This window comes from Pollicipes pollicipes, unplaced genomic scaffold (assembly GCF_011947565.3).
Source record: "Pollicipes pollicipes isolate AB1234 unplaced genomic scaffold, Ppol_2.1 Scaffold_5724;HRSCAF=6776_pilon_pilon_pilon, whole genome shotgun sequence".
In the NCBI taxonomy this organism is placed as follows: Eukaryota; Metazoa; Arthropoda; class Thecostraca; order Pollicipedomorpha; family Pollicipedidae; genus Pollicipes; species Pollicipes pollicipes.
In genome coordinates this window covers 38,838,172-38,908,137 of record NW_023596746.1, presented here as the reverse complement: position 1 = coordinate 38,908,137, position 69,966 = coordinate 38,838,172, and the positions used below count along the sequence as shown (strand labels likewise).

Sequence of the window (69,966 nt, the reverse complement as noted above, 5' to 3'; positions counted from 1 at the left end):
ACGTTCATTTCTTTCAGAATGTATTATTGAAACAAATTACATCAAAAGGCTTGCACACGCCCTTCCGCAACCTCGAGAGCAAGGACAAGGATGGTCTGGGTTGCAACTTCCGTAAAACCGAAAAGTTTCGGCCACTGCAAGTGCCACCAGACGGTGGGCGCCGTGTTAATCTGTCTTCCGGACAGATAAATAGCTGCCGAAACACGAAAAATAGAAATTTTACCTTCACTCTTCCAGTTCGACAACCAGATTGCAGCCCCACTTTGCGGTGCTTTAGGGGCGAATGCGTTCTTTTCATCAATCTAAAAATTGCAGATATGCCCTCAGACTGTCTTCCAAATACAAGGTCTGATGTCATGAAGCGTCCAGGATACTTTCTTAGAACTGTCGTCATTATCGTCCACCCGTTGGCCACGACTTAATATTAGCTGCTAGGCTGACGGTGCGCGGCCAACGGAGACTGCAACGCCTCGGGTCGAGGCTTGTGTTTCTAAAATTTTCGAGTGCGCATACTCAAAATTACGTCACACAACTTGTATGACTAGCTGATGACAGTGTTTAAAGGGAGTCATTTCAGAAGCGTCATTATTTTCGTCCACCGGTGGGCCACGGCTAAATGTTAGCTACTGGGCTAACGCTCGGCGGACTACGGAGACTGCAAGCGCCTGGTGTCGAGGTTTTGTTGCTAAGATTTGCGAGCGAGCATGTTAAAAAACACGTTACATGAATTGTATCACTAATCGATTCTGACTGGATGGTGAACATTTTCAGACGAACATGGCTTGGCCTGTTAATACACACTGTGGACCACTCGATCGGACCACTCGATTTGCGGTCAAATTTTCGTCTTCAAATTTGGATCAAACATATCGATCTACAATCTACCTTTGCGATGTCCTCAACGTCTGTGGAACCCAGATACAACATTGACAAAGCTTCCGAATGCTATCGGTTTAGAAGGAGCCAGTAAACTACTGTAAATTAAGAGTGCCGGTGATTTCTTCCATGCAGTCGTTCAACGCCTGATTTCTGCAGCTTATTGGCCTCAAAATGCAAACAGAATTGAGCTTACGGTGGCTCCTGGTTTCTGTTCTGGCTACAGGGTAAAAATAACAATGAAACGAAGAAAATCGTGTCACTTGTTAACAAGTAAGACATATCCGGGGATTTTTTTCTTTTTTGGGGGGGACACCATAAGATGGGCTTTTGTCAACCCTGTGCTTCCCCTTGGCAAGGCTCTAGCTACACCCCTGCCTACACACAAAAGCAGATCAAGTCGCGTACGTTGCATGATGGGCAATGAAGTGTCCGTTGGGTCAATCCATACCTAAGGCAGACAGCTTCCCGGAGGCTGTTTTTCTGCGATGGTGTGGTATAAGGGGAGATAATTCGGGAAAAACACTGTTGCGGGTGTCCAACACATGCTTCATACACCATGTAGAAGTAACGCTGATCCAAAAGTATGCAACAAAGTAGCCACTCGATCAGCTCGCAGTCAGTCATGCGGGAGACATCCATGCCATGGCAGTGACCACCGACGGCGGACAGGAGCAGGGCCCAGTTAAGGTACAAATGACAGATGGGCCTTATTATGTGGCTTGATTCTTAAAAGAGAATCTCCATTTTTATTAGTTTTGTCGCATTGTTTATAGCAATTTCAAGCTCTGAATTTGTTTCCGCCTAAAATGCTGCGACAAGTCTTATTTCTTGAAAAGCAGCCAGCGAAATGAAGGCGCATGAAAAACCTGGCGCACTGTGAGCCATCGATCCACTTTTAAAATTCTCACCAGCCTATATCCAGGCCGTATTTTGGCATCTACACTGTGAAGGCAGATGATTCCATAATAACCCAAAATACCTACCCGCTGGCGGAATTTGTTCTCCCCAGGAAATACAATGTTAAAATCGACGAATAATGTAGGGAAGCTGGATAGCCTTATTTGCCAAATGACAGATGAGTCGAAAAGGCAAGATTTGCACCGGTGATAAACAGCTTTAGATGCAAGGCATGGCAGCCACAACATTCGAATAAAGAGCGATAACAATCTTCATCCCTACCCCTCCCCCCCCCGGTCATCGGGCTCGCTTTCCAGAAAAAAGGTTACTGAAGTACACCCTGAGATTGCCCCCCCCCCCCCACTTTTTGAAGCGTTCCTACGCCTACGCTGCCATGTGACGGAAGTAGTCGCAGCGCCCGTAATCCGACAATAAACAAGCCTCGCTAAGGACGGCTCGTTACACGGACGGTGATCTACCACCCCTGTTACCCAGACCATTGGATAGGGTATCCAGCGTGCGATTTGATAGTGGTTCAGGATTTGGAAAAATATTTCTCAGATGCGAATTGTACAAGACAGAAGTCTGCATTTTGGTGACGGTGCAAAACTATGACATATAATTTCAGGCTATACAGTTTTAGGTACGAGCCATAGCTCTAACACGAAACAGCAAAGCATTGTTAATTTACAACATGCATTATGTCACAACAGAAAACATCACGTTCACGTTCACGTAAACGTGAAGGTGATAGCAAAGGCCTGGCCAGGGAGTTTTTGTTGACTGGTGCAACATCTGTTTGTTCGTCACTGGTGGTGTCCCAGAATGTCGTGAGCTAGCGCATGAAGTTTACGCGTCAATTGTGTTCGTGGTGCGGCCATTAACCACACATGTCTCGCCTTTTCGCACATGCGACGGCGATGTTTCAGTCAAACTGACGTGCTCATCAGCCTTGAACCTGCTGCACCGGCTACTCGTGCACTGAAACCAACTTCCTAACGCCAGTTAATGCAAATTTGACGCAAATGAAACACTCGGAAAGAGCACAGATCCAGTTTTAACATTTATGATGTTTATGAGGCATTGCATTTCATTTATTCTTGTTTTGTGTGGTTCATTGCCTTTGAATTTATCTTGCAACGGTTCAGGCAGACTTGGCTCCAGGCAGGGATGAGAGAGTGCCTTTTCTGGCATCGACAAAATTTGAAACTGCGTTAACTGCCACCTCGAACCAAATCTTTCAGAAACTGTCGCAATATTACTCTGAATGGGATACACCACAGAAATGAGGGAAAGTAAACTACAATGCGGCATAGCCATCACACAATTTTCGTTTCAGGAGGTAATTTGCACCAAAGTATCCTATTCCAGTCAAAACACTGAATGATGTCTGACACTTAGCTAAAAGCATTATCAGATAAGAATATACTCAACAGGATCAGCCTAGAATCGTGTAGTTTTCTTTTTCTTCTGGGGAGGGGATCGTTCTTTCTATGTAGGGATGCAGTTTCCTATTTCTATTCATCAATTCGTATGTATTGTTTGTAGTTAATCACCATTTTTTAGAGCTCAGTCCCCAAAAATTATGTTGACAAACTACAAAACTTCTCCTAACTCTGAAAAAGTGCGTTTAATCTGGGGAAATAGCTGTTTTGGGTGCATTTCGGAGGCAGTCTCAGACATTTTCTTCCTGCGCCCCTTCCCCTCCCTTCCCTCGCCCCTACGTATTTTGCAAACCTGCATCCCTGGTACTCTACATTAACCGAAAATCTGGTTCTACAAGCCCCTAAAAGCAATATCACTTTTGGTTTCGGGACGTCATCGTAGAATTAGCTGCAAGCGTTAGACCTTCATTATCTTCGCATAGTCATCACTGGTGCAGAACTCACATTCATAACACGATCCCAATTAATTAGGACAAAACCCATGCACTTTTGGTACCACTGGATGCAAACAAAATTTTTGAACACTTTTAAAAATTTCGACTAGCTTTGTATGTGATATGATGACAATTAAAAGCGCTTTATATCACACCTGTCCACCGGTCAGTACGCGAAGTCAGAGGTGAGACGAGCAGTATGACAGGCCTACACCAGCGATGACCAGCATCTTACCTCCAAGCCGCTGTCCCTCTCAGTGGCAGAGAGCCCCGGGCGAATCCTCGACGGTTGTCGCTCCAATGTCCTCCATTGCCCTCTGAAGCTACAGGTCGGGTATCCACAGACAAGCCTCCTGGATTGGCAGTGTTTTCTTAACACGCGCCCGGATGGGGGTCAAAATGCCCCCCCCCCCTGGAGGTTTTTCCCCAATGGTTTCCGAACAGCGCGGTGTAGCCGCGCTAAATTTTGCATGGCTGTAGACAATTGAATGGCAGATAGTTTGAAATAATAAAAAATTGGATGTATCTAGTAGGGTCACTAACCTATGGCAGATAAAAGTCAGGCAATGGTCTCAGCGACGCCCATTTCTAGGGAATTGTTCGGTCTGATGCAACAACTGAGTTAACACGAACCCATGCATCTCTGAGATGCTTTCTTAGGCAACACAAATATTGAATGAACAAGTTGCGTTGACCTTAGGTCAGGTATGAAGGTCAGACAAGGTCATAGCTAGCCCGTTTTATTACTCAAGGGGTTGCTGTAGGGGATAGTTTCTGGTGCTCAATTCGAATTTATTGATGGCAGGAACCGCATTATACATCTTCCATGGACCTCTTAGAGGTCAGAATAGGTAATTGACCTAAAATGACTCAGGTCGGCATTTTGTTTTCAGAAACATAATGCCTAGCGTAATCTTTGTTGCTTATTCAAATGTAAAACTCAGAGCAGTCTTCTATGGTTTTGGTCGCCATGACCTTCAAAAGATAAAACAAGTTCAATGACTTCATAAGAGATTGTGACCTCTTGCTTAGAAACAGTTATCTACGTTCTGGGGCACTTTGGAGACCAGCCTAATATTTGACCTTGTTTGACCTTATTTTACCCGCAGGTAATGACCTAGGAACCTCAAAGTTTGACTGAAGTGAGTTCACGTACAAGTCAACACACCCTATAACTTTTGTGCGCCTAGCCTTCTTAGCTCTCGAGATCTCAGGGGGTAAAACTGACCACCCACTCCAGCGAAGGTTATCTAGCCGACCGCCCGGGCGCGTGTTAATGCTATTACCAGGGACGCCCTCCATGGTCTGTTGTTATGCGATCCGGCCTGGTTAAAAGCTGTTCCCATTTTCGCAATTTTGTCACCGGCCACTGATTGGCTCGAAAGGGTGTCCGCTTTGGTCACTAATCATATCCTGTAAATCATAAGCTTTTTTACCCCTGCTTCCAGGTGGCAATTCGGTCTATTCCATCGCTTGTTGGTGTCAGAAAACAACTTTTTACCCTGCTCTCGCATGCCGATGTTATTGGTGTCGGTAAAATCAAGCAGGACATCCAATCCATAGATATGAATGCTAATTGAGGGATTCTGTTTGTCACAGATTCATATGACCAGCTTGTCTGATATATGGACGGGATTAGATTGGGTTTGGACATTTGAAGCCAGCAGGGTGATGGATGGATCGGATCTATACCAGCCGGACCGGGCTGGATCGGACTCAAATATGTGAGAGCTCTACAGGTCATGTCCACATCTCACTGAAAGTCAATGTTTTGGGCATGTCGTTCACTGATCCCGGTTTATCGCCACTCTTGCAATGCGGTGTTCGTCGATGTATTCTTTCTCGGGATGATTTGGGGTCAACCTGGCCAAAATAGGTAAGGTTATGTCAGATCATTTGGAGGTCGGGCAACAAGTTCCGTGCAAAAAATATACGAGCATACTTGCAGTAAAAATAACAGCAACAGCAGCATGCATTCCTTTTTGTTAGATTTGACCTTATTCGTACTAACCCTAATGGGCCTCATTACGGTTAGTGTTCACTTTGTGCGTGATCAAACGACAGGTCGTTTAGCTAGTGACTTAGTGCATGCACGCTTGCTTGATCTGGTTCTTGTGGAGTGCACATACTTGTTCATGAAGAAGAAAAGCTCAATCGATCAGAAGATCAGAAGTCTGTCACACTGATGATCATTAACTATGATCACGCAATCTCAGGTAAGTTCACGCTAGGCAGTTGTAACGGCAAAAAGAACGTTCTATGCATAAAAACTAGCTTAGATGCCACATTCTGAACGAGTCGAATGTGGCCTGGTGTAAGTCCCGACCAGTGGAGAATGGCATACGCAGTTTAGACGCCGAAAGATGCAGCGCAAGTTTTGGTGCTTATTGCGTGATATCACAATTTTGAGAAACAGATTTGCTTCTGCACCGAACTTAATGGTCATGGGGTGACTTGCGATGTTGCATCTATGGCAGTAAATTTGCAAGACGAATGGACGAAAAGTTTGTTCTTAACTTGTAGACAACGCGAGTTGGCTTCGAGTATTATAAGACATTTGCAAGCCTGTGCGTAATGACGAAAATGAGCACATTTATTGTTCTATGGCGGCATGAGGTGCCTTGCACACGACACCGATGTGAACGACCAGTAGCCTTTCTCACAAAGGCAGTTTTTTGTACATTTGTATTGTAGTTTGTAAATTTGTATGTGTAGTTGTAAAAATGTGTTTCATGAAGCAGAAACCTACAAACAACAACTACAAATTACAAACCTACAAAACCACACACAAAAATTGACAAATCTCTCGAGAATTTCTACAACCGGACCTTGGTATGTTTCATAAAGGCCAGCTGATTTTCCAGCCGTGGTGCATTTGTAAGATTAAAAGTACAAATTACAACTACAAATCAACGATGGCCTACCCCGTTGTAGAATAGGTGATCGTTAGCTTAAGGCAATGCCACTAGCGAAAATGGATTGTGAACGCACAGCTCGCAGAAGAAGGAGGCTGGGAAGAATCCCCAGGGGCAAAATAAACGAGTACTCGGAGGAAGTGGAAGGACAAACAAGCTCGCAGAACGCAATGCTCAGATGAAGTAACCCAGTGATGGTGTTGATGGATTTGATAATCTCTAACTCCGCGTATGGCCCGCGCAACCAAGCGTGCAGCAAATTTATTTCTTTGCGCTATTACCCATCACTATACATGACCTTGGCAGGCGCACCGACCTGATCGAAGTCCTGCGTTGCCTTGTGCTCGCGCGTTTCAGGGGTGGGGGGGGGGGGGGGGGGTACTGGTACGAAGGTGGTCATTTTCCGTGAGTAGGCCTACTGGCATGCAAGTCACTGCCGGGATGAAATGAATGTACAAATAGGTTATGAAATGTCTCAATTTTAAGTGTAGTTTCTACCCATGCAAGTGAAAACAGGCATGCCATCCTATCGAACTGCGGGCATGCGACGCCATTCACGTTGACGCCAACCAGGGACAGCTATCGCCGGGTGTGAACGATGCATGAATCCCATGTCTGTAAGTGGAATATAGGTGTCCATCATGGTAACAGAACACTAGTATTATGCTGGTTCAGTGAGTCACCGTTTCGCTGTTCGCCATGACGGTGCCAATATTGCTTGTTTACTTCTGCTTAAAACTGTAAGACGCACGGCGAATACAGTAACAAATGTACTTGATTGCTGGTATTGGGGAACCTAATGTTCTGCTCCTTGACCTTTCCGATACATTTATTTTGTTTTTGTTTGCAAACCGCGGTATTTGCGATTATCCATAGCATAATTTGTTTTCGTGCGCTCGTCGGACATTGGCAACATCAGCTGGCGGATGAAACACTAGACGGGGGGGGGGGGGGGGGCATTGTTGGATTTCCCACTGGTGGAATACCGTGCGACTCAGCACAGGGCAATGACGTCATTGGTGCCCTGTGTCATAGGCCCCGCCGCTGCTGTCTCGATCGTGGTGGCGTAGCGGAAACGTAGGGTAGATGCAGCATTCAAAGCGATTGGAGGCAAGGCAATTAATAGAGCTTTGATTGGAGGTAGCAAGCAAAGTCGTACTGGTTCGGTTAGTGTTTCTTTTATCCTGCAAGCAGGGGCGTCAGCTTTTCTAAATCATTGGGGATGACCTAGGACCTAGGTGAAATGCATATTTTGTGATAGGGTGAGCCATTTCCCGCCCTCCCCCCCCCCTCCCCCAACAAATTATTCATCGACATTACGTCCTTGTGAGGAATTATGAAAAAACCGCGGTATTTATGAATGAACCTCGCTCTAAATACATGTCTCGCCGGCTCTTAGGCCACTCGATTTTGATGTACGGCAGTTTTTTCAAGTTGTTGGCTCGGAGTAGTCCTTTATCTTAGTAGAACGGTCATCAACCGCTGGTCATGTCTGAAGAAGATCCCTGTGATATTTATATTTTCCTGAGATTTTGTAGCATTGAGGTCAAAAAAAACTTGTGAAAGGGGCAACCAAATAAGGTAGACAGGTGTCAAACGAGGGCCCTCACAAACTCACAAAGGGGACAAACCGACTCCTGCCTACAAGATCATAGTCTTCAAACCCTGCTGTCGCTGCAGTTTGATTGTTTTGGAGGAGCACAGTCAAGGGGCGCTCCATTCTGCCCACAGGTCTTCATATTTACCACAGCGCTCTTAGAAGAAAATTTAAAATTGTCTTGATGCGTTATCGCTGCGGCCTGCCCCCACCCTCTTAAGAAAATATTGATTGTGCCCCTGCTATTGGTATGAACTAATGGCAAGTACGCGCGGAGGCTAGGTAAGCACAGATGAAAAAGAGCCACTGTGTTTTATCATAGGCCACAGTGCCAGACAAGGGGTCCTGTGTTAGCAAGGGAATCCGAGTCGGCAGCGGGCCGGTTTGCCAGAAAGGGACAATGACGGGACCTGGAATGTCAGCGGGCTTCTTGCATTGTTGGGTACCCCGACAATAAAGGGGATGGGAAATAGGGTAATAACAGGGCCCGCATTGATTAACGCAATTGAATGGTTATGTGTCGGACAGTGGGCCCATTAATCAACAAACGATCTTGCTCCTTTTTGTCCAGGGGCCTGATTTTATAAAAAAAAGAAATGATCCCTGTGTCATTTAGTAGATAACCTGTACCTGCAAGAAATTATTGTGCGTCACTGAAATCCTCTACTCCGAGTCGCACTAACTGCTCCCGTCGGAGGACGGCCGGAGTCATAAAGTGGACCAGTGTTTCCTCAGAGGGCTTCTGAATCGATCATGAGGCTCGGCGCCCGTGCCACCAGAATGTCGCACCATAAGTATTCTGTGGCCCCCAGTGTTTCACTGACGACGCCGCCTAAACGAAACAAGTATGTGGGGTCAGTGCTCATTCCATGGCCCCTTCATTAACACGCCCGTCGGAATAAGTGGGTAAAAACAGAAACGAAAGAAACGGAAAATTTGAGGCGCGCTCAAAACTTAAGAAATTTAACTAGGGGCCTTCCATAAAGCCCTGTGTCACTCGTGCTCCACCAGGATTCTGAGTGCGACTCTGGGCACGTGCACATGGGTGACACAGAAACCGGCACCGGAAGGAGCGGGGACAGCGAGAACGGCGAGCCCGACTGCGTTAGCCTGACTGTATGCCTTGACGCCAACGTCTCGCTCAGTATGGGTGATGTAATTTAGGTTAGGTTTACCGAATTTACACTGAACTAATCGTTTGATAACGCAGCCTATTTTTAGTGACGGAAGAAAGAAAGGGTGGCTTTGCCAGCAAATTTTGCATACAATGCAGCTGTAACCAACGGAAACGCAGATATCCAGATCGTAATATGCGTCGTGCGGGCTTGCGCGCTGCTCTCGCCGTGGCAAGACTCCAGTGACGTCACGTCAGCGTTGGGCGTATGGGGTGCTAAAAAACGGTCAGGCGTACTCTTTTACGTCCTTGGCAAGGCCGGTGATTGGCGTTGAGAAATTACACACGGCGCATAATTTTACAACTAGAATTCTACAACCTTCGCTAGTTTTATGAAACAGTTGGAAGTTGTAGTTTGTGCATTCTAAATTACAACTTACAAATACAAACTATTTGTAACAACTCTTTGTGAGAAAGGCTACAGGGTGCGGCCCATCGTCCACCCTCTCGACCAATCCTCACCGCTGCCAGACCTGGTATTATGTGGAATTTGGGTGAACTGAAAGTACTGACTGAAGACAAGTGTTTGTAAAGAGGCTCGTTTCGTATAATAAACCTATTCAGATTTCGGCAAACGCGTAATGGTTAATCAACTTGCTACGTGATTACACGTAACAAGATTACGAGATTACGTGAAAAACGCGTAATGGTTAATCAACCTGTTACGCGATTACACGTAACAAGATTACGAGATTACGTGAAAACAATTATTCTTGTTAAAGTTGATTTTGCCTTACGTGAGAGGCACAATCGCTTGGCGGGTGGATTGGAACGAAATTGGCGAATCGCCTCAGCCTATCTTCACCCTCAGCACTGCACCAAACCGTGCTGAGACTGTGCATTTGGGCACCAAGGAAAAGGGGTACGAAAGCTGAGCACGCTCCCTACGTAAACGCATTGGCACCGAACACCTTAAAGTGGGTGACACCTAGAAAGGTTTTTTTGTGTAGTACCATGGAGGTTCTAAATCAATGCGGAAGATTCAAAAGGTGTGCGAATGCACTGTTGGTGTCCAATTTATGCATGGTTTATGCAAGTGGAAGTACAATGGATATGAAACAATTCATGAGTACCTACCTAATTTCAGAGTTTCGGCTGTATTTTAACGGTACCTAATTCACATCAAGCAGCTGACTGTTGGGTGAGATAGCTTCCTTTTGTAGCTGGTTGTAGGTGCCGAGCTGCTCGTTATCTGAGTTACACTGATTAGGGGGAGTGGGGAAGTGGGGGAGTGGACAAAAGGACGCAACAATTTTTGCTCTGGTAGACACCTGAAAATGGATCAGACGAAGCAGCATACTTAAATTGGAGCTTGAGATTAACTCATAAATTTGGCTCACTGACTTGGCAAACAGGAACTATATTGTTGACATGCAGTTCATCTTTTTTGACATTTCTCAGACAGGAGCTCGATTTTGAAAACTCTATGGTATTCTTCTGCGAACAAAACATGTTCTTACCGATTTTTTAGACTCTGGAAAGCAGCGTTACCCACTGAGGTTGAGTGGGATTGCTGAAAAAAGGAGGAGAAATGGCGGCTATGTTATGATAAGAAAGGTTCTTAGATTTTCAGGCATTTTAGCTCCCGTGGAGGGAATGAGACATCTGGTTTTCCATAGTAGCACATCTGAGTGTAACTCATCACATCAAGTTGTCAGTGCCACCTGTTCATCAGAAAATTTGTTAGAGGAATAAGTGGCCGAGTTATATACTAAGCAGTCTGTTTGTGCATTGCTTGCACTTAAAACTTCTTTATCTTATTGGTTGAATAGTCTGTCTCTTAGCTGATGCCTTCATTGAGCGTATCAGTGACCATTTAGTGACCATGTCCATGTTATTGGTTCTCAATCCGTTCAATCCGTGTGAGCTGGCACATCTCAAAACCGGATCCATTCTTAATCCACGTTTTCGTGGAAATTTCTGATCCGGTTCAATCCGGCCCACAGATTTATCCACAATCCGTGGATTGGTCCTATCTGTGAAGTGCTCTACCCCATTGGCCGCGCGGTGTCAAGCCGAAGAAGAATATTATCGTCCAGCCCCTCTGGGCTGGCGTGCCTGAGCACGGTTTCCAAAAATGGTGAGGGTCAATTGGTTACCAATCCATGTTGAACAACCTGTGCAAGGTCCAGCCACGAATCGAGTTTGTTCTACGCAAGATAAGAAGTTGGACATGATTGGGGAGTGCGTGCCCCCCCCCCCCCCCACACACTTAGGTCCCGAGGCGATGAAAGGTTCGAAGAGCTGGCCGGAGGTCGTATTTACGCCCCCGGTCCTGTGGGCTGGGCCCTCAAATGCCAGTCAGAATGCCTTTTGCCCGTATTGGGTGCACCCCAAGTTGATGAGGGCCCCTATGTCGATCTGGCGCTACCGAACTGTCGGTTCAGTTCAGTACCGAACGGTCGGCTCCGTGCGGGTCTGTACTCGAAGCAGCTGAAAGTGCGGCCAATTCATTGGGCTTCTGTGGTGCAATGGTTAGCGCGCTGAACCGCCGTTCCAGAGATACGGGTTCGAGCCCAGCACATCCAGCACATCATCAGGAAAAACAGGGGATAAAGTAATGATGCGATGCGACTAATGCGTAATGATGCGTTAAATCAGAGCTTAAGCTTTGACTTTGAATGTCAATCGACAACCATTCGGTTCTAAAAACACGGAATCACAACTGGAACCAGATCTGAACCGCTTAAGAAGGATCATGAATCAATGGAAAGCTCATCTCCAAAAATATTCAATCCGACACATGTTCGGTCCAAGGAAGGCTGCGCCACCAAGACCCATCCTTCCTTGTTGTGTTGGTGGAATTGGACAATGATTTTACGTGGCTATTGGTATTCCGGTAATGCAGGCATTGTTCTCACCAAATTTCAGGGAACAGACGTATTGAAAGTGCTAGCAGAGAACTCAGTGAAAGCTGGGTGCTCTGTCGTGCATTATAAGGGATAATTATGTGGCATGGCTATTTGTAGCCGGCAAAAGCTACCAGGGGCGGAGGGGGGGGGGGGGGGGCAGCCGATATAAGGTTTGTCTCGTTTGTTTCTATGCAGCTCTAAAGGCTCATGTAAAGTTTTCCCGCAAATTCGGGAATTGGCTGCTTCTTGACGCGACTCCGAATCTGTTTGGTCATGGGTGCCATGCGCTGGCTCCATCCTTACGTATGTACAGGGTCTCGTAACAGTAATAGTAATTGTGACAGGGCCTCCGCCAACAGATGGATGCCGCCCTGGTGCTTGGCCTTGCTAATCAAATGCCTTGCAATTTGCCATGAGCAAAATGAACCTGAAATCCGTCGTCATGAAAACTTTGCGCACGCAGTCGCTGGGTCCTGTGCGCCTGGGACCAAATTTGGTTTCGTTTCGCATAAAAGCGTCAAATCCTTCTCAAGCGTCCTGCAAGTTGCCGCTATGTCACATCAAGCGGCTTGTCTTCAGCCGCCATTTCGCTCCGCAGCGCCCAACACAAAAGCTCGGCGAGTGCATCCAGGTTGTATTACAGCTTCAACAGACATGTACATAACAAGCTAACAACAGAAAATCAACAACTGCTGCGGCCAGAGAGTCGCCGGCTGGTACCGACGAGCGGCCGCGGTGGGAGCCGGTGGCCGTACTGACAGGGGCACGTGAATAAGCGGGGCGGGATTCGGCGGACGCGGCGGTGGCCTCAGCAGCTGGGCACCGTGCTCGCGCCCGAAGACGTGCACAGATAGACGAGCGAGATGGTGGTAGCCGAGTTGAAGCTGGTCGTAGTCAGCGTGATCGTGCTGGTCGATGTCGTCCAGACGGTGAAGCCGAGCCGGCCCTCCCGGGAGCCGGCCTCGACCGGCGCCACGTCCTCCGCCATCGAACCCTGCAGCTGCGCCGCCTGCGCCTCCAGCAGCCTACCGCACGCGCGCACACACACGGGCTAGACACGGGACGGTGTTGTTCAGTGTAGCGCCTGTCAGAGTTGGTGAGCAAATGGCCAGTCGTTGTTTGCGATATGATCGAAAGCAAACATGTTGCATGCAGTAATGTGGAATAGTCCGATTGGTAAAGTATGTATCTGCGCATGTACGGTCTGGCGGGGCACGGGAAGAGGCGGGCGGGCCGACGTTAACCGCAGGCTGGGATAATGCCACCATCCGGCACGCAGAGGATGGACAGGCTGATAATAACGGCGTTGTTGATCGAGGTGCTCGTGACGGTGAGGGTGGACGTGACGCTGGTGGTCACAGACAAGAAGATGCGTGGATCGCGGAACCCAGCCGGTTGTTCGCCGACGTTCTGCACTGACGACTGAAGCTCGGGCATCGCCGGCTCCTCGAGCTCCCTGTCAGCGGGGCGAGTGTTAGGGCCGCCTCGCTACTCGCGCTCGGCTCGGCCCGGCCGGGAAGGCAGTGGGCGTCGGACCGGTCAGGATGGCAGCGGATCGTATGGGACAGCTGGATCACTTACTCGGGGGCGACCTTCTGCAGCATGTCGGCCCTCCTCTTCCTGCGCTTGCGGCCCGTGCAGGCGGCAGCCGACGATGCTATAGGCGAGGGGAGCCGTGAGCGAAGCAGGCAAAGCGGCAGCGAAAGCGTTGCTGGTATTCCCATTAGAGCGTTGATTTGCAATATTGCAGTATCTCTACTGGAGCATATGCATTCAATGTAACTATAAGTTTGTCAAATAGCTCGGAAATATCGAGCACACACCCTGATCGCTCAGGCCAAAACACAATATCCCTGTTGGATATAGACAAAGCTGTCCACAAGAACCATAGAAGCCAAACTCACACTGTGAAATACGCACCTAAAGAGACCCGGTGCGCTCATCTTTTCAAGACACAACCAAACGGCGATGAAGCATGCGCAGCCCGGTGCGTGACTCACCTCCGGGTCGCAGGCACGTTGCATCACATGAGGCGTGGGACATGGGATAAGCGGGATGGAACCAGGCTGGCCGATGAGTTCATACACGCCCCTGATCATTTCAAGCAGTAATCCAAACTTTAAGCACTGTTTTCGTGTCTGAGTTCCAAAACAACCACATACTTCACATTGGCAATGCAAGGCTGTCACGTACAGGCGCTATCGCGCCAGTGACTTTTTGTTACCGGTGAAAGCAACGCAGGCGATCCTGAAAACAAATACTTGCACTGTATTCGGCTCTGGCACTCGACACTCACTTGACGCCCAGCGCTGGGACCGGCAGACTACGACGCCTCCTCACACAAGCAGTTGCGGCATCGGTGCCTGTGCGAGACAGCTGGGTCAGTCGGCCGTCTTACCAGAGGTATCCACGAGAGGTAGCGCGGTGGTGATCTCCATCTGGCTCGGTCAACGCGCCATTACTGCTGCACTGGCAGCTACATTGCTTGTTTGTCGTGACAGCCCACATGTGCCAGAGGTTGACGTTATTGTAATAGATGCGAGCATACTGGATCCTGGTCGCTGCTTCCGTTGAACTAGGTATCCAGCCGGCCACGCTGTATATCGACCGACTTCTGCAGCAGCCGTGTATCAGACGAATGTGTGTTCAGCACGAGGGCATTCAGCTGAAATCCGTTAAGCACCCGTGTATCCAGCGAGCTGCGTTCAGCAGAAGCGTGTCCAGCGGGCGTATACCCAGCAAGCGATGCTCAGCGCAAGCGCCAATATCTGGTGCACGGCCACCAGCTGTGCGTCCAGCGAGCGTATGTTCAGCAGCCGTGTGTCCAGCGAGCGTATGTTCAGCAGCTGTGCGTCCAGCGAGCGTATGTTCATCAGCCGTGTGTCCAGCGAGCGTATGTTCAGCAGCCTTGCGTCCAGCGGGCGCATGTTCAGCCGCCGCACGTCCAGCGAGCGTATGTTCAGCAGCCGCTTTCAGCGAGCGTATGTTCAGCAGCCGCGCGTCCAGCGAGCGTATGCTCAGCACGCGCATAATGAGCGGGCACGCCTTCAGCGGGCGTGCATCCAGCGGAATTATGTTCAGGAAGATGGCATGCAGCGGGCGCATGTTCGTAAGACGCATCCCCAGTGAGCATATCTTCAGCAAGCACATGTTCCGAAGGTGACATCCAGAAAGGTCAGGTCAAGCGCTTGTTCTGACTGCGCGTTTCCTCGGCCAAGCTGTGCGAGTAGTGTTTCGCCGGCGTGCCCCGCACCGGCCCGCTGCTGGAGCGGGGTCGCGTCTATCGCACCCGAGCTGTGTGCCGAGCCGGTCTTGAGTCGCGAAGCGAACACGTCCGTCAGCAGGCTCGGGCCGACCGGCCCACTTACCGAGCGCGCAGGTGAAGAAAGTGGTGGAGGTCGTGACGGTGACCGAAAGCACCGTGGCCGTCCTCCATACTGCCCAGAAGCCTCTGGCCAGGCCTTTGCGCTCCTCCGGCACTGAAATGCGCTGCCGACTGAGCCAACGGCACCCACTGGACAGCGTTATGGGCGGAGGTGCACAGCCCAGGAGCGTGATGTGGAAAGGCTTTTTGGGCGGGTCAGGTCATGTTGTAAGTATAATGTCGGGATGCTTACTGCTTTGGCAGATGTAGAACTGGCTCACTGTGCTGGTGCTGATGGTTATGTATGTGGCTGTTCTGTATAGGGCGACGAACCTCTCCTTCGCCGAATCTGTAATATGTCCGGTGTGCTGGAGAACGATACGCCAGACGGTCCAATACATGGCACGCAGGTAATATGCGGCTAGAATTACACGGAAATCGAAGGATAGATTATCACTGCAACGATGCGTCTCGTGACTGAGAACACCTCTGGAGCTGTTGGCTTGTACCTCAATCGAACTGAGGTTTACGCAACGAAGCGTTGAAGGGCAAGGGCCTCGAAGCTCGCACATTGACTGTGACCGCGTGATATATCCGTCATGGCATTTAAACTAATGCCACAACGGCGCAATCTGCATCCAAAGCGATTCAAACGATGAAATTTTGAGCCAATCGAATTGATGCACAAAACATCCATTACTGAGATGACCATATTTTTTGCCGTTCATCGCTCTGAAAATACATGCCCTTTATGAACTTCACTGACCGAGGGGAACCGCTTCGAAGTGACGTTCCAACTCACCGCTTCAAAGTCTAAAAGCTTCGTACAGACAACGCATTTTGCAGGCAGCACGGCCGTCACTGAAGAGCGCGGGGCGCCCCCGCGAGCGGCCGCCAAGTGACTCACCTTCGGCCTCAGCCGAGCAGACATAGCCGACGAGGCAGATAGCCACTGCTACGTACAGTAAGCTCTTCATGTCTGCGAACGGAGATGACGAGTGTGAATGGCGGGCGGCGCGCCGGCGTACGGTCGGTCAGAGCAGTAAGCGGCGTCGCGGCCGACTGGAGGCAGCCCGGCCAACGGAACGCGCGCCCGCGGCCACCGGCTCGGACCGGTCCCGGTCTGCCCTCACCAGGTTCGCGGCGGGAACGGCTCAGGTAATGAGCGACCTGCGGCCGGCGAGTCCTAGTTTCCTTTTATACCAGGCACCGCCCCGCGCCACCTTGTCCTTCCCCATTGGTGACCGAAACGCCACGAGGACGAAACGGCAGGACCCGGGGCCGTGGCGTCACCCGCAACCACGAAACGGCCGAGGGAGCCCACGGTGGCGCCGTCGGTCTCAAAGCTCACCGGGCATGCGGAACGGACCGTTGTGGTATGGTGCGGTGCTGCAGACCACACTGCCAGCCTCTTTGCTAGCGTGGTAAAACCCCCGCGCTTGCAGCGAGCCACGCAGGGGCGCATCCAGCTGGGTCAGGTCGGTTAGACAGGCGTTCACGCGTGTGCACAGTGACCTCACCGTTACTGGGTAACCTGGTCATCTTACATGGCTACAGCTGGCTTACACGGCCCTCCGCTGAGCCATCCGCCGGCGTAGATCTGTGACACTTCCACATGAGCTTACTTCGTTACGGGTCCTGGATGCACTCATAGTTGGCATGGATTCACAGGTGCACGTTGCGTCGCTGAATTGTATTCGCATAAACAAGCCTCCACACATCAAAAGCATGGAGTGGCGCGCTGGACCACGTTTCAGGCAGTGGTGCATTGCTCTTACTCTGAACGTCTGTGATGGTAAAGTATGAGTCACTCGCGGCGGAAGTTGGCAAAATCAAAACGACTCCGGCTTATGAATATTTTCGGGGCTGGCTAGTGTGTGACGTTTTAAAGTGTGTGTCCCACCTTTGGGCATGTTTCATAGACATGCTCTAGTGGAACCTCAGGTCTAGTTACGTTTAATAGCAGCATTGGACAGTGCCGCTGCAACACATTCTCTTAGTCTTAAATAAACATTTTGGTCTTTTGCACAAATTCACTCTAACCTGGCATATTTGTTCTGCATCCGACCACCTTTTCGAGATGCTGAATGGAAATTTTTCAGTTAATCGGGATAATATATCAATAAAGTATCGATAAAAAATACGAACAGCCACTAGAGAAACCACCCTGACTAAACCAAACGCCTCATGGGACGTGAATGAAACTCAGTCGCTTTTTGGGGTTTGGAGTTCCTTTGGAAGTGCTTCTATGCCATTCTGGTCACCACTGTGGACCAGTCAACCAGTCCTCTGTGAACATTGGACCAACATTCTGAACCATTTCCGTCCGTGGACCGACATTCTGGACATGTGAAACAGCATTCTGGACCAGCCAACTGTCTGAGCATAAGATCTCTCTGGTTTGACGTCCCGGCCACCGAAGGGCTCCGTAGGCTTTCATGGGGCCCCATACCCGGCCAAGCAGACACGCAGCTTTTCCATTTGCACAAAACGTCACGAAATTGTACGTCTCTGGGCATCCAGGCAAACAAGAACAGTCGTAAGCGAAAGTGAAGGGCCCACGAGCAGACAAAAGTAATTCTTCGCTGATTGAGGGGGCGGTGGATAAGGCAGTTTTAATGGTCATTACACTGTTCAGACTCCCTACGGTGTTCCCGGGGGTCCTATATGTTCTCTTGTAAGGTCAATTCGATCGTCAAGGGGTCTTCCACGTTGCCCTTGATTTCTTTGCATTTGGTCAGAGCGCCCCACGCTGGTGTCGGGACCCATTTTGCCAGCATGCCAGGGCACTCTTATCGATCAGGGCATTCCACGAATGCTCCCCATTCTCCCAACAGGCTCTACACGCTTTTCCCGGAGGCCTCATGCCTAAGCCTGCCGGGGTATATCTCAGTTGCCCAGGGGCCCTTCGCGCTGGTCTCGGTCAACCTACCGACACACTCTCAGTATGCTCATGGGCTCTCTACATTGGTGTGGGGCCACTGCTAGTTCCTGTCTGTTCCGGATGACCGCCTGCTCTTCTCGGGGCCCCATCTGTAAACCCGATCAGGCGCACTCGGTCGTTCGGGAATCTTCCACATTGTGTTTAGGGAACCTCTAAATTCCTTGGAGGGCCCTTATGCTCTTGTCAGTGTCCCATCTGCTAATCTGTTCGGGAGAGTGAAGGATCCAAATAGGGGGGCGGCGGGTGGACATGGGCCCATGCCCCTCTTGTGCGCCGAGAGGGCCCAAAGATACTCTCAGAAAGCTTTGAAACGAAGGAGCCCGAGGCCCACCAATCAGAGGCCGGTGGTGTTCGGCCGCTGTCGGCCGCTATCTTCACGCGAGGCGTCACACTCGCCCAAATAGCGCAGCTGGCCGAACAGCGGCGCCAAGCGCAGCTTCCCGAGTGTTATAACGACAAGATGTAGTCGGGGAGCTCCCCTGACTTGAACTCCATCCAAACATCCTGAAAGCGCGCCTGAGCAATTTGGGCGCATACAAGAGCGTCGCGGGCCGGGGGTGGTGCTGCAGAGAGAGAGAGAGAGAGAGAGAGAGAGAGAGAGAGAGAGAGAGAGAGAGAGAGAGAGAGAGAGAGAGAGAGAGCGAGAGAGAGAGAGAGAGAGAGAGGGGGGGAGAGAGAGAGAGAGAGAGAGAGGGGGAGAGAGAGAGAGAGAGAGAGAGAGAGAGAGAGAGAGAGAGAGAGAGAGAGAGAGAGACCATTTGACCCTGAGGACCCCAGCGTATCCAGCTGGAAATAGACTTTGTCACACATGAGCTCATGGGCTTCGAGAAAAATACACGCGGATGTATGTAGTTTATACGATATCTTGTGACATTTGTTCAGGAATGTTGCCTGTCGTAGAAACGGAACGAAGCTTTTGAGACCTATTAAATGAACGCCCGATAGACGCACGTGCATGTAGGGCGTACACACCACCTGGAGAGCGCGTAGTATACAGCTATTCAGCAATAGAGAATGGTGCAACAAACACTAACCCTGTAGCAATAACTTAGGTGACAACAAAGGACGACTCGGGACTCAAGATATTGAAATAACAGAAAACCTCTCCATTCAGGGCTTAACAAAAGAGCGTCGAATTTGGGGTAGCCTCATCATAAGTCCCGATGATTGCATGCTATCTTCGTTTAATTGGTTCCTCCTGGTGGTCGGTTATTTCCAGCATAAGAACTTATGCAGGCTGCTATCACTAACTTAACATTTTTTATCTTTTTGTGCAAAGCCAAAAAGGTCTGGCAAAATCCCCGGGTAACAACAGCGCAAATACGGTTTTAACTTCGCACTGATCCGCCCTTTTTCATCATGCGGGCTAATGGTGGGAGGCATTGGGACTCCTTGCCGTTTCCAAACTAAAAACAGTAGAGCCATAACGAAAGACGCAATAGATTGGCTTCAGCGAGGTCTCGCGATCGATAATTAATTTTGTGTTGATAGGTCAGTAATGCCTTCATCATGTCAGGTCATGAAAATTGCACTTTGCATGCCTATATTTAAGGAAGCATGTCCGTAGTGGCATGAAACTTATAAGGCATATTCTAGAGCATTCCACGAAATGAAATTTCAGGATCCAGTACAGTCCAGTCCGTCTAGTCAACATTCAATCCGCCCGCCAATTCGTTTTTCACAGAGCTCTCAATCCAATCCGGTCCCGTCAGGCTTACCAGAAAAAAATTATCAAATGAATCAGTGGCAGTCTGCTTTGACTTTAAGGACTTTCAAAATCTTGTCAGCAAATCTGGCTCATCTGAGTGTCTTGCATTTACGATATTTGTTTATTGTTATTGGAAAATGTGCAAAAGTTGTCATAAGCCAGTGAGTAGCAAAATGCCTAGCACAGCTTGTTACCTGTTGGCAATGATATTTTGCATGAAGACCAGAATAGAGAAGGCTTGTTACATTATTAGTCATATCACAATTATTTTGGTCAGCAATTCACAGATATCGCCACATCACAGAAGCCAAAATTTATTCATGCTTCAATAACCTAAGGGCATGAGCACATTATTTAATATTTTCAGGGTCCAGGGTAAGTGCAACAAGCCTACAAATGCCACTCGACAGTTTTAGCGGCACCCAGGTCACGAGCGCAGGATGTCGCCCATCAAGTACACCTTCTGAATAACTAAAACTACCATATCACCTCAATATGATACTCCAAGTGTGCTTCTGTACCCGGGCCCAGCAATTTATGAAACAACCTCAACTGCGACCATTATTTCTTGCTAGATCACTGGCGTCAGTTCTGTCATCCACGCCCGCGACGACCTGCCGGCAGGTGCCGCCCACTCCTTCATTCAGGAAAATAAATCAGTTGCGCATTTCATGAACCCCATTTCTGAAATGCAATACACTACCACATCTTCCCCTTTTGCTCATACTGAAAAAATACGAAACTATTTTGGTTTGGAATTGCTCATCGCACATCTGCATATTCCAATTTGAATACTAAAACAATCACTCCAAATATGCCGTCAGTGGTACGTCATTTTGTATTATCTGTTTTCAGCACGCTAAGATATGTATCATGAAGACTTTAACATAGCGCAGCGCTTTAGTCACAGTGTGTACAAGAGCACCGCGGGCTGGGGGGGGGGGGGGTGCTGCAGAGAGAGAGAGAGAGAGAGAGAGAGAGAGAGGAGAGAGAGAGAGGGAGAGAGAAGAGAGAGAGAGAGAGAGAGAAGAGAGAGATGAGAGAGAGAGAGAGTGAGAGAGAGGAGAGATAGGAGAAGAGAGAGGAGAAGAGAGAGAGAGAGAGAGAGAAGAGAGAGAGAGGAGAGAGAAGAGAGAGAGAGAGAGAGAGGATGAGAGAGAGAGAGAGAGAGAGAGAGAAGAGAGAGAGCGAGAGATGAGAGAGGAGGGAGAGAATGAGAGATGAAGACGAGAGAGAGACGAAGAAGCGATCGAGAGACCAGGAGGGGGGAGAGAAGAGAGAGAGGAGAGCATCTTACTACCCAAGTTCTGCAAGGTAGCGGAGGGCGTACCAAATAAGGTTGTGAGGTGTCCGGAATGAAAAATAGAGGATGCCGGTATGCAAGTAAAAATATTACCTGGACGTTACGATGGAAAGTGGAAGATAGCGAAAGTTTGCGAAATAACCTTAAGAAGACACTGTAACCTTGTCACACGCGCGAGACGGTTGCAGTGATGATATCATGGTTATGGGGTTGTTACGTTCATAATAACAACACTAATTAGCAGCAGGGTGTGATGCAGTTGACGCGTAGCCTCGCTCAGCGTTATTGAGCTGCACGTACATTAAATTCATCGCTTCCAGACGGGTCAGCCGTTCATCAAAAATATAATATGCTCTGCAAGGTCACCTGGTGGTGGAGCTTTGTTTGCTTGGTACTAATTTGATGCCAGTTACCCCGGCGAGATTAACGGCTAGCGCCAGGTGCATGGTACCGGTTACTAGGAGTGGCATGTACCAGTTACCACGGCGAGATTAACGGCTAGCGCCAGGTGCCTGGTACCGGTTACTAGGAGTGGCATGTACCAGTTACCACGGCGAGATTAACGGCTAGCGCCAGGTGCCTGGTACCGGTTACTAGGAGTGGCATGTACCAGTTACCACGGCGAGATTAACGGCTAGCGCCAGGAGCCTGGTACCGGTTACTAGGAGTGGCATGTACTGGTTTAGCCTGGTAGGGGGTCGGTAGGCGCTTCGTGTTTGGTTGGTACCGCTTATTAGGGGCGGTAAGGCCTTGGTTCTGAGGTAGTGTCATTTACCGGAGTCGAGGTTCTGTTCAAATAAATCCCACCTCCATCTCTGGCATGTGCTGAGAGTCATAGTGTAGCACTTCTGACTGGTCTAGGTGGTGATGTCCATGGCAGACCTTCGGTGAGTTTAGACACCCAAAAGCAGTCACCCCTGGTCACTTTTTGTCGCAGTGCACCCTGTAGGGGATCTCCAATGCGCAAGACATGAACTGCCGAACTAAATGTCTCATATTGTTAAACTATCGTAACAAATATTTTCCGAACTGTTCGAGAACCACAAAAACATCACACGATGCATCTTTCCACGATACAACAAGTACTGAATGCATGCAGAAATGCATAATGCCTATGTGAATATGAATGCACACATGACTCAAAAGGGACAGGGGCGCAGTAACGACGCGGTTGAGAATTTGCATTCCTTTAACCTGAAACTGGGGGCGGGGATAATTTGATGCGATATCGTGCTTTATTACTTCACTCTACTGTTTTCTGTAGCACAGTCGGCACGCCGAAGACCCATTCGTGAAACCTAGCTATGTTTCACATCAATGTCGCTTCGAAGAATGAAATCGTTTTGCAGATAGTGGAAGCCTTTTTCCTTCCTAACAGTGCATTTTCTGGGCTTCGTATCCACCCTTGTCATGAAATATAAGTTATCATGAGTATCATTTCCAATGGCCCAGCGCCACCGTGATTCACTATCTTTTGTTCGTCTCCCACTTCCCAGCAATATCTTATGGCGCCAGATTCGAAATAGAGTGACGTCATGGAGTCCCTGGCCTGGAAATGGGGGGGGGGGGGGGAGTGTGAGTCTCTCCGAGCGCCTGGAAGTGGGCAGGTGGAACCTCTTCGAAACGACGTGGGGATGGGGGTGGGCGGCACATGGTTTTAGGTCGATTTTTCTGCACGATTGCTAAAGGCACCGTGCCAATGGTCGGGGACTTGCGTAAACTCGGCCCTCTCCAGGCATTTCTGAATTACCATTCGTGAAGAGGTCCTGCAGATCGGCGGTCAGAGCTACAAGAAAGCATATGTTTTCGAACCCTGCGCAATATATGTGCCCAGGACCATGTCAAGAACAATGTGAACTTAAACGCCCACTTCGGCAATTCCAGGACGGTTAAAATTTAGGATTGGCCAGGGATAAGTTCAGAAGTTCAAAAAAGTAAAACACGAGGCGACTCGAGCAGTTTTATAGCCTTCCTAGCAGACATAAGCTTGACTCCGGGTGGAGCTGAAATCGACTCTGGAATCCCTACAATTTTTGTAAGTCGGGGTGGAATCGATTTCTTTAAACTTGGCGTTAAGCATGAACGGAGCTGGTCAAGCTCACCATCATGATTTGGGCACCAGTAGTGTGGTGTCAGACCTGCGTGTTTGAGAAACCAAAAGCACTGGGTTCGATACGCCGCGGTACCCGCCCTTCCTGCAAGGTTGAGAGACATGCGGTGCAGTGTAGCCTCAGGAAATGAGTGCGTCGTGAAGCCCCAGTGACGGCAATATCATTTGTTCTGCTCAGATGCAAAGATTTATAATAATAAATTGCTTTTATGATAACGGATTCCTCAACCAGACAAAACCCAGTCGAAGGTGACAAGCTATCTTGCTATCAAATTTATCTCGTATGACGATTTTTAAGAAGCCTACGGAACGAATTTTCTCACAAACTGTTGTTTCTACTGGAATCGAAATCACCGGCGGCAATGCCTTCATTGAGCGTATATCCTGGAGTCAGAATCGGAGTTGGCTGAGACTTGGAACTCTACGAGTTAGAGTCGGAATCCACCCTACGCACTGTGAGTCGGATTCGCAATCAAGTCCACTGAACCAGAATTGAGCCTAGCCTGCCCCCTTGTGTTCTGACTTTCACGAAACAGGGTTTTTTTTGCATTTAGCGATGAAACATATATTTATATTTTATTATATTATCTGTAAAGATAATTGGAGAAGCCTCACAAAGGTTCAAGAACCGACGTAACGATCCTTAGTCAAAACTGTGGATTGGTGCGCCCTTCGGATGGGCTTGATAATAAACGAACCCATCTCTACATACAAACACTAATCGGATCACACCAGTTTTGCGTTAGGCAGAACATATGCACAGCGCTTCCAAGAAGATCGTATTTGTAAGAGGGAGAGAGGACATTTCGTTCTCCTAACTGAACTCTTGAGTGAGCCCAGCAGGGTTGCGGTTTCACAAAATAAGTTGGGGAGCTGAACGGTGAAAAACGACCCAACCTACCCCAAAATATCCAACAAGCATGTTTCCCCCCAGCTTTGGCTCGCTTTCTTTTCAAAGTTTGGTGGGGGGGCTGAAGCTCAAGCTCGAGCGGGGTGAAATCCTCCCAAAACTGAAAAGGAAACCACGCGCCCGGTGCCCGGCATCTCTGCATTTCCTGTGCCGCTGGAAGGGAACGCTTGAGACTTTGGTGATGGCTGACTTGTATGGGAGAGGACGCAGCCAGCAGGGAATACTAATGCTACGTCTACATACACTTACTACATACACATACAACAGCATACACTTTTCTTCTTTTTGGACACGGTGGCTGCACTTTCAGAACGTAAGATAGCCACGCGGCGGTGCTTGGCCTAGACACGAATGGAAACCGCACCCGTTTTGGACGATCGGTCCACAGCTGTTTGGCAGATGGCGCTAGCTGCCGGCCACCAGGCAGTGTTCTTTATGTGGTGAGCGAGACCATGTCTGGGGAGGCATCATGGACTTGCGTGAGGCACGGGTCTGAGTTCGGCAGCACTTGCACCTGAACCCAAGCTCGGACTCATGCCATTCTGAAACTTGAAATGAAGTGAAGCGAATCATTGTTAAGCGCATCGGACATGGACTCTCATTTGAAAAACATGACATATATATTATATATATATATATATATATGTATATATATGTGTGATTATATATATATATATATGTGTGTGTGTTGATTATATATATATATATAATATATATAATATATATATATATATATATATATATGGTGTGTGTGTGTGTGTGTGTGTGTGTGTGTGTGTGTGTGTGTGTGTGTGTTGTGTGTGTGTGTGCGTGTGTGTGTACAGGTCGCCATCGTGACTTTCCTTCCCCCAAAGCGCGCACATGCTCCCGGCGTCGTCGCGTGGAAGCCAAGACCGTTGCGGCGCTGTCGCGCGCCTTAACTAAAAACTATGAGAGTATGTTACAGGATCGAGAACGACTATTGACAGTACACTGCAAAATAACAATTGGAATTCACGATTAATAACAATAACAACCCTATCTGCAATCGACACGAATTAAGTGCATAATTACAAAAAAAGAAATTACACACACGAAAATTTTTACATACGTTCAAGATATGACGTCCGTCAAGTTGGCACCACATTCACATTCAGATTCCGGTCCATATTCGGGATTCAGCGGACTCCTCAAATTGGCCTGAAACTTGGCACATAGATGCAGTTTAATCTCCTGAGCATAATGAGCACAAAATCTCGGACCGGTACGCCCTATTACCGGAGATATATAAATATCAAAGATCACAATAAAAAAGGCGGACTCCTTCAATTCTTTCTAAACTTAGCGTGCTGGTAGATACTGACCTCCTGATAACGATAAACACAAAATTTGGGGCCGGTACGCTGTATCAAAAAAGTTATAGCTGTTCTAATATCAAGGTCGTGATGCAGCACGCATGACATTTTATCATGCTTAACTCAGTTTCATATCCGAAATTCAGCGGACTCCTCAAATTGGCCTAAAAAATTGAATACAGATGCACAGTGCGCAGATGCTCAGTGCCCGACGTGATTCGACGATTGACATCCTCAGTGTGACACCATGGCTGACCGCGAAACGCGCTGATGTTTATGCTCTGAAGCATATGTTAAAGAGTGCTTCATATTTCTTTGGAGTTTTGAACTGAAATGGCCATCTTAAAAATCAGTCTGTGTAGTCAACAGCCCCGCCCATCTTAGGGATTAAACCCCTCTTGTTTCTGAACTGCATGCCCGCAAATATAAGGAGCCTTTTTTGGGGAGAGTATTTTAAGATCACCTTGGCATTCGTGACGCCATGATAAAGCCCTTCGAACCCTGCCACTCCATAAGCCGTGCGATGATTCAGGACAATAGGGATGCAATGGTAGAGTCGTTCATATCAGGCGTTCGTCAGCACGATTTTCAGATATAACGGCTGTCGATTGGCTCTCAATGTTGTGCAAGGTGCGATGATGTATGATCATATACCAACAATGACGTATCTAAGAGTATATTTAAGTTGCTAAGTGCGTTTGCGAGGAAATTGTTCACGTAGACAAGACAGTGGTAGTAGGCTTATTCCGCGGAGAAAAACGAGGAGAATAGAGATATAGAAACATTGATGTATCGGCAACGTGCCTGTACCGAAACGAACAGCGAAGTGAATTCCTTTCGGGTATGTGCCTGTCAAGTACTGCACGACGCTTGAAATCTGCGTTTGCTGGCAGTCACCCCTCGGTCCGCACTTCATAGTCACGCAGCCGGTCGCATGTTTCGTAGCCGGCCGGGGCATCGTGGCCCGCGAGACGGACACTTGCCGCTGAGTGCTACGGTGGGGAGGTCGTGCGAGCCTACTTGCTCATGATTGTCAGATGATCATTTGAAATACAGCATCACCCGACCGATGCGTTTGTCGTGAGTGGATGTGAAGGGAACTGAAATGAAGGAGAACGTGCGTTGAAAAGATCAAAATAGCCCTCGTCGCCCGGTACACGAATGCTTAGTGTAAACTGTGGGTCTGTTTTGCGGGTCAGGTAGAACCGTGATGACGACGCGCTGCATGACATGCAGAGTGAGAGCTGTGTGCACCAGAAATGAGGCTTCTATCGCATTGAGAGGCAATGGGGTCCGTCGAGAGACGTGGTTTGATCAGATGCGCTTGCCACGAACGCCTCAGACGAGCCACTTTAATAAAGGAAGGTGTAGTTTGATCGTCAGAGTGGGCGACAGAAACGAGAAACTGTGGGTCTGTTTTGCGGATCAGGTAGAGCCGTGATGACGACGGGCTGCATGACATGCAGAGTGAGAGATGTGTACACCAGAAGTGAGGCTTCTATCGCATGGAGAGGCAGAAGGGCCCGTCGAGAGACGTGATTTGATCAGGTGCGCTTGGCACGGACGCCTCAGACGAGCCACTTAAATAAAGGAAAGTGTAGTTAGATCGGCAGAGTGGGCGACAGAAACAAGATGTTTCAAAACCAAACAATTGTATGCTGTTGGCGTGCCTTCATGGCAAGCGAAACATCCGTCCTTGTCTCGCACCTTCAGCTCAATTAGGAGTCAGACAGACGTTATCTCTTTGAGATGTTACGTTTAAGACAGAGTTACCAGGGGAGAAGGGAAGAGGTTGCCAAGGATCACAGTGCGTGACAGTGGGGAAGGCAGGGCTGAAAACGGACGTAAATGCGTAACGTAAGTTGTGGACGGCCCGGGAATAGCTAAAAACCATCTGACCCGATGAACACACCGTGGCTGACCTGTATGAGTGAGCAAGAGTGTCGTGCTGGACGCTGGTGCCATCGTCTGTGGGGCAGCTGTCAGACCGACTGGGGACGGGGCGCAAGACGGCGTGCCGGTGGCCATAAACCAATCAAAGCGAACCGGCTGGGCGGCGTATTGGCGACAATTAACCCTGCCACCGGCTAAGGTCGACAGTGAGGAGTGGGCTAACTCGCGGTGTAGCGCACGGGCTGGGGAGCTGTCGGGAATTCATAGGTTTGACGGATGGAGGGCGTAAGTGCGGTAGCTCGTGGTTATTTACATAGCAACGCATGGCAACGCCCACGACGCGTTTGCGGATGGGGTATGGTGTATGCGGAGGGTTTCCTCTAGCCCCCTAGATCTGCCATTTATGAGTCACGCTATTGCCGTAGGGCAGTTTACTACTATTGTTAGAAAAATGCATTAGTCAGACTTGTTTGCTTTCCCTCAATGATAGTTCGTCAGGGGTTGCAGGTCAAGGCATACCTGGCCGAGGCGCAGTAGGTACAATGATGTATCAGCCATCAGTGCCTGCCTAGTGATTCGATCGCAAATGCACACTTATATGCGTTGTAACTTGACTTCTTTGCCCTTTGTAACGAAATTATATCAGTGAAAGTATTCCTGTAATGCGGGCTTATTTGTTTTATAGGTCTGATCGATTATTTTGAATTACCGGACTGCACAAGCACGGGTCGGTAGAGATTAACCAAACAAACTCGCAGTTGTGTGGCCTGTAATCATGGTTGTTATGCTGCATGAAAATTATATTATTGATATGGTTGCACTTATTTTCTATGTCGCTTCTTCACTGACCTGTACCTTTACTGCATGCCTGACAGATTATGAACAATATGGGGGAAGGTGGAGTTTTGGAACCCCTATGTTGAACAGTGTGTCATGGCGACATTATCTAAAATTTATAAAATGCATATGATGCATGTGATAGATGTCATCATCTTGTATTCAAGTGCACGATGATCTTAGCTGGCATGAGGCGTTAAGTTACCAGTGCCTGTTGAACTTCATGTCCGTGGGATGGTCGATTGCATGTGGTTACGCTCGCGAAACGCTTGAAATAACGTAACGTCTTTCTGAGTGAAGGGCAAGTATCTGCATTTCTCTGCCTGTGATATTCTCGTTAAGGTAAGTCGTGATGGTATAGGCAGCTGCTGTGAGAGATACACCTGAAGTATTTGTACATTTGTAGATTGAAGTACATTTGACTGTCCCGATTCGTCAATATCACTTCTGCTGCGCGTCAAATGTGTTTGTTGGGAAACAGCTGATTTTACTAGCCACCATGTTGAAGAGTTACTTGGAGCGTTCTCCATGAAGTGGATGACGTAGCTGTGGAACGTCCTAGGTTGCTACCTGAAGTGGCGGAGCACCTGGCAGCATTTCCCCATCAAGAACCTGGTCCCCTAGTCAACCTTGGGTTATCGGGCTGTTTATTATCTACCCGTGCTAAACTTCGCCACTTTTGGTACGGCTCGGTAATAAACACGGTTCCCCTCTTAGTATGCATCCGTACTAAACATTGTCAAGGATGCGTTGGTATGAAACTGCCTAGGATTCGAGAAGGCTGGGTTTGTGTTTGTCTTTCAATAACACAGTATTTGAAATGAAACGTGGCATTTGTGTATAACTTTTCAACTAGCCATTATTTGATCAAGCAAGTGGCACCAGTCAACTCAGCATTTCATTCCCTTTTTGGAGGCGTGTGACTTGATTGCGTGAGGTCATCGCTTGACCTGACATGACCTGCGCTCCCATCCAGGTGCTTAGCTTTTTCCATCTTAAATCTTTGACTGAATTTATGTGCACATTCAAACAAAGTAGACCGATGTCCTATGTATATAGGCGTAGGAACGTTTCAGAAAGTCGGGCAAGCTCAGGGCGTACTTCAGGAACTTTATCTGGAAAGCAAGCCCGATGACCGGGGAGGGGGGGGGGAGGGAGAGGGGGTGTAGAGATGGAAGTTGTTATTGCTCTTTATTCAAATGTAATGACTGCTATTTCAGATGTGCATCTAGATCCGTTTTTCACTGGCGCAAACCCTTGCTTATTCGACTCATGTATGTCATTCGGCAAATACGGCTATCCTGCTTCCCAACATTTCCATTTCAGCGTTGCCTTTCCCGATGAGGAGACATTCCACGAGCAGTTAGGCATTTTGGGTCATTGAGGAGGCGTCTGCCTCCACAAGGTAGATGCCAAAGTAAGGCCTGGACATATGCTGGTAAGAATTTTGAAAGTGAATCGATGGCTCATAGTACGATAGATTTTTGCATCTTCATTTCGCTGGCTGCTCTTCAAGAGATAAGACTCGTCGCGGCATTTTGGGCGGAAAAAATCGGAAGCTCAGAACTGGCAAAAACCATGTGACACAAGCCATAAAGCTGGAGATTCTTCTTTGAAAGCCAAGTCACAGAATGAGGGCCCTTTTGTCATATATTCCTTATCTGAGGCCTGCTCCCGTCCGCCGTCGGCAGCCACTGCCCAGGCCCGGCTGTCTTCCGAAAGACTGACCACGAATTGATCGCATGGCTGCTTTGTCGCATATTTCTGGATCAGCATTACTACTAGTTGGTGTGCAAAACATATGTTGGACACCTGCAACATTATCTTTTCCGAATTATCTCCCCTTACACCACATCGCCGCGGAACAAAGCTTCCGGGAAGCTGCCTTCCTTAGGCATAAGTTGGCCCAGCGGAAATTTGACCGCCCATCATTCAACGTAGACAGCTTCATCTGTTTTGGTGTGCAGGCAGGGGCGTAGTCAGAACCTTGCCAAGGGGAGCACAGGGCTGACAAAAGCCCTCCTTATGGTGCCCCCCCCCCCCGCCGCCAAAGAAAGAAATCCCCTTATATAGCTTATATGTTAACAAGGAACACGCCTTTCTTCGTTATATTGTTGCATTTTCCTTGTACCCAGAATAAAAACCAGGAGCTTCTGTGAGATCAGCTCTATTTTTAAGCCAATAAATTGCCGAAATCGGACGTTGCACGACCGCATGGATTAAATCAGCAGTGCCTTTAATTTACAATCGCTTAGTGGACTCCTAAACCGATGGAATTCAGAAGCTTTACCATAGTTTTGTATCTGGGTCCTACAGACATGAGGACAACGCGAAGGTAGATAGTAGATCAATATGCTTGATCAAAATTTGAAGATCAAAATTTGAATTAGATCGAGTGGTCAACGTTCTGTATTAATGTGACTAAGCCATGTTTCTCTGAAAGTGTACAACATTCCGTCAGAATTGATTAGTGGCACAATCTTTCTAACGCGGTTTTTTGACATGCGCGCTCGCGAATCTTGGCAACAAAAAACCTTGACATCAGGTGTTGCAGTCTCCTTAGCCCGCTCAGCGTTAGCCCGATGGCTAACTTTAAGTTTTGGCCCACCGGTGAACGAAGATGCTGATGCTTCTGAAATAATTGCCTTTTAACACTCAATTCCATTAGTGCTACAAATTGCGTTACGTGGTTTTAAGCATGCGCACTTGAAAATCTTAGTAAAAAAAACCTCGACGCCAGGCGTTGCAGGGTCCGTAGGAGGCGCAGCGTCAGCCCAGCAGATGATGCTGAGCTGTGCCCAACGGGTGGACGAAAATAATGACGCTTCTGAAAGAAGTATCTTTAAACCCTTCAGGACATCAAATGTTGCATTTCGAAGGCGGTCTGGGCGCATATTTCACGTGTGCGATTTTTTTACTGATGATAAGAACAGATTGGCCCTTAAAGCACCGCGAAGGGGTGCTGGAATTTGGTGATGGAACTGGAAAAGTAAAGATAGAATTTCCGTTTTCTGTATTTCTGTAACTACCAATCTGTCCAGAAGACAGATTTACACGGCACCCGCTGTCTGGTGGCACTTGCAGTGGCGGACGCCGTTCGGTTTTACGGAAGCTGCAGCCCAGGCCATTGCTGTCCTTGCCCTCGAGGTTGCGGGTGGGCACGTTCAAGCCGTTTGACATAATTCGTTTACTAATCCATTCTGAAACAATGAACATTCTCAGGCAAACATGGGATGGCTTGTTGTTGTTGTTGTTGTTTTTTCTCATTTCAACCCACTCTATTCGACAATAATGAAAGGGGGGGCCCCTCTACTTAACAATAATGAAACCCCTTATTTCCTTCCGGGCAAGGGGACCCTTAAGTACAACACCCGTGGCACATAACCGTTGCGGGTCAAGGGCTGAAGGGCCACTCCGTCCCATCGCGAAGTGCCTTGGCTGTCATTCCGGCGGCACGGGGCGGGATCTCCTAGTCGACCCGGAGGCCATTAGAAAAATATGTCGTATCATGTTGTTCCCCTCCCCTGGCACGGAAGGCTTCCTGACCTGCGCAGCTGGACCTGGATCAGCACAGGAACCCGCATTGACACAACAACATCCCTGATCGCCGCAGGTGGTCCAATCACTGTCACATAGACTCCAGTTCCATGTTTTTCTGCGTTCTTCAGATATATTGAGGACTCCCTGAAAGTAAATTGTAGACGAAATGTGGTCCCAAATTTGTATCCACGTGGCTAATTCATGTTCGTCTTAAAATGGTCAACATTCAGACAGAATTGATTACTGATAAGGACCACGTCATATGGTTTTGAACATGCGCGCCCGCAAGTCATAGCAAGAACAGTCTCGGCACCCGGCGTTGCAGCCTCCACGGGCTGCGCGGCGTCGGCCCTACGGCCGCGGCACTTAGCGATGGCCATTGAGCAAACGAAAAAGAAATGACGCATGGTGACGAAGATGGCTGGTGAACTAGGCAAATCGGCATGTATGTTTAATGCAGCTCAACAGTAAGCTAAACACAACCTTAATCTGAAAAGTGGCGGGGGGGGGGGGCGGGGGTGTCAGTTAACATGCTGGCCCTCCACCTTGAAAAGTGGGGGTCCATGGCCCTCCTGGCCCCCCCTGTCCCCACAACCATGTGATATCGTTTTCAGCATATTGGGTTGCCCTGCTTAAAAATCATCGGGCGTGAGTAAGTGAATATATGCATATATATATATATATATATATATATATATATATATATATATATGTATGTGTGTGTGTGTGTGTGTGTGATCTTTTGGGGAATATCCTTCCGTCTGTGTGGCTTAGGCCTGTTTTGATGCTGTTTTCTATAATATGCGCAATCATCCCGATTGAATGGTGTTTTATTTTGTTTCGAGGGTTTTTCCTGGCATCTGTGTAATATTTCCAATAAAATGGTGTATGTTCTGCAACATGGTTACGTGTCACACTTAGTGACCTTTCATTTAATTTTTTGACCTTATTTTTACTCTTTTTTTGTTCCTGTGTCTATGTGATTTTATTCTCATACATTGCATTCATATCATTTGATCACAATTTTCATATATCCTTTAATGTCCTCGCTTATAACCTCCGGAGGGTCAGACCGCACAATACCCTACAAAAAAGCTTTTGTGTATGTTGTCACTCTGGGCTTTTTTGTACGAGCTTTGTGAAAATCCAAGGGGTCGTTAAATTCTGCTAAATATGAATATCGATGTGCCGCTTATTTCACGCACGTGTATTTGATACTTGATAGTGTACCTATTGTACCCAAAATGTGCGACCGTGGTTTGATGACATCGATCTCGGAACTGGAACTTGCAGCTCTAGCGCGGTTGTGACGAAAGGTTAGCAAGTGACATAATATGCTTTGAATAACCGAGTGCAGAATCGGTAGCTTTTTTATACTTTGTTACCTGTACGGCCGGCATATGTTTGTTCGTGCATGAGTATCCTAGCAACCGCCAACAGCGGTGTTAGAAATAGTGCTGAGCAAAGTGGCCCAGCTATCGATGTTCTGGAAAAAATGTTTTGTCCTACCAAATATCTGAGTTGATGAGGAATAGATTTATAATATCATTTTATACATACATTAATATTTACTGTAGCTCAACAGCTAGCTTTCAAGAACAACGAGAGACAAGGTTTGGAGCAGGAAAGCTGAGGCCACTAAAGCCTACATTGTCGATCATATATTGGATGAAAGCGATGGAAATGCAGCAAAACTTCCCCAAATATTTTGCTTTTGCTTCTTTCCTTTGTCTCTATGCATTCTTTTTTGTAAGCAGTTTAGACGTCAACAGAGCCGTCCAGTGGTCATAAGGTCGCCACGTGATCCAGGGCCTTAAGATCGCATTTCGTTGAGGGCCTCGACTTTTCGGGCCGCGGACGAATCGCAGCTGAGCCAACGATCTTATGCCTGGCCCCCTTCTCTTTCTCACACTTCCACCTCACTCTGCCATAAAGACGTGAATCCCTACAAAATAGCTCGTCATGCTGATGAAAATTCCGCGGAATGCAGTCCCCCTCGAAGGATTTTGGACGATGCAATATATTTGATCTCATATCCAATTTCTGACTCGCTTTCGGCACTCAGTCCTCAGATACCAAATTAAAACACAAAGGCATAGGAACCTAAATGTACTCTTATAAATGTACCTAAGGCACCCACATAAGCAGAGAATGAGCATGTAATGCAACAGTTGAGGGAATGCACATTTAGACCCAGACCTAGACTCGATTGCATTCATTTCGTACATTCAAACCTCATGTTCGCCGTACCCCAGGTCGGTCAATCCTGTGCTCAATGCTTTCCTCAACAAATTCGGCAAAACTAGAGCTCTGATGGGGATCTATGACCACTAAACATTATTAGTACTTACACACGCTCCTAAATATCCGTTCTGAAAGTAACGGGACCTAAACCACGTTAATTATACAGGTGCCTAGATTGCTAGTTTATTCCATGTCGTAACTTGTATAAAGAACGGCGTAAAACCGGAATCCCGAATGATCCCACGAGAATACCCAATGCACGGGATCCGAATTGGAGCAGACAAGTCTCGCGGTACGTCAACTGTCACCTCCCATCATTTCTTGGAACCCCGTCGGCTGTACTCTTTTAATGACATGGCCTTTAAATGAGATGGTGCACTGTACCGGACGCCATTGACTTCTTATGGCAATGGTACAGTGGTCCTCGTACAATAATCCCGGCTAAACACTCGAAGACCTACAAATCGTGGACGGTGATATGAACGAGATCATCAGCCTCAGTATGCCATGCAAGTGTATTCAGATCGACAGAACACACCTTAGCAGACAGGAAACGACGACAGTTTAGGCACATTCCGCCTAAACTAGACATAATACATTCCGTCCAAAGGGCTTCTCACAAACACAGTAAAACAACATTCACAAGCCGTCCAAGTGATTTATGCAGCCAAAAAGGAGACTGCACCAAGCACAGCGTACAGTTTCCCGTCCGCAGGGAAACACATCGTCGTAATAAAACCATCAAATACACCATCACATACCATCGTCACACATCATCGTCTCAAGCCACCCCCGCTTACATACCCACAACGAAGACGAAGACCACTCAAGGTTAAATCGGACTCCTTCCCAGCCCTACGCACAACAGCAGCCTGAGCCGGCCGGCACCCGGTACGGGCATGCAGGGAGCGGCTGGGCACCCCAAGATAAACATTGTAGGTTCCTGTGTGTACCACCTCTATTCTTCAACACACGCACACACCACATATCTCGCACACCTACCCAAGCACATTTAGATTTCAATGCGTGCCATCACCTCAAACTCTGTATTTGAAACGACTAGAAAGGTCTCAGATAGTAAAGCCTCACTAAGCCTAAGCTTGTAGCTATAGGCATTTACTGAAAGGGCGGGATATTTCCAGGACAAGGCATCTGATGAACATGCAATGATCATAACACTGAAATGAGAGAAAACAGCCTGAATGGGAACATTTCTATGGTGCGTCGTCTGTTTAACTACCCAACTTGCCCTTCCATGACCTCAACTTGACATGACATGTTCTGCGACCCAGCGCTCGATTTTGCTCGACGCAGTCCCGCAGACTGTGCGGCGCTGCGGCACGACGCTGTCCCAGATACCGCTGGCTACGGGTGATTATTCCTTCCGGTCTTCGGAGGACGACCAGCGAGCACACGCTACCGTCCACGAAGTGGACAGGCTTTCCGCCTCTCCGGCCAGGGGACAGGGATGTGGCGGCAACGCTTCTCCGCTAACCTAGTTGACCCTGCGCATAGAGCTGGCTCTGACAGGGGGGGGGGGGGGGGGCGACGGAGGACGTGGCGGTGCACCAGTCGGTCATGAATGCCGACAGCACCATGTGCCATGTCGGGTCATGCTTAGGGTGATCGTCCAGACCTTGTAGAATGGACTTCTGCATCTTGCTTAGGAGATCTGACATGGTGCTGTGCGCACCGGCCGTTGGGTTAACCACAGGTGGTGGGGAGTGGGAGGGGGGGGGGGGGGGGGGGAGGGGGACGCCGCGGACCACGGCGGGCGCCGACAGGTCAAACGATCTGACGTGACGGGGATCCACAAAGTCATCGCCATCGATGTCGTCATCGACTCGGTCCGTTGGGTTCTCCGTGAAGGGCTGAAGGGCTGGCGTCTCGGCGGCCTTCCTGGACGGTCCTGCCGTCGGCTCTATGGCGAAGCTGGCCTCCGCCCTCAGGGTGGCAAACCATCCAGATGGTGTATCACGTCGTCCTGCCAAGAAAGAACAGTCCAATGATCCTTTGAAAATCGGCTGACGTCATTGGAAGAACGTAATATGCGTCCTCCCAAAATTATGTGCAACCTTCAGAGATGACTGACTTCATCATGGCTGACTCGGTGTCTGACCAACTATTTCAGCATGATCCTGTATGAAAGCTTTGTCATTTTTTAAATTCCAATGCCCTGAAAACATTTAAGTCTCCCATGGTTTCTCAACATGATTTGACTTATCACAAATACCCACTGCAAGTATTCTTCACAAAATGTAGTGCAGCTTATGTGAGGCACACGGACGGCGGAACAACGACCAGAGTGCTGATGTCCTGTAGCAAACCACCTTGAAACCTCACATCTTGCACAGAACTTCAAAACCTCTCATCCTAGTTGTCAGACTTTGGGCAACCCTTTCCAAGCACAGGGTATCCAATGCTAGGATGCAGTAGCAAGATGTACTACTATACTAATGCTCCTGGGACATGTATTTCTAACCCCATGCTTGGTTGTGGTCATCAATATCTTTTGGCTTAGCCATCTGTATCTCCTGCAGCTATAACCTTTAGTACCAGGCATCAGGCATTAGAATGTGGGAGCTGGAATGATTGTTTATTTTTGGTGTCTATTGTCAGGGTCTGAACAGATTTGGAAAATTTCCTCTTTTACTGCCTACAGGTCAATGGTTACATCTAAGTTGTAAATAGGCATGTGATACCACCAGTATTCCTTTGAAAGCATGCTAAAAGCATGCTGGAGCCATGAGCATGTTAAACTTGAGTTTTTGTGAACCAAAGCCAGAACACTATTTCATAGCAGTCAGTGATAATTGATTATTCAGGCACACAGATCCAAATTATGAAATATAGATGCCATTACTGCTTGTGCTCATTTAAAATGATCAGCAAAAATTCAATGCACTATGCTTCTTGAAAAATATAGATGTTGGAAAATAGTCCTGCTATGTTCTATCTTATTGCACATGTATTCAGCTAGTTATTTCTGAGAGGAAATCATTTAAATGTGACAGATGATAACATCAATATAAACCCAGATTGCACAGAACACACATCACATTTGACATGTCTGGGATAAGGCTGAATTATGTACAGCAAAGCAGTGACATCATGGGAACAATTTAAGCACATACCCTCTAAATCCAAGAGCTCATAGTTTAGCACACAGGTACCACTAACTCCAATGGTAAGAGAGCTAATGTTTCAAGGAATCATGATATCACCAAGATAGCTTCAGGTAGACAAATGCTGAAAAATATCTTTAAACACTAATAATTTGAAAATTCAGTGTGATTTGGCCTGGTTAGAATTTCACATTTCAATGTGAAGACCCAAGCATGGATCTCTTGTAGGTGTCCAGTGACACAGATTATCATTTTCTGACTGGATGCAGACATTTTGTGTTATGATGGCTTCAAATAGTAAACCTATGCACCACTTCTTATCACCATACACTTTGTACTTTGTCAATTTGCACACTTCTTTGCTAAATTCACTAGTAGATTATTAAAATAGTCAACTTTTCGTCAAAACAGCAGTATGTCAAGAGAAGAAAAAGGAATGCCACTGTATATTACATTATAATGTACCATATAGTTTAAGGAAAATTGCTGGGTAAGCACTTAGAATTCCGGGCGGTTACAAACATGGCCAATACAAATGTTATGACACACAATAACTGTTTAAAACCAGACCCCATCTACCTGATTACGACCAAAACTTACCTCTGTGAGCATGATCAGACTGCAAGGCCTGTCCCACGCAGGGATGATCAGTCAATAGCAGCATAACTAACTCCAAAGAAACTAAATATTCTCGAGGATGTGTTGTCGATCCAAAGAACCCCGATCCTGATCGTTGCAACACCATTTTCAGTGACGTCACAATGCCAGCTGGTGCCTCCCGACACTTCCCCAGCACAACGGTACACGAAACCCTGCAACCAGCGCAGCCCTTCCCTCCGTCGGCCGTACAGGTACCAAAGTAGAAAAGTCGGATGGGTATGGGTCGTGCTCGATTAGTTTTAGACGGTAGGGTTCCCTGTAGTATGGAATTTTCCTTATGTGCACGTCTGCGCTCAAAGAAAAAAGGTTGACGCGCTGTAAAACATCCAATGTGCTAATGGTGGACTAGGGTGCAAAATGTTTACTGCATTGGCCCGCTTACCGCTCAAATCCACTACTGTGCACCTGCCTGTTGAACGTTGATTCTGCTGGTTTTGGGCCATTTTATGTGATGTGTCAGTTGTATGTTAGCAATGTATTACTTTGTGTTAAAGGGATGTTGCATGCATAGTGTGTGCAAGCCCATATGCCTTTTGTGATAGCACTTAACCACTCAGTGGTTGTTTGTTTGATATCTTATTAGTTACTAGTTCCTTTGTTGATTTGATGGCCTTCATGTTGAGTTTGGTCCCCTTTTCTACTTTTCATATCAGTATAAAATAAACAAAATATCAGCAGTCACCAATGTACAGGATGTTTTGCAAGCAGTGATGCGCAATCTCATAGACATTAGTTTGTTTTTTATGGCACTGCATCATGCAGTGTCCGCAGTTTTATCAAAGTTTTGTCAGATTTTACACTCCTAATGGAATAGTCATGAGCACAACTCATTTGTTGTATTTGAGTACCTTGTAATGATGTACTTCAATTGAAACTCAGTTCTGCTTAATTTGCAGCATAACATGTGCATTGCTCTGTTTTCAGATACCATGGCTCAGCCCAGATTTGCTAAGCATGCTCTTAACTTTAATGTTTTAGCAGAATGCTCCAAGAGCAAAGCCAGGATTAGCCGACTGGAGCTTCCTCACCACACTGTGGATACACCTGTCTTCATGCCTGTTGGAACACAGGTCTGTATGTGCTACTGGCATCACCAATGTCTTTGCCTTCTGAGTTTTGTTTTACAAACATGTTCATGAGTGCAGAGAAAGACCTGTATTTGGGACCAGGTATTTGGCCAGTCTTGGTGAGTAAGCCCACTGGGATTACCCGTGCTGGTGAGAAGCTAACTAAGAAAACTATATATGATACACTGGATAGTGCCCATTTTGTGTTCATGTACAGATATACATTTATATTTGTAGCCATTGTAAGTGAAATATAATCCAAAATATACCAGAAAATAAAGTTATCTTTGCTGTGGGAAGTCATTAGAATGAAGGATTAGGCCACTAAACATTGGCAGTTGCTGCTCATTTCACAGTGCTTCATGCATCCTTATCTGATCTCATAGCAGTCATGAGCATTTTCTCACTTTTCAGGATTCTACACTACAGAGATATTGAGGGCCTTAGGATTGACCAAAAGCTGAGAGTAACAAGGGTCAAATTTGTAGTCATGTGGCCAACTTGTTTTACCGGAGGATATTAATCTTTCCTTCAGAGTCCATTAGTAAAAAATATGCATGAATCATATTGTGAGCATGTGCGCTCGCTATGCCTACAACCAACCGACATCCGACACTCAAATCTCCATAGACATTGGGGGCCGGTCTCACAGCTCGTACCAGGCTGCAGTCAGGTGAAAGTGTCTACATATTGGAAAGTGGGCTTTCAAGCACTGTGAAATCAATTTGTACATGTGGATGGCAAGCTGGACTGTAGATTCCACCCAAACAATTTTCAGATGGCATCTTTGTTGTTGGTATAGCTGGAACTGCTAATTTGTTCAGGGAGTCAACCTCAGAAGTACACAAGTGAAATATATAGCCCATAGCCCAAACATATATATATAGTCTAACCTATAATTCGTACCATATTAGTTTTGAAAGGTTTTCAGAAGCATTTTTTGCTCAACAAACAGTAGTTTTCCCGCGTCCGCCGCCTCCCGCTGAGTAGTTGCGGCGGCCAATGCTCCTCCATTCAACAAAAACTTTTATCTCCCTGCTCCTTAAAAGGAAGTCCCTCACCAGTTCCCGACAGGAAGAGGGGGGGGGGGGGGAGGTCATTGGTAGGATGCCAGGGAGCACATTACCTTTCTCAGTGAGGGACTGACGGGCCCGTCCGTCCCTGTCCGCCATACCTGCTTGCTGTCATGGTAGCGTCATGATGACTGGGGCCCCTAGCCGATCCGGATGCCCTCAGAGGGATACATCATACACCAGCTCCCTCCCTGGTGCAGGGGACTCTTTTGGCAGGGCATTTAGCTTCCTGTCAACGAAGTTCCCTTGCTGACGCAAAAAGTTTCATCGCCTGTGTGAAGGTTCCTATCATTGCTACAGGAACCCCAGCTCGATTTATTGGGACTCTTGGCTGAAACGGGGCAGAGGGCACACTGCTCGGTATTAGGGCCCCTGACTGAGGCTGCGCCCCGCCATTGCCTCATTGAGAACCCATCCAATGTAATTTCTCATATTCCCTTTTATTGTCAAAGGGCCCGACTAACACAGCCCATGCAACATTCAGGGGCTCCGTCCCTGTCCCCGTTCAGAAAACGTGCTTCTTATCGACTCGGGGCCCTTAGTCGATATCGCATCCCCTGTTACGCCCAGGCCCCTCACGACACAGGGCATCTGCCAGTGTTCCATGGGGCCGACCAATACAAGACGCCTTTGGTGACAATGGCGGGCCGTGGTCTTGTCCATGCGTGGGAATTGGGACCCCCAAGGGCCGAGACGGACACGGAGTCGATTGTTTGGTATTGGTGATCTCTGACCGAGGTAAAGGCTTCTCTCATCGTCCAAGGAGCTGTCGGATGGGTGCACGAGGCCCTCTAACTGACGTAAGAGCATCTGACACTGTGAGACAGAATGTATTTTCGCTACCTACAGCAGGCCTTCTGAGTCCTCCATTCGGGCCCCTTATCATCTACCCGGAGGAACCATTGGAGCCCTTTGGTACCTAAAGGGAGGAGGGGGGGGGGGGGGGGCACATGTTTCCCCTGCCATGTTCATTGTATGGGAGTTTCTGCTTGGAATCCCACACAATCTTTTCTTTGTACAAAGACCTGCAATGACAGGTGTTGTTAATGCACTTGCACTTCTTAATTGCTGCTGCTGACTGCAAACAGCATGATGATTCTGCATGGGATTTTGCCCTTTAGTCAGCAATGTGTATCTGATTTATTGTCTATGAGTACTGCAATTTCGGTTATTTGCTCTGTTTGTGGATGTTATTCCAGTTATTCTTGTTGACTATTGATGCCTTACTTATGCTGCAATCATGGTCTAAAGCCTAAATGGGCATGTAATAACCATTGCAATCAGTGTGCCTTAAAACATCAATAAACATTAACAAAACAACAAACTCTTAAACCCCAAAGCCACAAAAAGCCAAAGGTACTTACTTTATTGGATGCATAATGACCTGTGACATTGTATTTCACCCACCCATCATTTCACTGCTTGCAAATTTAAGCCAAATAATGGACATAATGTTGTCACATATGGCCATGATGCACAGTGCATAGCACAATGCCATTGTAATGTATGGTAACCTCAATGCAGAAACGTGCCTGAATTCCGAGGTTATGGCCGTTATGTGCTCATGTATGACCCATGTGTGTTTGTTGACATTGCGCTGTAGCAAGACCTCTGTTTTCCACAGGGCACACTAAAAGGCCTGATTCCAGAGCAGCTGTCAGACCTGGATTGCCAAATTATGCTGGGCAACACGTACCACCTGGGCACCAGACCAGTGAGTGCTCGATTCTGTTTTGGGGCATCAGCTAGTGCTATAACATGCTTTCCAATGGTGGGGCAAGGCTGAGATTCGACCCCACAAAGGAAAGGAATAGACAAAATATGCTGCGGGAATGGCCTTGTGATACTCCTTGCAAAGCATGGTGTGTTACAAAAGCCTGGCATCAACATTACAGTAGAATGGTTCAATCAACTGCAAAGCTTTTTGGCATTTTGGTGTGGAAGGACTTGAGAATTTCAAGTTGTTGTGATATGGATGTGTCATGAAGCCACTGGGACATTGTTTATTGCATAAATGTTGGCGTTCTGTACGTTGCAAACCTTGCAGCGAAAAGTGTATGATCATATGCATTGTCGTGATCATTCCAACTGGTTTTTAGGGGCCAGAGATCTTGAAAAAGATGGGTGGTCTTCATGGCTTCATGGGTTGGCCTCGGGCCCTTCTGACCGACTCGGGCGGCTTCCAAATGGTGTCTCTTCTGGAGCTGGCGGAGATCACGGAGGAGGGTGTCAAGTTCCGGTCGCCGTATGACGGTAGGTGTAAGACAGCTGTTTGTCAGTGGACGAAGGCACAGAAAACGTTCAATGCAACATTTCGCCGGACTGAGGCAGTTGCTCGTTGTTCGCAGGCTGCCACTACCACCCAATGCAGTGTTGCGATTCTTCGCAAACAAAGGCGCATTGTGCGAAGGCCTCTTCAGTGCTCACCCCGCTTCTGTCCGGGCGCGTTTGATCACAACGCCCGTCTCGCCACTGCCTTGCGCGGCCCCCGCTCCCGTCGGCGGCAGACCCGGGGCAGCGCACGTGGAGAGCGTCGCGCTGTGTATCCTCACGACCTGCTGTGCGGTCTGCTGGCAGGCTCGGAGTGCATGCTGACGCCCGAGCACTCGATGGCGATCCAGAACGCCATCGGCGCCGACATCATGATGCAGCTGGATGACGTGGTGCACTCGGCCACCGTCGGCCCCCGGGTGGAGGAAGCCATGCACAGGTACCGGACGGGTCCCACCGAACCGCAGCCATGCCTCTGCGGGCAGGCCCGGATTGTAGAAGTCGTGGTGCGCGCGGCCTTGTCAGTGGGAAGGCGTATTAGCCGACGCCATGTTTTCATTGCTGTACGGGGATCTGACCGCAGCGATGACGTGTGTCCATGGCAATCAGGATGCGAACGTGCCGGCGGTTATGATAGTCGCTTGTCGTCATGTGTTTCATCTCCAACCGCTGGCTCCATACCGCGCGGACCAATAAACACCAACAGGAGCAGAGCATAGAGCCGTGCCGAGCCGCCGGCACTCCGTACCATCTCGTCTCGTGCCGGTGCGTCGTCGTCACTGGCGGCCACCGGTCGGCAGGACCACGCGCTGGCTGGACCGGTGCCTCGCGGCGCACGGCCGGCCGCGCCAGCAGAACCTGTTTCCGATCGTGCAGGGCGGCCTGGACCCGGCGCTGCGGCGCCAGAGTGTTGGCCAGCTGACGCAGCGCGACGTGGCTGGCTTCGCCATTGGCGGTCTCAGGTGAGCCGGTGTGTGCGCTGCCGACGTGGTGTTGGGTCAGTGTGGTGTGGGGACGTCAGGCTGGTCTGGTGTGGGGACGTCAGGTAGGTCTGGTGTGGTGACGTCAGGCAGGTCTGGTGTGGTGACGTCAGGTAGGTCTGGTGTGGTGACATCAGGCTGGTCTGGTGTGGTGACGTCAGGCAGGTCTGGTGTGGGGACGTCAGGCAGGTATGGTGTGGCGACATCAGGCAGGTCTGGTGTGTTGACGTCAGGCAGGTCTGGTGTGGGGACGTCAGGCAGGTCTGGTGTGGTGACATCAGGCAGGTCTGGTGTGGTGACGTCAGGCAGGTCTAGTGTGGTGACATCAGGCAGGTCTGGTGTGGTGACATCAGGCAGGTCTGGTGTGGTGACGTCAGGCAGGTCTGGTGTGGTGACATCAGGTAGGTCTGGTGTGGTGACGTCAGGCAGGTGTGGTGTGGTGACGTCAGGCAGGTCTGGTGTGGTGACATCAGGCAGGTCTGGTGTGGTGACATCAGGCAGGTCTGGTGTGGGGACGTCAGGCAGGTCTGGTGTGGTGACATCAGGCAGGTCTGGTGTGGGGGACGTCAGGCAGGTCTGGTGTGGTGACATCAGGCAGGTCTGGTGTGGTGACGTCAGGCAGGTCTGGTGTGGTGACATCAGGCAGGTCTGGTGTGGTGACATCAGGCAGGTCTGGTGTGGTGACGTCAGGCAGGTCTGGTGTGGTGACATCAGGCAGGTCTGGTGTGGTGACGTCAGGCAGGTGTGGTGTGGTGACGTCAGGCAGGTCTGGTGTGGTGACATCAGGCAGGTCTGGTGTGGTGACATCAGGCAGGTCTTGGTGTGGGGACGTCAGGCAGGGTCTGGTGTGGTGACATCAGCAGGTCTGGTGTGGTGACATCAGGCAGGTCTGGTGTGGTGACAGTCAGGCAGGTCTGGTGTGGTGACATCAGGCAGGTCTGGTGTGGTGACGTCAGGCAGGTCTGGTGTGTGAATCAGGCAGGTCGTGGTTGTGTGTGGGGACGTCAGGCAGGTCTGGTGTGGTGACGTGAGGTAGGTCTGGTGTGGTGACGTCAGGCAGGTCTGGTGTGGTGACGTCAGGTAGGTCTGGTGTGGTGACGTTAGGTAGGTCTGGTGTGGTGACGTCAGGCAGGTCTGGTGTGTGACGTCAGGTTGTATGGTGTGGTTGACGTCAGGTTGGTATGGTGTGGTGACGTCAGGTAGGTCTGGTGTGGTGACGTCAGGTTGGTATGGTGTGGTGACGTCAGGTTGGTATGGTTGTGGTGACGTCAGGCAGGTCTGGTGTGGTGACGTCAGTTGGTATGGTGTGGTGACGTCAGGTTGGTATGGTGTGGTGACGTCAGGCAGGTCTGGTGTGGTGACGTCAGGTTGGTATGGTGTGGTGACGTCAGGTAGGTCTGGTGTGGTGACGTCAGGTTGGTATGGTGTGGTGACATCAGGCAGGTCTGGTGTGGTGGCGTCAGGTTGGTCTAGTGTGGTAACGTCAGATTGGTCTGGTGTGGGCACATCAGGTTGATCTGGTGTGATGGCATTGGGTTGGTCTGGCATGCTGATGTCAGGTTGGTCTAGTGTGGTGACATCATATTGGTCTGGTGTGGTGACATCAGGCTGGTCTGGTGTGGTGACATCAGGCTGGTCTTGTGTGGTGACATCAGTCTGGTCTGGTGTGGTGATGTCAGGCTGGTCTTGTGTGGTGACATCAGGCTGGTCTAGTGTGGTGACATCAAGTCTGTCAGGTGTGTTCAGCACATGTCAGTCTGGTGCAGTGATCTGAAATTGGTCTGGCCTTGTGACCCAGGCCAGTCTGGGGCAACGACCCAGGTTGGTGGAGTGTGGGTACCTCAGGGTAGTCAGATGTGGTGACATGAGGTCAGTTGTGACCCTAGGCCAGTCTGCTGCAGTGATCTCATATTGGCTAAATATGGGGGACCTCAGGCTAGTTGAGGCTTGGTGAGCCAAGATCAGCCTGGTGTGATGACCTTCAGTCGTTCCGGCCGGATGGTCTCAGGCCAGTAGTGTGGTGGTTTCAGATCAGCCCAGTGTGGTTACCTTCAATTGATTTGGTGCAGCGACCCTGGTCCAGCCTCGTAAGGTGAGCTGAGGTCGGTTCACAGCAGGCGCCGCCGGCTGTGGGCTCCTATGCCGCAGCCATGGTGTGCTCGTCTGGTCTGGTGAGCGCCGCTGTCGGCGCCGGGTCCATGTTCACGTTCGGGGTGCTGGTGGGGCGACTGGTTTGGGAGGCAGTCAGCTGTATGGCGTCGGTACCCATGTTTGAGGGGCGAGGTTGGCTCGGAGGAGCGGAGTGTCTGGGGCGTGTCTGCTGTCGGCGCCGGGTCCATGTTCACGTTCGGCGTGCTGGTGGGGCGGCTGGTTTGGGAGGCGGTCAGCTGTATGGCCTCGGTACCCATGTTTGAGGGACGAGGTTGGCTCGGAGGAGCCCAGTGTCTGGGACGTGAGGTCAGCCCGAGTCACCCGTATCCGAGGGCTGGTCTTTGTGCCGCGATGCCCATGTCCGAGCCGTGGGGTTGAACTCGAGGTGCTCGTGTATGAGGCCCGATTTCGGTATGAGGCCCGAGAGGAGGCTCCAGAGGTGCTCTAATGTGGTGTGATGATGGCCAAGGGCGGGACTAGGGGGACTGGCTGGCTGTCATAGCGAGAGGTGCTTGTGACCCTTAGCCTACTGAACATCAAGTGTGGACCGCGAGGTGTTCGTCGTTCCCCTTTTGACTTAAGCGTCCTGCCTGGCTCCCGCCCCCCCCCCCCCCCCCCATTCGCGCTTCAATGGCATTCCCCTTTTGACTTTAGCGCCCTCCATTCGTGCCTTACCGTCGTTTCCCTTTGACTTAAGCGGGCCCCCACCGCTCACTGCCCTCAGCTTGTCACAGAGACTGTCGGGCCGTCCCTTCAGTGGAGTCGCCGCCAGGTATGACTCTGTCTCGGTAATGCTGAGCCGCCGTCCGGCTGGCTCCGGTCACCAGCGCCCTCCCTCCGGCCGGCTCCGGTCACCAGCGCCCTCCCTCCGGCTGGCTCCGGTCACCAGCGCCCTCCCTCCGGCTGGCTCCGGTCACCAGCGCCCTCCCTCCGGCCGGCTCTGGTCACCAGCGCCCTCCCTCCGGCTGGCTCCGGTCACCAGCGCCCTCCCTCCGGCCGGCTCCGGTCACCAGCGCCCTCCCTCCGGCCGGCTCTGGTCCCCCCCTCTCCGGCTGGCTCCGGTCACCAGCGCCCTCCCTCCGGCTGGCTCCGGTCACCAGCGCCCTCCCTCGGCCGGCTCTGGTCACCAGCCCCTCCCTCCGGCTGGCTCCGGTCACCAGCCCTCCCTCCGGCCGGCTTGGTCACCAGCCCCTCCCTCCGGCTGGCGGTCACCAGCGCCCTCCCCCGGCCGGCTCTGGTCACCAGCCCCTCCCTCCGGCTGGCTCCGGTCACCAGCGCCCTCCCTCCGGCCGGCTCTGGTCACCAGCCCCCTCCCTCCGGCTGGCTCCAGCTCACCAGGCGCCCTCCCTCCGGCCGGCTCTGAGTTCACCAGCCCCCTCCCTCCGGCTGGCTCCGTCACCAGCGCCCTCCCTCCGGCCGGCTCTGGTCACCAGCCCCCTCCCTCCGGCTGGCTCCGGTCACCAGCCCCCTCCCTCCGGCTGGGCCTCCGGTCACCAGCGCCCCTCCCTCCGGCCCCCCGGCTTCTGCGTCACCAGCCCCCTCCCTCCGGCTGGCTCCGGTCACCAGCCCCCTCCCTCCGGCTGGCTCCGGTCACCAGCCCCCTCCCTCCGGCTGGCTCGGTCACCAGCCCCTTCCCTCCGGCCGGCTCCGGTCACCAAGCGCCCTCCCCTCCGGCCGGCTCTGTCACCAGCCCCCTCCCTCCGGCTGGCTCCGGTCACCAGCGCCCTCCCTCCGGCCGGCTCTGGTCACCAGCCCCCCTCCCTCCGGCTGCCTCCGGTCACCAGCCCCTTCCCTCCGGCCGGCTCCGGTCCACCACGCCCTCCCTCCGGCCGGCTCTGGTCACCAGCCCCCTCCCTCCGGCTGGCTCCGGTCACCAGCCCCTTCCCTCCGGCTGGCTCCGGTCACCAGCCCCCTCCCTCCGGCTGGCTCCGGTCACCAGCGCCCTCCCTCCGGCCGGCTCTGGTCACCAGCCCCCTCCCTCCGGCTGGCTCCGGTCACCAGCCCCCTCCCTCCGGCTGGCTCCGGTCACCAGCCCCCTCCCTCGGGCTGGCTCCGGTCACCAGCCCCTTCCCTCCGGCCGGCTCCGGTCACCAGCGCCCTCCCTCCGGCCGGCTCTGGTCACCAGCCCCCTCCCTCCGGCTGGCTCCGGTCACCAGCGCCCTCCCTCCGGCCGGCTCTGGTCACCAGCCCCCTCCCTCCGGCTGGCTCCGGTCACCAGCCCCTTCCCTCCGGCCGGCTCCGGTCACCAGCGCCCTCCCTCCGGCCGGCTCTGGTCACCAGCCCCCTCCCTCCGGCTGGCTCCGGTCACCAGCCCCTTCCCTCCGGCCGGCTCCGGTCACCAGCCCCCTCTCTCGGGCCAGCTCCGGTCACCAGCCCCCTCTCTCGGGCCAGCTCCGGTCACCAGCCCCCTCTCTCGGGCCAGCTCCAGTCACCAGCCCCCTCTCTCGGGCCAGCTCCGGTCACCAGCCCCCTCTCATGGGCCAGCTCCAGTCACTAGCCCCCTCTCTCGGGCCAGCTCCGGTCACCAGCCCCCACTCATGGGCCAGCTCCGGTCACCAGCCCCTCTCGGGCCAGCTCCGGTCACCAGCCCCCTCTCTGGTCAGCTCCGGTCGCCAGCCCCCTCTTGGGCCTCACCAGCCCCCTCTCTCGGGCCAGCTCCGGTCACCAGCCCCCACTCATGGGCCAGCTCGGGTCACCAGCCCCCTCTCGGGCCAGCTCCGGTCACTGGCCCCCTCTCGGGCCAGCTCGGGTCACCAGCCCCCTCTCGGGCCAGCTCCGGTCACCAACCCCCTCTCTCGGGCCAGCTCCGGTCGCCAGCCCCCGCCCTCTAGCCGGCTCCGGTCACCAGCTGTCTCCCTCCGTCCGACAGTGGCGGCGAGTCCAAGGCGCAGTTCTGGCGGATGGTGACGCTGTCGACGGACGGCCTGCCGCGCGACAAGCCGCGCTACCTGATGGGCGTCGGCGTTGCCACCGACCTGGTGGTCTGCTGCGCGCTCGGCTGCGACATGTTCGACTGCGTGTACCCCACCCGGACAGCGGTCAGTGGGCGCTCGCGGCCGCGCCGTGGGGCGGGGCGGGGCTTGGAGTGAACCGTGTTTTCGTGTGCGGGCACGCAGAGATTGATGACTCCATGGCAGAGGCAGTGAAAGTGGAAGAATTTCTAGCTTGCTGTAAAATGGGGTGTGGTGAGACAGGTGGGTGAAGTGAGACACAAAACGTATACCTTTTTCGAAGCAAGGCTATTGGTTTGTTACTCGGTTCAAATGTGTTATCAACAATTCAAATGTGAATGTGTATTTAACGTTTTGTATGTAAATGAAAGAAACTGAATCTTGAAAAATGCAACAATGAAAGGCGCGTGGAACTTCTCTCTGTACGGCAGGATAGTATGTATGTAATTTGGTATGTACGAGCTGCCGCCAGAGACATCAGAAGTCCGGAGAGGCTTCTCCTGACCTTCTCCTCCTCCAGAAAAAGATCGTGAAAATAAGTGATCAACCCAGACCGCCATGGCGCTACCTAGACTGTTCCCTTCAACATTTTAGCTGTGCGGCATTACTAATGAAAGGAAGGGGTGTTTCGTTCCAAGATGCTCATGTGAAGAGACTGCCTGAAATCGTTCACATTGCAGCGATATGATATTTCAATAAATGCTGTTGTTTTCAATGCTGCTTGCGAAAGCCGCGTTTTGTTCCATTTTGCTTCGATTCCGCTGATGGTCCGCTAAAAGCTATTGCAGAGTTCTTGATGGAACAAGTTCCAAACGCTGCTGTGGCTTTTAGTTTTCACCGCGATATCTGCGTCCCTGCCCTAGACGTATTTGGAGTAATCCCAACACGGAATTGTGGTGTTTGAACCACCTTAAAGTCCACCTGGCAGGGTGACGCAATGCAGCACCTACGTTATATTGAAGCTCTCCGGACTTCTCAGAGACCAAGCTATTATGCGCATTTAGCGCCCACTTGACTTTTTGCGGAAACGTTGAATCAAACTGATGAGCCGTGCAGAAATGTTGGGGTTTTGAATGAAAACTGCACTTATTCTCATTTTATGGTAGTTCACTCCACGACAGACCACACAGCTTGGGAGAACTTCCGATGTGACCGAAGCCATCGTGGGATCTCGATTTAGAAGCGTTTTTCGAGGCACCAGGCCGATTACCTCGGACAGAGAGGGTGAGCCGGCACCCGTTTGTTGCATCGGAGCTCCTCACGTGATGATGCCAGGTGTGTGTGTCTGCGTCCTGGCTCTGGAGCCCGGGGTCGCCCACCAGTCCCTGGCCCGCCGACTGGCCCGGGGTCACCCACCAGTCCCTGGTCCGGCGCCCGGCTCAGGGTCACCCACCAGTCCCTGACCCGCCGACTGGCCCGGGGTCACCCACCAGTCCCTGGCCCGCCGACTGGCCCGGGGTCACCCACCAGCCCCTGGTCCGGCGCCCGGCTCAGGGTCACCCACCAGTCCCTGACCCGCCGACTGGCCCGGGGTCACCCACCAGTCCCTGGTCCGGCGCCCGGCTCAGGGTCACCCACCAGTCCCTGACCCGCCGGCTGGCCTTCTGCAGCGGTTCGGCTGCGCGCTATACAAGGGCGACCAGATCAACCTGAAGCAGCGGGTGTACGAACGTGACTTCCGCCCAGTGGATGAGCACTGTCCGTGCAGCACGTGCGCCCGCTTCACGCGGGCTTACCTGCACTCGGTGGTGACGGTGGAGACGGCTGCCTGTCACCTGCTCACCGTGCATAACGTCACCTACCAGGTACCGGGCCCCAGTGGATCTAATCTGGTACCGGGCCTCAGTGGATCTAATGTGGTACCGGGCCTCAGTGGATCTAATGTGGTACCGGGCCTCAGTGGATCTAATGTGGTACCGGGCCTCAGTGGATCTAATGTGGTACCGGGCCTCAGTGGATCTAATGTGGTACCGGGCCTCAGTGGATCTAATGCGATAACCTGATGCGACTTACCGCATGCTACAGGGTGTTTGCCACAGGGTGTTTCCATTACGAGCTGTTGCGTAAATAAACACTCATTTTGCTGTTTTTGTGACTGATGCTTCGCTATAGCTACTACTATGTCTAACATGACGCATTTGCGACCCATGAGGGCATGATTATGTGTGGCCAGTATATTCAGTTGTAATCTCGTGTAACAAGCCTTCATTGAGGCCAGGCGTGAGTGGTCAGGTGGAGTACGGAGCTGGTGTCAAGAGTGCGATGTGCAGAAAGCGCAGGACGGTGGCTTTTCCACTGGATGTCAGCATGACTTGTGCGAAGAGCGCTGGCGGATCTTAGCATTTCGATTCAGTTCAATATTGTAGATTGTCGAGAGGATTCGTTTGAAAATTTGCGCATGCATGCCGTCCCCATCAACGCAAATGATTTGTAGCAGCACAGAGATCGGCCACCTGGCAAAAAGGACACCATATGAATCAGGAGGCGCTCCATCGTGTGTGCATGTTGCATATTGTTGGTGGACCGATCCCTGTCCGTAGTTTTTTGTGATACACTTCTGGGGTGGGCGCCACTCACAAAGGGAAGCCAACTTTTACCTCCCGGCACGGTGGAGCATGCTTTACGAATCCATTTCTAGTCAGTTGTGTAACAGTGGCAACCGTTGCAGCTCCGGCTAATGAAAGCATTACGGGAAAGCATCAAAGAAGACAGGTTTCCTCAGTTCGTGCACGACTTCATGAAGGAGACGTACAAGGACGGGCTGTACCCGGAGTGGGCGGTCGAGGCCCTGGCATCTGTCAACATCCAATTATGACGTGATCATCGTGGCGTGGGCGGTCGAGGCCCTGGCATCTGTCAACATCCAATTATGACGTGATCATCGTGGCGTGGGCGGTCGAGGCCCTGGCATCTGTCAACATCCAATTATGACGTGATCATCGTGGCGTGGCACAAGCTGTGACTGTGATCTCGCTATTACATGGGACCAAAGACGTGACGCGTTTGCAAGAAATGAAAGTACGTCGTTCGCGCGCCATGTCGCGACATCTCGCGCCATGCACAACCATCGAACTACTTCATTGCGCCATATTTTTGTTCATTGGTGTTTTCGGGCGCGTCGACCGCAATGGTCATTTTGCGCCCATCACTGCGCCATCCACAGCCATCGACGTACTCCACCATCCGAACAAAAGCCACCGGCATCCGTTTGTGTATTCGCCGTGTCGTGATCCCCGTCGCGCAGCGCACAACGCCACCCAGGCCACTTGAGCGCCACTGCTCCGCCCGCTGTCTGGCCGGCGCGCCGCTCTCAGTCGCCGCCGATCGCCTGCTCTGCCACCGCCATCCGCTCGTCCTCGTCGCTCTCGAGCTCGTGGCGAGGCTCGAGCCGCCGCTCGGCAGCCACCGCCTCCTCGGCCTCCATCTCGTCGTCGTGCTCGTGCTGGACGGTGACGAGCGCCCGGCGCAGGCCCGCCGCCGGCGAGCGGATCAGCGCCAGGTCGCGCTGCACCTCTCGCCGCTCCTTGGCCCGCTCCATCGCCTCGCCCACCTTCTGCCGGTTGCGGATGTGCTGGTACTCGCGCCGCTGCCGGATCTCCTGCACGCGCTTCATCGCCTCCACTGCGGCACATGGGCAGAGGGACGTCACCGTCGGACGGCGCGAGCGCAGAGTGGATGTCCGCGACACGTGCTACTTTGAACGCTATGTGACGATTTGGAGGCCGCGTTACGAGATGGTCGCGCCTCTCCTGTCACTGTGAGCTGTCTGCTTTACGTGATCTGGGACACCGGACGGCTTTGCCAAGTGCATTGATATACGATGATTATATGATCAGTAGTTAGCTGGCATCAACACTCATTGGAAGTACGAAGACGTGGAAAATCAGTGTGACAGAAGAGACATGCAACCCTATGGCTCTACGGTTTAGTCTAGTATAGTCTACACCAAGACCTGGCTTCACATGCTTTCCTGATAAACTCAGTTAACTTTCAAATACGGAGCGGCGGCTGTACTCCGGATATACCATGCAATTTAAGTAGTTCGTGCAGCAAAAGGTTAGGCGGGTAGGACATTACCTGTTTTTGTCCACAGTTCTCTGTCATACTTGGTGGGTGCATTTCTCCTCTTCTCAAATTCAAATGAAGGATCTACTGCTAAGTCTTTCCCCCTGGACTTTCTGTATGCCTTTGTCCATGCAACCTTCCTCGGGTTCTTCTTTTTCTTAAAAGCTTTGTTACACTTTGACCTACAAAATTTGAATACCTAGAAAGAAAGCATACGTGGTTAAAATGGCATGTGCATGCATCATCAGCGGGCCAAGCTTCGTTTTGCATTTGTGAGTACCACACACAGACACACGCACACACACGCCCATGCGCGCGCACGCTTTGCCCCGCAAGACTTTGTCTATGTTTTTTGTATCGGGGATCCTTAAGTACATCTTTCCCTGTTTGATGCGCACATCTCTCCGCATCGCATTTCGTTGCGCATGCGATTATATCACTGCATTTCTTTCTCACCTCAGTGAAACAGCCCCGTAACCATGCCTTCCTGCGACGACGGTAGCGCAGCGACGGCGACTGGAGGAGTCTGAGCCACTAAGGATACTATGGGCATTTCCCCACTTCGTGGACAAGACGCGTAGCTCGTCTCTGAGCCCGATCCAGCCGTTCCTAGTCCAATTTTCTGAACAGGCCCTAGATGACACTGCCATATTCCAAGTACGGGTGTACTCAGATCTTGAAGAGCAGTGGCAGCGTAGGAACATCGATTTTGGCAAGCGACCGCCTCGCGACCGCCATCCAGCACCTGGATGACCTTCCGGATCGCCTCCGCCGTCTGCACGTGAAACTTGAAACTATGGTCCACAAAGATCCCGAGGTCTTTCTCTGTGGGCTCGACCGCGACTTCGACGCCGTTCAAGAAGTAGGTCAGTCTGGGGCTGTGGTTCCCGATATGCATTACTGTGCACCTTGTCGCATTAAAGGGGAGCAGCCACTCCTCCCACCACTTCGCTGCCTGGAGGGTTTCGAGTGCTGTCGTGCTGGGGAAATGCTGGGAGGCATCAGCTGACATTGTGACGTCGCTGAAAATGGTTTTGCATCGATCGGGATCGGGTTCTCCTGGGCCGACTGAAGGCCGTAAGGTTTTTGCTAGTGATATGTCACTGGTACTCGGCTGGGTATGTGACGTCACTGGTCGTGAGTTTTTATGGCTCTTTTGGGTCCACTGAATGCCGTAAGGCAGCCGCTGGCGATGTGCCGTCACTGGTATTCGATTAAACATTAGGCGCGACCGGCGTCGTTCCATCTTTACTTTTCGTACCCGTCTGCTGCAAGCATTTGCGTGCCGCTTAAAGGTTTGACCGAATCACCTCAATGTGTGACATCACTAATCATCACTTCACACGAGTGCACTTAGGCCCCACGGCCACGCTGTGTTATGGTCCGCGAAGTATCACCGGATAGCGTGACGTCACTGGTATTCGAATAAATACTGGGCGCAACAGGCCGTGCTTCATTTTTACCTCTGAACCCGTCTACTGCAAGCATTGGCGTGCTGGATGAAAGCTGCCGAACCACCTGAGTGTGTGACGTCACTGGTCATGAGTTTCACCGGTGCTTTCGGGCCAACTGAAGGCCACAAGGTATCAGTTAACGACGTCACTGCTATACGACTGATTGTAAGACGTCAATGGTCGTGGGTTTCACGGGCCCTTTAGGACCGCCAAAATGCCGTAAGGCATCGGCTGGCGATATGACGTCACTGGTATTCGGCTGAACATCAGGCAACGGCCATGCTCCATCTATACATTTTGTACATGTCTACTGCAAGTATTGGCGGATTATTTTGGCGGCCAACTGAACACCATGCAGCATCAGCTAACGATGTGACGTCACTGGCATTCGACCGTGCGTGATGTCACTGGTCATGAGATTGGACGGCCTCTTTTGGGCCGGCGAAAGGTCAAGCGGCAATAACTGACGATGTGACGTCATTGGTATTCGAAAAAACTTCAGGCGCGACAGGCCATGTTCCACGTTTAACTTTGGTACCTGTCCATTGCAAGCATTGCCGTGCTGAAGGAAGGCTGTGCCGAATTACCTGAGTGTGTAACGTCACTGACCATTAATTTGCATACTCTTTTGAACCCACTATAGGCCACAAAACATCACCTGACGATATGATGTCACTAGGTTTCGACTGGACATCATGCGCAACAGGCCATGCTCTATCTTTACTTTTCGTGCCTGTGTGCTGCAAGCTTTCGAGTGCTACACCAAGACGATGCTGAATCAACTCAGTGTGTGACGTCACTGGTCATGAGTTTATACTGGTTCACTTGGGCCGCCCAAGACCACAAAGCATCATATCCCGTGGAGTATCATGGGAAGATATCACATCACTGGTATTCGGCTTAACATCACGCGCAACAGGTCATGTTCCATCTTTACCTTTGGTGCCTGTCTCTTGGAAGTATTGGCATGCTGAATGAAGGCTCTGTCGAATCTCCTGAGTGTGTAACGTCACTGGTCAAGAGCTTTTTACGGGATCTCTTGTACCCCCTATGCGGTATAATGCATCAGCTAGCGATATGACGTCACTGGCGTTCGACTTAACATCAGGCGCAACAGGTTCTTTGCTCCATCTTTGCCTTTCGTACCTGTAAAAGTATTCGCGATCTGAATGATGGCTCTGTCGAGTCACCTGAGTGTGCGACGTCTTGGGTTTTTACAGGTTATTTTTGGCTGAGTGAAAGTCATAAAGCATCAGCTAACGATATGTCGTCACTGGTGGGCCACTGAGTGTGTGAAGTCACTGGCCACGAGTTTTTACGGGCCTTTTTGGACCGACTTTACGCGATTAGTCATCAGAAAACAATATGACGTCAATGGTATTCAATTAAACATCAGATGTAATAAGCCATGTTTCGTCTGTACCTTTCGCACCTATCTACTGCGAGTATTCGCGCGACACATAGAGACTCTGTCGAATTACCTGAGCGTGTGGTGTAACTAGTTTACGCGGGTTTACTCGGGCTGACTGAAGGACATAAAGCATCAGCTGACGATATGACGTCACTGGTATTCGAATAAACTCCAGGCGCGACAGGCCATGTTCCATCTTTACCTTTCGTACCTGTTTATTGCCAGCATTGGCGTGCTGAAGGAGGGCTCTGGAATCTCCTGGGTGTGTAACGTCACCGGTCATGAGTTTTTTCTGGCTCTTTGGAACCCCCAATAGGGTATAAGACATCAGCTGACGATATGGCGCCACTGGTGTTTGACTTAACCTCAGGCGCGACAGGCCATGCTCCATCTTTACCTTTCGTACCTCGCTACTGCAAGCATTCGCGTGCTATATGAAGGCTTTGCCGATTCACCTGAGTATGTGACGTCACTGATTATGAGTTAGCAGGTCACTTGGCCACCCTGGGCTACAAGGCATGATGTCCCGGAAGCATCACCGGATAATATGACGTCACGGGCATAATACCAAATATGCAGCGCAACAGGCCATGATCTTTGCCTTTCGTACCTGTCTACCGCAGCATTCGCGTGCTATATTAAGGCGATGCCGAATCATCTCAGTGTGTGATGTCACTGGTCATGAGTCTGTGCGGATTCTCTTGGGTCGCCCAGTGCCACAAAACATCATATCCCGTGAAGCATCACGGGATGATATGACGTCACTGGTATTCGACTTCACATCAACCGCAACAGGCCATGTTCCATCTTTACCTTTCGTAACTGTCTTTTACAAGTATTGGCGTGCTGAATGAAGGCTCTGTCGAGTCTCCTGAGTGTGTAACGTCACTGGTCAAGAGTTTTTACGGGCTCATTTCAAGCCCCTTTATGGCATAATGCATCAGCTGACGATATGACGTCACTGGTGTCCGAATTAACATCAAGCGCAACAGGCCATGTTCTAGCTTTACCCTTCGTACTGGTCTATTACAAGTATTGACGTGCTGATTGAAGGCTCTGTCGAGTCCCCTGAGTGTGGGTGAATACTCAGGTGAATCGGCACAGCGTTCATATAGCACGTGAATGCTTCCAGTAGCCAGGTACAAAAAGTAAAGATGGAACATGGCCTGTTGCGCATGAGGTTAAGTCAAATACCTGTGACGTCATATCGTCCACTGATGTCTTTTTCACTATGGGAGGTTCAAAACAGCCCGTAAAAACTCATGACCAGCGACGCTACACACTCAAGAGACTTCACAGGGTCTTCCTTCAGCACGCCAATGCTTACAATAGACAGGTACGAAAGGTAAAGACGAACATGGCCTGCCGCGCCCGGTGTTAAGTTGAATACCAGTGACGTCACATCGTCAGATGATGCTTGATGTCCTTCAACCAGCCCGATTAAACCCGTGTAAACTCATGACCAGTTGCACCACACGCTCAGGTGATTGGGCAGAGCCTTTATGTGGCGCGCGAATACTTGCAGTAGGTAGGTGCGAAAGGTAAAGGTGGCACATGACTTGTTGCACCTGACGCTTAATTGAATACCAGTGGCGTCAAATCGCTATATGATGTCTAATGGCCTTAGGTCGGCCCAAAAAGGCCCGTACAAACTCGTGACCAGTGACGCCACACATTCAGTGGATTACCAGTGGATACCGTTAGCTGATGCCTTTTGGCTTTCACTCAGCCAAAAATAGCCTGTAAAAACCCTTGACCACACACTCAGGTGATTCGGCAGAGCCATCATTCAGCTCATCAATTGTTTAACAGGCGCGAAAGGCAACGATGGAACATGACCTGTTGCGCCTAGTGTTAAGTCGAATACCAGTGACGTCATATCGTCAGCTGATGCATTATACCATATAGCGGGTTGAAAAAGCCCATAACAGCTCTTAACCAGTGACGTTACACACAGGAGATTCGACAGTCTTCATTCAGCACGCCAATGCTTGTAAAAGACAGGTACGAAAGGTAAAGATGCTACATGGAACATTGCGCTTGATGTTGAGTGGAATACCAGTGACGTCATATCATCCCGCGATGCATCACGGGATATGTTTTATCGCATTAGGCGGCCCAAGTGCACCCGTATAAACTCATGACCGGCGGCGTCGCACACTCAGGTGGTTCAGCATCGCCTTGATATAGCACGCGAATGCTTGCAGTAGACAGGTACGAAAGGTGAAGATAGAACATGGCCTGTTACGCGTGGTGTCTAGTTGAAAACCAGTGACGTCACATGGTCAGCTGATGTAGTATGGCCTATAGTGGGTTCAGAACAGTCTATAAAAATTCATGGTCAGTGACGTTACACACTGAGGTAATTCGGCAGAGCCTTCGTTCAGCCTGCCAATCCTTGCAATGGACAGGTACCAAAGATAAAGGTAGAGCATGGCCTGTCGCGCCTGAAGTTTATTCGAACACTAATGACGTCACATCGCCAGTCAATGCCGTATGAATTTTCGTCGGCCAAAAAGAGGCCGTCCAATCTCATGACCAGTGACATCATATATAGTCGAATGCCAGTGACGTCACATCGTTAGCTTATGCTTTATGGCCTTCAGGTGGCCCCCAAAATCCATAAAAACTCATGACCAGTGACGTCACACATACATCGGTCATTCGGCAGAGCCTCTCTTCAGCACGCCAATACTTGCAGCAGACATGTACGAAAGGTATAGATGAAACATGGCCTGCTGCCTGATGTTCAGCCAAACATCCCTGACGTCATATCGTCAGCTGATGCCTTGCGGCATTCGGCCGGTCCAAAAGAGCCCGTGAGAACCCATGACCATTGACGTCACACAATCAGTCGTATAGCAGTGACGTCCTTAGCTGGTACCATGTGGTCTTCAATGGGCCCAAAAACACCAGTGAAACTCATGACCAGTGACGTCACACATTCAGGCGATTTGGTAGCTTTCATTCAGCACGCCAATGCTTGCAGTAGACATGTGCGAAGGTAAAAATGAGGCATGGCCTGCTGCGACCAATATTTAGTCGAATATCAGTGACGTCACGCTATCCGATGATACTTCACGGAGCATGATACACCGTGGCCACTGGGCCTAAGTGCACTCGTATCAAGTGATAATTAGTGACATCACACATCCAGGTGATTCGGTCAAACCTTTATCCGGCACAAAAATGCTTGCAACAGACAGGTACGAAAGGTAAAGATGGAATGAGGCCTGTTGCGCCTGATGCTTAACTGAATACCAGTGACGGCATATCGTCAGGTGGTGCCCTACGGCATTCATTTGACCCGAAAGGACCCTAAAACCTCACGACCAGTGACGTCACATACCCAGTGGAATACCAGTCACATCATATCACCAGCAAATGCCTTATGACCTTCAGTTGGCCCAAAAGAACCCCGATCGATGCAAAACCATTTTCAGTGACGTCACAATGTCAGCTGATGCCTCACAGCATTTCCCCAGTACGGCAGAACACGAACCCTGCAGCCAGCGTAGCTCTTCCCTCCGCCGTCCGTACAAGTACCAAAGTAAAAAAAGCTGAAATCGCGCCGGGGTCGTGGTTGCTGCGTGTTTGCACTCGGATGTTGTCTATCGTAGCTATTTAAGTTCCAAGAGCTTAGATGACCTGCTTTATGATTAATTATGATATGCTCTGCCTTAAAAATGATGGCTGATGTACAATACTCTTTCTTAACATGAGGTAGCAATGTATACCCTGACTTGCATTATTATTGTTACCTTTGCCCCATACATTTTTTATTGTTCTTGATGTGCAGCAATGTTGTGGCCAAACACCAGCATGCGGCACTCAGGAGCTCACAATCATAATTTTAAAATTTGAGGGTAGCAGCATGAATCTACCTATTTATGATTACTTATCATATGTTCCACCTTAAACACAATGAATGATGTACAGTGCTCTTTTTTAAAATTAAGTAGCAATGTGCAACCACCCACAGCTGCCATGTGTCACACAAATGGGGTCAGGGTGTACTTTCCTACCTAACGTTAGAAAAAATCATTGTACACCATTCGTCGTGTTTAAGGCATGACATATCGTAAATAATCTCAAAACAGGTAGAATCATGCTCCTACCTTCGAATTTCAATAACTTCGATGGCGGGCCCCCGAGCGCCGCGCGCATCGCACCGCCTGGACTCCCCAGCGCCGTTTCCGCGTTGCCGTTGCGTAAATACAATATTTCTGCGCACCAAGAACTGTACAAAATGTACGGAACCAAAGTAAACCATTCGTCATGTTTAAGCCAGGACAACCATAACCTAACTGCGAACCATAAAAATATTTACTAAACATAAACCATATTTACCATAACCATATTTACCATATAAACCATATTAACTGCGAACCATGCTATAAACCATAACTATAACTATAAACTATACTATATAAACCATACTATAACCATAAACCATATTTACTGTGAACCATAAAAATGTACCGGGACAAGGTAGCAAGAATCCATGAAATTTGATCCTTGACGCCAAGGGGACCATGGGTTGCAGGGGGATTGGGTGGAGAATGTAAAGCAAAATGAGAACATGGCAGCTAAATAAAAGCTCACTATATGGCACCTATATATGGCATGGAACATGGATGCCAATGAGATGCTGGGTTGAAGGGGATATAGGGTGGGGAGGTTAGGTTAGGTTAGGTTAGGTTAGGTTAGGTTAGGTTAAGTTAGGTTAGATTAGGTTAGGTTAGGTTAGGTTAGGTTAGGTTAGGTCAGGTCAGGTCAGGTCAGGTCAGGTCAGGTCAGGTCAGGTCAGGCTAGCTTAGCTTGGCTTAGCTTAGGTTCTGGTCTATTCTCAGTTAGGTTAGGTTAGGTTAGGTTAGGTTAGGTTAGGTTAGGATATGTTCTGGACTATTCTGGCCTGCGTGTTTCATAAATGTACCTAAACTCGATAAGAAACGATTTTGGTTGCTTTATCATTGTTACCTTGGTCCCGTACATGTTTTATGGTTCTTGATAAGCAGAAATATTGTGCTTTCGCAACAATGTAGAAACGGCGCTTGGAAGTCGAGGCAGTGCGGTGCGGGGCGTGCGGCGCTCGGGAGCTCGCTATCGTATTTATTAAAATTCAAAATTCGAGGGTAGGAGCATGATTCTATCTGTTTTGAAATTATTTACGATATGTTCCGCCTTAAACACGATGAATGGTTTGCCTTGGTCCCGTACATTTTGTAGAGTTCTTGGAAAGCAGAAATATTGTATTTCCGCAACGGCAACGCAGAAACGGCGCTGCGGAGTCCAGGCGGTGCGGTGCGCGCGGCGCTCGGGAGCTCGCCATCGAAGTTATTGAAATTCGAAGGAAGGAGCATGATTCTACCTGTTTTGAGATGATTTATGATATGTGCCGCCTTGAACACGACGAATGGTGTGCAATGATTTTTTCTAAAGTTAGGTAGGAAAGTACACCTACACCCACAAATGGTGCAGTCAGGGGTGCGGGGTACCAGGGCACACACTCAAACTAAGACACACAGAAGCCCAGTTAGAACATGTGATTAATTCATATCCTGTCACCAAATTCCTATCCACACAACATAGCACCAGCTACCCACTAAAAATTGGGGACATGCCACCTTGCAGTGCAATTCTGTCCATGACCTTCAAGCCTCAGCCACACACGATATTTATAGAGCTAGACACTTACTTTGGAATCATTACGAACAAACGTTACACCATGTCCAGGATATACCGTCGAAGAACAGAAATAACACTTTTCTAAACGCATTTTTGCCTTGTCTAGGGCGGCGCTGTTGATAAGCCACCAGCAGGCACAACACGCAAATGATAAGGAGGGATCTCAGCAAGTGACGCTCAACACGCGGCTCCTGCGTCCACGAGTGTTGACGGTTGTTTGGCACATGTGAGCTATAAATGTATTTGGTACCAGTTTAACAACTAGTAAACGATTTTGATCAAAAATATTGATTAGCATGATGTTTTTACAAGGCACGAAATATATATTTATTACTCAATCAAGTTCTACATTTATGTTTACAGGGGTGGGCTGCTAAATTTCGTTTGATAAAAGCAAAACAAACTTCACATCACTTTATCAGCTATTACGGCTGGATTAAAGTTTACAGTTTCTGCGCAGCTAAGACGCTAGACAGGGATCGCCGAAGATTGTTCACGGCAATTTCCTACGGTTGTGCCCCGGTGGAGGTATGAATATGTATAGATCCCTGAATGATATTTATTAGTCATACGTATTGGTGCATAGTAAATGAAAATAAATGGCTTCCACCAGTTCTCTGGTTCGTAGGAGCATTCCCAAGGGCTATGGTTACAACATCAAAGGCTGCTTTTAACTGTGTTAAGGTTCCTACTAGTTTCTGAGCTGCTTCCTTCTAAGGTTGATAATAAGGCTGTTAAGGCTATTAAAGTAAGGATATGGTTGAAGCCATATCTTAACTGTTATGCTATTATGCATGTGCGTGCTTTTTGTCCTTCCTATTTTGGTGTTACGCATTGCACAACGGGGGCTAAGCCCTAGACTGCAGAAAAACAATGTTATGCCAATTGTAGAACACTACTGCCACAACTGTGACTCACAGGCAAAAATTTCAGCACATTTACACTGTATGTCTGGGTGCTCAGAGTTTGATTCCCAGTTACCACCAAATTTAAGGCACAGAAAGCTAATGTTTTAAAGAGCCATATCATATTAAGTAGCTGTGTTGTGGAGGCACATGGCACAGTGCATGTTTTGTTTTTTTTTTGCTGGTGCAAGCTCTTTTTGAAGCTATTTCTGAATGTATATCAACCTATATTAACCTACCAAAAGATGCATGAAAGCCAGCAGTAATGCCATGGCAGCACAGAATACATCACCTCATCAGAAGAAGTTAAAAGATATTTACATGTGTATGTCATTGCATGATAATGGTGAGTATTTTTCTTGAAATACCTTAATAATTTTGGATATATTTGAAGCTGTATTAGTACTTTGAACATTTTTTGGCTTGATCTGGACAGTAATATTAAATAAATCAGCATTCTCCACCACAGTCTAATGCACGCTGAATTAAACCTAATTGTTAAGTGCAATTTGAGTTGAATAAAATAATGCATTTTTATTTTCTTGGTGCATGTGATAATTTTTTTTGCAAATAGCATCCCTGTTGGAAAATAGACAGAACTATCACAAATTTTGTAAGAATGTAAAATTCTTTCTTATTGACATTTAGTCATGGGCTGCTTGGATTATGGCTGAAACACTGGTGATAAGTGTGTTATCAAAAAAGCATCATGACAGGAGTGACCATCCAGGACAAAAACATGATATCTGAGGGAACAGCAATATGTTATTAGTTTGCTGAACAGATTCATCATTGAAGTAATAGTAAGCAGCATGAAGGGATATATGGATCAAATGTTCAGACTAGTATATTTGGTGACTGGTGTCTCCCTTTAATAAATGTTAACCGTGCTGTGCTGTGTTTGAAATAGTATTGATTTCTTTTGCATGCAGTTGGTTTAAAAACAAATTTTCATCACCATTTGCTGCAGCTACACTCAATGGGTGCATTATGTAGGTCTGCATATGTATATGGAATAGGGTCAGTGACAGGATTTTACTAAAGTAGTAGCAGGAAAGGTGCATAGGAGGCACAGTATGTGTGTGTCATTAGGGCTTTACGACGCACTCAGCTGCTGAGGCTATATGGCGTCGCCTGCCTCTCACCCTGGCAGGAAGGGCGGGCATAGCGGGGAATTGAACCCTGTACCTCTGGTTTCCCAGACGAGCAGTAGCCAACACAGATGCGCTAACCACTACACTACCGGCATCCCGGAGGCACAGTATTATGGCTCCCCTGTGAAATTTGTTGCCCTGCCCCCCCCCCCCACACACACACACCATAAGAGATTGGTATTTTTATGAGCTAATTTCAGAAGCTGCTGAGGCTATATGGCGTCACCTGCCTCTCACCCTGGCAGGAAGGGCGGGCATAGCAGGGATTTGAACCCTGTACCTCTGGTTTCCCAGACGAGCAGTAGCCAACGCAGATGCGCTAACCACTACACTACCGGCACCCCGGAGGCACAGTATTATGGCTTCCCTGTGAAATTTGTTGCCCTGCCCCCCCCCCCCCACACACACACCATAAGAGATTGGTATTTTTATGAGCTAATTTCACAAGCTTTCTGTTTAATTCAGTGGAGCTCTATGGATGGTGGGATGTTCAAAATTTGGTGCATCTTGAAGCAATAATGTGTTATTGTTTGTGGAGGCTACCATAAGTTTGGTACCCCTTGAAAATAAAGTTTAAAGGGCCTGAATTGGAGGTTTTGATGTCCCTTTATTGAGGCAGCTTATCCAGGGATGAAATCTAGGGATGTAATCCACGAATTTCATCCAGGGATACAATGCCTATAGTTTTGTAGTGGATATGTGGAGCCCATGATATTTGATATCAGGTTTTTGGTCAGTGTAAAGTGGCAGTAAAATCCTAGGATGTAGAGAATTGCTCCATCATCCTCATACAGATACAAAGTGTATGCAACACTGAGTGTCATACATAATTGAATAATCCTGGATAGATGAAGGGTGAAGGTTAGAGAAAATGGCATGTGTTATGTTATAATGTAGCCTTTTTCTCATACAGTCAACACCTTCCATCACATGGATTGCAATTTTCAAGCTGATGTTGGCAGACGGACAAGTATTGTGCTGGTCGTGTTTGATTATGCAAGCCATGGCCATGAACTCACTTGCCATAACTGGTATATGTGATACGACATAGTGATGTGCATTGAATGAAGCCTTGTTTCTTCATTGTTTAAGAATCTGATGTCCTGATGATGTTACCCAATTGTGGTGACATGTTCATTTATTGATATGTAAATGATGGTGGTTGCTGTCCTGGCCATTAAGTTTCTACTCCTACTGATATATACATGCATCCACTAATACATGTGTGAATGTGCACATGCACAACACATGCACAAACACATGCTGTGTTAAATGTGATACTTCATTGCAGTCTGCACTAGATACCCCAAAAGCTGTTGTAGTTTAGCCCATCTGATTTTCTGCATTACCAGGCTGGGAGCCTGTACATCCATCATGTTCACCATCAGAGCAAAGTCAAAGAATGGCGAAGATCCTGTCACTTTGATTCGACCATCGGAGCTGCCGATCTACGAGGACCAGGAACCTGCAGACGAGTACGCACTTTTTGTTTTGTCATGAAAGTCTTGCGCTGATAAATTAAGTCCCAATGATGTTCTTTGTGGCTAAGCATGTGCATCTATTGAGATTCATGAATATTCCTATTACAGGGTGTCTGAACAAGGATTGCAATGTATCATCAAGAACAACTTGGAACGTGCCACGCAACACAAATTTGTGTTGCATGACCATTTTATTAACGAGCTGACAAAGCTATGTTAGAACGTATTTGTCCTGCTAAGGGAAAATAAAGCATTATAGCTACGATATCTTGTCCAGCTTCATTAAGCACATACTAAACCAATACTTGTTTTGCATTTAATGTTTGTTGGGACTTCATGCCATTGATGGTGTTCACGGAAACAAGCTGCAGTTGTGATGGTGACCAAGCGCCGCGCAGCCGCCGTCCTCACCGGCGCTCGCCCGCGGCCGTGCCGCCAGATATGAGTACCACCAGCGTCCCACCGGACTCCTGGAGCAGTCGGTGGGCGATCTGCGGCGAGCCCTGTCCGGCTTCGTCTCGCAGTATTCCGACACGTACGACTACGCGAAACACGTCTACGAAACGGGGAAGGCCCACAGCGCAGGTATCCTTCCAGCCATTGTCCCCTGCCAGTTTTGAATGTTTCTTCTATGTGTGTATTGCTGTGGCATGTAAGTTTGTGAGACTTTCCTATCTTGTCGAAATTTTACTTCTTTTAGGTTTATGGCCGTTGGTGACTCTCGGAAGGGTGCCTCAGTCGCGCCATGTGTTGTATGCTTATTTTCAAAATCCGCTTTGGAGTTTTGCCGTTGTAAAGTAAGGTAATCACCAATCGGCGCACACCAGTTTATATTTACGCCTGGAACGATCCTGTCTTTTATTCAAACCGATACAATGATGCTCTTCTTCGTATGCAGTAAAAGCCACCGATCAGGATAACGAGATGAAATTTAAGACAGCACCTCGTCATGTCGTTCTGCTTTTGCTCACTGTCACGTGGCCAGATACAGTCCGCAGCCGCTGCGGTTTGATCCATTTCCAAAGATTGCCATAAGTTGGGGTCATGACGCAGTCTTGAACGATTACGATTAAATGACGTCCTAGAAATGCCTTTGCTGTTCATGGGAATCCTACACGCATCGCCACACCGACGTCCGTTATTGTATTTTTCCTCAACCTTTTTTTTCTCGGGTACATGGAAGACCCATATTTTTCTATCTTGTCTTTCATTTCATATTATTTTCACTGAACTGAAAATGGAGATTTCGCGTCATGGTTGTTTTATCTGGCTTTTCACAATTAAAAGGAGCAAAAGTATACGAAATAATATGAAACGGCAAATTTTCCGATTGATTGCAACAACGCAGCTCCATTCAGCTGTTTAAACTCTTGCACTATCACATGTAGACAGCCGCAGCGCCGAGTTTTTAAGAGTGGCTGCCAACCGTCACAGAATAGATGACATTGATCTCGTACGGCGTGTTCGGAATGTTGGCGTGCCGACCCCGTCCCTCCCCACCAGCTGAGTGTGTGGTCGCCTGCTGTCGCGCGCATCTGACTGCTCTTGTGCGCTGCCACGCGGCAGGCACGCTGGACTACCTGCAGGACGAGACGAACCTGGTGCCGCGCGCCACCGCCATCACCGTCGGCGGCCTCACCGGCCTGCTCGTGGCCGCCCTGCGCCGACGCGGCCTCTTCAAGCGGCTCATGTACACGGGCGTCGGGCTGGCCGGTCAGTGGCGCCGCCGCCCTCGGCGAATACAGGCCGGCCGCTGGAGCGGAGGCGAATGCAGGCTGGCCGCTTGGGCGGAGGCGAATACAGGCCGGCCGCTGGGGCGGAGGCGAATGCAGGCCGGCCGCTGGGGCGGAGGCAAATATTGGCCGGCCGCTGGGGCGGAGGCGAATGCAAGCTGGCCGCTGGGGCGGAGGCAAATACTGGCCGGCCGTTGGGGTGGAGGCGAATGCAGGCTGGCCGCTGGGGCGGAGGCGAATACTGGCCGGCCGCTGGGGCGGAGGCGAATGCAGGCCGGCCGCTGGGGCGGAAGCAAATACTGGCCGGCCGTTGGGGTGGAGGCGAATGCAGGCTGGCCGCTGGGGCGGAGGCGAATACTGGCCGGCCGCTGGGGCGGAGGCGAATGCAGGCCGGCCGCTGGGGCGGAAGCAAATACTGGCCGGCCGCTGGGACGGAGGCGAATGCAGGCTGGCCGCTGGGACGGAGGCGAATACTGGCCGGCCGTTGGGGCGGAGGCGAATGCAGGCTGGCCGCTGGGGCGGAGGCAAATACTGGCCGGCCGCTGGAACGGGGTATTCGGTTGGGGGACGGGTCGGTTCGGCGAGAATGTTGAGATGGCGTCACTGGTCAGTAGACAGAGCGGAGGTGTTCGGTTGAAGGGACGGGTCGGTTTGTAGAGAACGCTCAGATGGCGTGACTGGTCAGTAGACAGAGCGGAGGTGTTCGGTTAAAGGGACGGGTCGGTTTGGAGAGAACGCTCAGGTGGCGTGACTGGTCAGTAGACAGAGCAGAGGTGTTCGGTTGAAGGGACGGGTCGGTTTGGAGAGAACGCTCAGATGGCGTGACTGGTCAGTAGACAGAGCGGCGGTGTTCTGTTGGGGGGGGAACGAGTCTGTGAATGGAGGACGTCCATAAGGTGCTGTGACTGGTCGGTAGATAGAGCGGAAGCGTTCGTTTAGGGGACTGGTCGGTACGAGGAGGACGCTGGGGAGGCGCTGGGATTGGCCAGTGGATTCGAGCGTTATCGGTTTCGGTCGGCGATAGAGAGGAGGCTGTCGAGGGAGGGGGGGGGGGGGGCGGGGGGAAGGGGACGTCGGAAGGCTTTCTGTGCGGGAAGCCTCTGTAAATGGCGCCGGTTTGGAGCAGGCTCGTCTTGCATCGGGATTGCCCCGACTTTCGGTGTCAAGTTCTCTGCCCTGTCGTTCTTTTAAGGATAAACGCGGAAGTGAAGACGTGATGGTATTGAATTTGAATACAGCAGTGAAGCTTGTCCCGATTTTTTCCTAGGTTCATGCCAAATCAGACAGCGAACATGTCCTTTCAAACGTAGGTCAGATATTCTTCCGGAGAGTCCATTCCAGATCGGACAGAGAACACTACCTTCTTAATCGAAGGCTACAGTGTAATTCTGGGCTATGCGCGGAAAGGGCTCTGTCAGTACATGGCCTTCACCACATCAGAACCTGCCGAGGTCCCCAGACCCGCCGAGTGAGTTGGTGGCCGGACTCGACGCTGCACCGGCCCCAGCAGGGACGGATCCCAGGCCAGACCCAGCGTTAGTCCCCACCCCAGGCCAGACCCAGCGCTGGCTTCCTCTCCAGGCCAGAGCCAGCGTTAGCCTCTACCGCAGCATGTCGTAAGTGGCACCGCGTCAATGGAGAAATTCTTCATTTCCCGCCCGATTTTCACCTGTTCAGACACCGGAACGGGCTCCGCTTTAGAAAACCTTTGAATGAAATACGTTGGGACCTAAATGTCAACAACTATCCTGCCAAAAAAACTAGCATTGGCATACAGGATTTGACGGCGACAGGAGCTGTAATTGCGCAACTAAATGGTCACTGTGAAATTGTCGGCTTAGTGTAAGTGGCGAGTGGGTGCCTACCGTGGTATGAATGTTAGCCCGTGAACACTAACAGTGTCGTTAGAATGTCTTCAGCGGCTTGGGACCGGATGGTTGATTTACAACTGCACGCACACATCCGGTAGTGAGTGAATGACATTGAATCAAGACTGACTGAAGGGCCGAATGAAGTAGTCAGTAAGATTGTGCCTGCGTCGCTTGGAGGCACGCTAACAATGGATCCCAAGGGATCGCCTTGCCGATGCCAAGCAAGGTGGGGCTCATGTTTGTTTCCATTTTTGTGACCAGAGCGTGTGATCAGTGTCATCAGCTCCTGGATTTGGTGGCCGGGCCCACATGAACGTCTCTGCCCGTTTATGTGACCAGAGCGTGCGATCAGTGTCACTAGCTCTTTGGCTTGGTGGCTGAGCCCCCATGAATGTCTCCGCCCGTTTATGTGACCAGATCGTGTGATCAGTGTCATCAGCTCCTTGACTTGGTGACCGGGCCCACATGAACGTGTCCGCGTGCACACTGACGCTCGCTTCACTTGCCACCAGTGCCGACGAGCATTTGCTACCCGCAGCAGGCCGCGGCGTACGGCCACTGGGGCTTCAACGAGTCACGCAAGTACGGCGTGATCGCCTACAACTTCCTAGTCGGAGGTAACTGTCCCCGGTCACTGTTGCCTCTGCTGCCGTAGCGGGTCTTATCTGTTGGGCAGCAGTCGGAGACGCGGCGCCGCATTGTGGTAGTTTTTAGGAGGGTTGGTCGGAGTTGCGCATCTGTGGTCCCACACTGGGATCAAAGCATTGCGTTGCGTATCACCTACTCGCATGTGGTCGGCTTTTTAACATGCTTAATGTGCGTATGGTTTGGGGCTGGGGTTTCCCGTATGGTGTGGGGCTGGGATTTCCCGTACAGTTTGGGGCTGGGATTTCCCGTATGGTGTGGGGCTGGGACTTCCCGTATGGTGTGGGGCTGGGATTTCCCGTATGGTGTGGGGCTGGGATTTCCCGTGTGGTGTGGGGCTGGGATTTCCCGTATGGTGTGGGGCTGGGATTTCCCGTATGGTGTGGGGCTGGGATTTCCCGTATGGTGTGGGGTGGGATTTCCCGTATGGTGTGGGGCTGGGATTTCCCGCCCCTGGCCAAATGTCCCCTCACTCAACAGATATCCCCCCTCCCCACTCACAAAGCTCCAGACCTGTTCTTGCCCAGTCATATTTATAAACTTGGGGCGAAAATACGTATTTTAAAACGTGCAAGATTCAGCGATAAAAAACATCCCTCACACCTTACAATGAACTTGTGCAAAATTTGAAGTAAATATGACAAGCGTGTGCATGCGCTCCCCAATGAACGGCTGCTGCTTGCTCTAGACGTTACGGTGTACTGTGACGCGGCGCTGCTGCAGTCGGTGCCTAACGGCAGGCAAAATCCACCGCGAGAGGGGGCGATGATAACGGTGCAGTAGGCAGTGGCGAATCTCGGAAATCACCATAGAGAGCGCATCCAAAGCCATGTATGCGGCTAACGCGCTCCCTGGGACCGCCAGCTAACCTTACTATGGAATTTATTAACATGATATTTCG

At 50.0% G+C, this 69,966-nt stretch overlaps 4 protein-coding genes across 8 annotated transcripts; 2 read left to right on the top strand and 2 right to left on the bottom strand.

Moving 5' to 3' along the window:
* Positions 1–12,812: 12,812 nt before the first annotated feature.
* On the bottom strand, positions 12,813–16,798 carry LOC119103812 (uncharacterized). The gene is made up of 5 exons (XM_037227470.1): positions 16,691–16,798; positions 16,465–16,536; positions 15,811–15,906; positions 13,775–13,850; positions 12,813–13,218 (listed from the first exon to the last, which is right to left on the bottom strand). Exons 2-5 carry the CDS (start codon positions 16,532–16,534, stop codon positions 13,002–13,004), a joined length of 459 nt encoding a protein of 152 aa, XP_037083365.1. The 5' UTR covers positions 16,535–16,536; positions 16,691–16,798; the 3' UTR covers positions 12,813–13,001.
* Positions 16,799–37,936: 21,138 nt separating this feature from the next.
* Positions 37,937–51,673, top strand: LOC119103769 (queuine tRNA-ribosyltransferase catalytic subunit 1). 4 transcript variants are annotated; one of them, XM_037227417.1, is made up of 10 exons: positions 37,937–37,995; positions 38,257–38,356; positions 39,090–39,235; positions 41,930–42,019; positions 42,405–42,558; positions 42,883–43,015; positions 43,377–43,538; positions 48,577–48,745; positions 50,269–50,463; positions 51,327–51,661. In XM_037227417.1, exons 3-10 carry the CDS (start codon positions 39,095–39,097, stop codon positions 51,471–51,473), a joined length of 1,191 nt encoding a protein of 396 aa, XP_037083312.1. In that variant the 5' UTR covers positions 37,937–37,995; positions 38,257–38,356; positions 39,090–39,094; the 3' UTR covers positions 51,474–51,661. The 4 variants fall into 4 exon arrangements, with proteins under 4 accessions (XP_037083312.1, XP_037083310.1, XP_037083309.1 ...); XM_037227415.1 differs by lacking the exon at positions 37,937–37,995 and having other exon boundaries at positions 38,347–38,411; positions 51,327–51,443; positions 51,502–51,673; XM_037227414.1 differs by lacking the exon at positions 37,937–37,995 and having other exon boundaries at positions 38,347–38,411.
* Positions 51,674–51,853: 180 nt separating this feature from the next.
* LOC119103890 (putative ribosome biogenesis protein RLP24) lies at positions 51,854–61,465 on the bottom strand. Of its 2 annotated transcripts, none has more exons than XM_037227572.1 (3): positions 61,287–61,465; positions 52,736–52,922; positions 51,854–52,279 (listed from the first exon to the last, which is right to left on the bottom strand). In XM_037227572.1, the coding sequence occupies exons 1-3, from the start codon at positions 61,365–61,367 to the stop codon at positions 51,969–51,971; spliced, it is 579 nt and encodes a 192-aa protein (XP_037083467.1). In that variant the 5' UTR covers positions 61,368–61,465; the 3' UTR covers positions 51,854–51,968. The 2 variants fall into 2 exon arrangements, with proteins under 2 accessions (XP_037083467.1, XP_037083468.1); XM_037227573.1 differs by lacking the exon at positions 61,287–61,465 and adding an exon at positions 55,115–55,301.
* A 3,244-nt stretch (positions 61,466–64,709) lies between these two features.
* Positions 64,710–69,075, top strand: LOC119103019 (MICOS complex subunit MIC27). Its single transcript, XM_037226470.1, has 4 exons — positions 64,710–64,810; positions 65,256–65,401; positions 66,383–66,529; positions 68,933–69,075. The coding sequence occupies exons 1-4, from the start codon at positions 64,710–64,712 to the stop codon at positions 69,073–69,075; spliced, it is 537 nt and encodes a 178-aa protein (XP_037082365.1).
* Positions 69,076–69,966: the final 891 nt, after the last annotated feature.

What these genes read in the sequence shown, in the direction of transcription:
- LOC119103812 (XM_037227470.1), bottom strand. Translation starts at nt 16,534, where the DNA reads ATGAAGAGCTTACTGTACGTAGCAGTGGCTATCTGCCTCGTCGGCTAT. An exon ending in CTGCTCGGCTGAGGCCGAAG is followed by an intron (nt 15,907 to 16,464) that starts GTGAGTCACTTG and finishes GACATATTACAG; the next exon opens with ATTCGGCGAAGGAGAGGTTC. An exon ending in GTTCTACATCTGCCAAAGCA is followed by an intron (nt 13,851 to 15,810) that starts GTAAGCATCCCG and finishes CCTCGCCTATAG; the next exon opens with CATCGTCGGCTGCCGCCTGC.
- LOC119103769 (XM_037227415.1), top strand. Translation starts at nt 38,378, where the DNA reads ATGGGTATGGGTCGTGCTCGATTAGTTTTAGACG. An exon ending in TGTACCCCACCCGGACAGCG is followed by an intron (nt 48,746 to 50,268) that starts GTCAGTGGGCGC and finishes GGCCTTCTGCAG; the next exon opens with CGGTTCGGCTGCGCGCTATA. An exon ending in ACCCGGAGTGGGCGGTCGAG is followed by an intron (nt 51,444 to 51,501) that starts GCCCTGGCATCT and finishes TGGGCGGTCGAG; the next exon opens with GCCCTGGCATCTGTCAACAT.
- LOC119103890 (XM_037227572.1), bottom strand. Translation starts at nt 61,367, where the DNA reads ATGCGTTTAGAAAAGTGTTATTTCTGTTCTTCGACGGTATATCCTGGA. An exon ending in TTGTTCGTAATGATTCCAAA is followed by an intron (nt 52,923 to 61,286) that starts GTAAGTGTCTAG and finishes CTTTCTTTCTAG; the next exon opens with GTATTCAAATTTTGTAGGTC. An exon ending in AGAACTGTGGACAAAAACAG is followed by an intron (nt 52,280 to 52,735) that starts GTAATGTCCTAC and finishes CATGTGCCGCAG; the next exon opens with TGGAGGCGATGAAGCGCGTG.
- LOC119103019 (XM_037226470.1), top strand. Translation starts at nt 64,710, where the DNA reads ATGTTCACCATCAGAGCAAAGTCAAAGAATGGCGAAGATCCTGTCACT. An exon ending in GGGGAAGGCCCACAGCGCAG is followed by an intron (nt 65,402 to 66,382) that starts GTATCCTTCCAG and finishes GCCACGCGGCAG; the next exon opens with GCACGCTGGACTACCTGCAG. An exon ending in CACGGGCGTCGGGCTGGCCG is followed by an intron (nt 66,530 to 68,932) that starts GTCAGTGGCGCC and finishes ACTTGCCACCAG; the next exon opens with TGCCGACGAGCATTTGCTAC.